Source organism: Muscardinus avellanarius, assembly GCF_963383645.1.
Source record: "Muscardinus avellanarius genome assembly, chromosome: 9".
In the NCBI taxonomy this organism is placed as follows: Eukaryota; Metazoa; Chordata; class Mammalia; order Rodentia; family Gliridae; genus Muscardinus; species Muscardinus avellanarius.
Window position 1 is genome coordinate 94,842,970 of NC_137795.1, and position 70,422 is coordinate 94,913,391.

The 70,422-nt window shown below is 47.8% G+C and overlaps 2 protein-coding genes and 1 pseudogene across 3 annotated transcripts in view; 2 read left to right on the forward strand and 1 right to left on the reverse strand.

Moving 5' to 3' along the window:
• Positions 1 to 2,978, forward strand: part of STRA8 (stimulated by retinoic acid 8) — a gene marked incomplete at both ends in the record, with an annotated part of 15,039 nt that extends 12,061 nt beyond the window's left edge. The window contains one exon of the mRNA XM_080701492.1: positions 2,907 to 2,978. Coding sequence (XP_080557618.1) covers positions 2,907 to 2,978 — 72 coding nt within the window. The remainder of the gene's footprint in view (positions 1 to 2,906) is intronic.
• A 3,494-nt stretch (positions 2,979 to 6,472) lies between these two features.
• On the reverse strand, positions 6,473 to 58,606 carry LOC308266849 (solute carrier family 23 member 1-like; the record flags this gene model as incomplete). The annotated part of the gene is made up of 14 exons (XM_080701238.1): positions 58,538 to 58,606; positions 53,221 to 53,378; positions 28,355 to 28,514; positions 21,597 to 21,778; positions 20,174 to 20,294; positions 18,459 to 18,615; positions 17,428 to 17,681; positions 12,269 to 12,433; positions 11,937 to 12,045; positions 11,750 to 11,845; positions 10,078 to 10,297; positions 7,604 to 7,663; positions 6,882 to 7,009; positions 6,473 to 6,594 (listed from the first exon to the last, which is right to left on the reverse strand). Exons 2-14 carry the CDS (start codon positions 53,271 to 53,273, stop codon positions 6,473 to 6,475), a joined length of 1,827 nt encoding a protein of 608 aa, XP_080557364.1. The 5' UTR covers positions 53,274 to 53,378; positions 58,538 to 58,606.
• LOC308267359 (small ribosomal subunit protein eS1-like) lies at positions 35,652 to 36,445 on the forward strand (annotated as a pseudogene). Its single transcript has one exon. The product of its transcript is annotated as a small ribosomal subunit protein eS1-like (transcript).
• Positions 58,607 to 70,422: the final 11,816 nt, after the last annotated feature.

A 70,422-nucleotide genomic window follows, 5' to 3' on the forward strand; every position in this document is an offset into this window, starting at 1 on the left:
TAGCTTTTCAATATTCTAAGTTTTAATTTGGCCCCTTTTCCCACTGATTATTCATTTCCCACTACAGAAACCAATTGGGGTCAAGAACCCGCCCCGTGGTTGTCTCCACTTCCCACTAACGCTTGGGCGACCATCCCATGTCAGCTGCCCCCCCCCTCCCCCGTCTCCGTCCACTTGCCTGAGACGTCGAGAACAGATTAAAGGGACAGTCTTGGCTTTCTCGGCTTCTTTTTTCCACGTGTGGCCAGAAAGAAAGAATAAGCAGAGATCAGAGTGTCCACATGAAGCAGAGGTGTTTGGATGGCAGCGTTTCTAAGTCACCTGGAGTTAATTAGACACAGAAGTCTCATTAATTATGAGACCGGGGCCCTGGAATCTGTGGCTTGCACAAGCCATCCCAGTGGTTCTGGGACAGGAGGCCTTGGGCTTTGATAGACTAGGGTGCGAAGAGAGAAAATTCACTCTCTTCCTGTTTCACCTCCAACTCATGGCCATCCCCCTCAGCCTCCCAGGAGAGAGTTGAATGAAACTTAGTGGGCACCTGTATTGATATCCAAGGTAGGGCTGCTTTAACAAATGACCTTAAACTTGATGACCTTTGGGACAGTCATTTATTTCACAGTCCTGGAGGCTGGAAGCTTGGAATTAAGGTGCTGGCAGGGCCAGGCTGCCTCCAAAGGCTCCAGGCAAGGATCCCTCGTGCCTTGTCCTGGCTCCTGGCGGCTCCTGGCAATGCTCAGCATCCCTCGCCCCGTGGCCGCATCCCTTCAGGTGTGCCTCTAACTCTACATGTCACTCTCTCTGGGTCTCTCTGTCCCTCTCTCATCTCTCACTGACACGGATCTAGGACCCACTCTAAATCCAAGATAGTTTCTTCTTGAGATCTTTAACTGATTATATCTGCAAAAACTCTTTTTTCTAAGTGAGTTTCCAGGGAAGATGAATTTGAGAGGATACTACTCAATACACCCCAGCAACCAGTACCAGCCAGTACCAGCAAACGTCTCTCATATCCTGTTGCTTTCAGCAAATCTGCAGCTTAAAAATCCTCAGACACCGTTTTCAATGAGTTATAGAAATAGGACTTTTTTTTTTTTTTTTGTACTATGGATTGAACCCAGGGGAATTCTACCTCTGAGCTATATCCCCAGACCTTTTATCGTTTTGTTTTGAAACAGGGTCTCCTTGTGTTGCTGAGGCTGGCCTAGAACCTGCAGTCCTCTTGTCTCAGCATCCCAAGTACTGGGATAACAGTGTGAGCCACCACACCCAGCTTGAAATGGACCATTTTGAACAATATTCAAGCACTTTGTGTGACAGAGACTTGGGTGTTTGGTTCCTTCCCAGGATACTTGGCCTTCTGGAATCTGCTACACTCTGGCTTCCTCTTGTCCCAACTTTTGTCCTTGTCCTACAAGGGGCCCATTTGATTCTCCTAGAGATTACCTGATCCTACCTCTTTGGTTTTTTTTTTGGGGGGGTGGTGCTTGGAATTGAACTCAGGGCCTCATGCTGGGCAAGAGCTCTACCATTGAGCCCTAGTCCCAGTCCTTCTGATACTCTTGGGTCTCATTTCCCCACCCCATCAGGAGAGTATGGGAATGGGAACTACTTCTCCAGAGCAGGAAGGCATGGTCAGCAAAGATCATTCCCCGTTCTTGGAGACCAGCCCCACTTTCAGTAGATGGCTGGCTGGGGTTGGGATACTGCCAGAACCCATGAGGATCAACCCTGCTCTGCAGAGATAACAAAGGAGAAGGGTCATTTTCTGCTGGAGTGGAGAGACATAGGAAGAACAAAAACCTGGGAACACACTTTTAGGGGAAGAGGTACTAGGGAGCTCTGAGAGGTTGGTAGGGTCATTGTAAAGGGAATTAGAAACCTTGCTACACACATACAGTGCAGCTTCTTTAAAAAAATAATAAAAAGAGCCAGGCATGGTGGCGCACGCTTGTAATCCCCACGCTTGGGAGGCTGAGACAGGAGGATCGTGCAGGTTTGAAGCCAGCCTCAGCTGGCTTAAGAGACCCTGTTTTCTTTTTCTTTTTTTTTTTTTTTTTTTGTGGTACTGGGGGTGGAACCCAGAGGCTTTCTACCTCCGGGCTATACCCCCAGCCCTATTTTATACTTTATTTGGAAACAGGGTCTCACTAAATTGCTGAGAGCCTCACTAAATAACTGAGGCTGGCTTCAAACCTGGGTGATCATCCTGTCTCAGCCTCCCAAGTGCGGGGATTACAACCGTGCACCACCACGCCCGGCTTAAGAGACCCTGTTTCCATAAAACAGAAAATAGGTCTGAGAGTGTAGCCCAGAGGTAGAAGGCCCCTGGGTTCCACCCCCAGTACCACCAAAATAAAAATAAAAATAAATAAATAAATAAATAAATAAAAGATATCCTAAGAGGTAATCCACTTACATGGCATAAAATTCAAAAATCACCAAAAGATACTCAATAAAATCTTAGTCTTTCTCCTATTATTCTTTGCTTAATGTTCTGTATATACCCTTCCCCAGAGGCAACCACCATGACCAGTTTCCCATCCATCCATCCATCCATCCAAACAAACCCCAAAACAGCTGCATGGTGCTCCATTAGTAGGTACCCCATATTTCATGACTTCCATTGAGGGGCATTTGGATAAATCTTTAAGATTTCCCTTGTCTCTTTTATGGGCTCCTGGAAATCCTCAGGATAGGAAAGAAGCCAGTTCCACTGTATCGTTTCTGGAGGATAGAGTGTTGAGTGAAATGGAAATAAGATCCTCCCTCTTATTCTCTGGCCAGGAGCTGAAGGTGAGAGTTGGTAGAGACTGGAAGAGCCGAGCATCTCCAAGATGTTAGGGCCTTCCTATCTGCCCGAGACCCTGATGTCAAAACTCAACCTCTTCCACCCTGTATTGCAGGAACCAGCCCTTCCTACTGATGATGAGACGATAATGTTGAGGTGCCTGGAGACCTTTGATGATGATTTGTAATACATAGTAGACACGAGGACCATGTTCGATCCCCGGCACTGCACTAATAATAATAATTGTAAAGACCGCAAGGAGAAGAGACTGAATAAGAGTGGACAGTTTTCAGGTTTGAATGCTATGTTAACAAATATAGTTACTCCTGACTTGACCCTCAGGACTCTTTGGAATGAGCTACTCCAGAAGGATTGATGTTTTTAGTTTCTTGCTGTTATAAAGTGGAAAAGAAGCATGATTTTGTGTCAGTCTTTGGGGGACATTTGATATAGGGATGGCCTGCTGGAAGCCACATACTCACTGTGTCCCTGTTCAGTGAGTACCAGGCACAGCAGAGGCCCAGGCATGGACCTCTCATGAAGAGGACAGGCAGGCTCTTTTCCCTGGGGGTGATATAACACCAGGACCTCTCAGCACAGCCTACACTCAGAACATTACTCTAGTGGGTTCTGTAGATTTCTGAAGCCCACCTGCTCATCCTGTATGCTCTGCGAGCCCAGGAACAGAACCCACTTCAACCCTCTGCCCTACAGCATCAGGACAGAACCATTCATATCTGCTTCCTCAGTTGTGGACCCCTGAAGGGATGCTGCAGTGAGATCCCAGTGTTCTGAGCACTTTTTGGTGAAGTTCCCAGGCACAGGTGTGTGTAAACATCCCTGAGTTTGCACACTGCAGATGTAGGTAAATTTTGGATTGCCTTGACTAGGGTATGATACCCAGATATTTTGTTGTTGTTGTTGTTGTTGTTTTGTGGTACTGGGGATGGAACCCAGGGACATTCTACCTCTGAGCTACACCCCCCTAGCTCTATTTTTTATTCTTTATTTTGGAACAAGGTCTCTCTAAGTTGCAGAGAGCCTCACTAAGTAGCTGAGACTGGTGCGATCCTCCTGTCTCAGCCTCCCAAATACTGGGATTACAAGTGTGCACCACTACGTCCAGCTAAAGTATTTTTTTAAGTGATATTAACATTTAAAGTAGCCAACTTCGAGTAAAGCATTCAGTTAGTTGAAGGCCTTTCTTAATAGAAAAAGACAGGCCTTCCTAGGACAGGGGATTCTGCCAGCAGATCGCTTCTGGACTCAACAGCAACTCTTCCCCTCCTGGGAGCTCACCCTGCAGATTTTGGATTTGCACCTCCGTAATAACAAGCCCCATCCTTAACATAAATATCTCTATGTTCTGCGTGCTTGTATATACATACACATCTTTGGGTTTTTTTTTTTTTTTCCTTTGGGGGGAATCTGGGGATGGAACCCAGGGGAATTCAACCTCCAAGCTACACCCACTGTCCTATTTTTTCTTTATTTTGAAACAGGGTCTCACTAAGTTGTGGAAGGCCTCACTAAGTAGCTGGGGCTGTCTACAAACCATGATCCTCCAGTCTCAGCCTCCTGAATGCTGGGATTACAAGCGTGCGCCACCACGCCTGGCACATCTTTGGGTTCTATTTCTCTGGTAAACCCTGACAGACATGCCAGGTGTATGGGACAGAATGGGTTTGCCTGGCTCTTTACACTCCTAATAACAGCAGCTCCCCTCCACTGGGGACTTCCCAAGGGCTTTATCAGTTTCATCTCTTGAGAATGTGACATGCAAGTCTTTTACCAGACTCAGCCCTATCTGACTCCAAGGCCCCGGCTCTCAAAGGACCATTCTGTGATACATGAGCCGACCTTTAAAAACTGCTGGAGCTACACGTTGCAGTTCACAAATGACCTTCACAGTGACCCTTCACAGTTCACAAATGACCTTCACAATGGCCCTTCACAGTTCACAAATGACCTTCACAGTGACCCTTCACAGTTTACAAATGACCTTCACAGTGACCTTCACAGTTTACAAATGACCTTCACAATGACCCTTCACAATTTACAAATGACCTTCACAGTTTACAAATGACCTTTACAGTTTACAAATGACCTTCACAATGACCCTTCACAGTTCACAAATGACCTTCACAATGACCCTTCACAGTTCACAAATGACCTTCACAATGGCCCTTCACAGTTCACAAATGACCTTCACAGTGACCCTTCACAGTTCACAAATGACCTTCACAGTGACCCTTCACAGTTTACAAATGACCTTCACAGTGACCCTTCACAGTTTACAAATGACCTTCACAATGACCCTTCACAATTTACAAATGACCTTCACAGTTCACAAATAACCTTCACAATGGCCCTTCACAGTTCACAAATGACCTTCACAGTGACCCTTCACAGTTTACAAATGACCTTCACAATGACCCTTCACAATTTACAAATGACCTTCACAGTTTACAAATGACCTTCACAGTTTATAAATGACCTTCACAATGACCCTTCACAGTTCACAAATGACCTTCACAATGACCCTTCACAGTTCACAAATGACCTTCACAATGACCCTTCACAGTTTACAAATGACCTTCACAATGACCCTTCACAATTTACAAATGACCTTCACAGTTCACAAATAACCTTCACAATGGCCCTTCACAGTTCACAAATGACCTTCACAGTGACCCTTCACAGTTTACAAATGACCTTCACAATGACCCTTCACAATTCACAAATGACCTTCACAATGACCCTTCACAGTTTACAAATGACCTTCACAGTTTACAAATGACCTTCACAGTTTACAAATGACCTTCACAAACGCAGGGGCTTTCCCGCAGCTGGGCAGCAGACCTTCGTGCTCAGGGGCTGCCTCAACTGGCTTTGGAAAGCAAAAGCTCCCCGAGGTTTTCCTCAGCCTCCTCAGGCTTGTGTCCGCTCCTGCAGGGGAGGCTGGAGAAAACCTCTCTCCTCCTCAGAGAGAGAGGAGGAAAACTCCCAGCGCCTCCGCAAGCCAGGAAGGAGCCAGAGCGAGTGACAGAGGTGCCTGCACTCAGGGCCCCTCAGCCACTCCTGCAGCTTGCCAGCCCCTCCCTCCGGTACCAGGCCCAGCCCTGGTCCTACCTAGTCCAAGGCTGTGACATCGTCCTGAAGCAGAATGTGCCAGGGACCCCTGGGCACGGTGGACCTTGGCAGAATGTGGGTTTCTCCTCCCCACAGCCAGGTGCTGGGATGACGTCCACCCACACAGCCCCAGCAGCCTTCTGTGCCCTCCCTCCCCATCTCCTGCAGGCCTCTGGGGATATTGATGTAGACCAGGTTGGAGTTACTGCAGAACCCCCTTCAGGTGTGTTTCACTCGGCTTTCTCGCCGTTGTGAACTAAACACCTGACACAACTTAAAGAAATAATTATTTGTTCCTTGTTCTGGAAATTTCAGTCCAAATATCAATAGAGAGAGAGAAAGTGGGGGTCAGAGCCCGACCTGCAGCAGGGCAGGCTGGGACACCGCCATACCTGGCCACACCCCAGGGACCCTCCAGCACATGGGGATGGTGGCATCTTAAGTCTAAGCCATAGCAACCTGGTGTTCAGTTTCCTGTCCGCCCCACCAATGACTTTACATAGTTACATATCTTCCCGTAGCTGACTGCTCACTCCCTTTCCATATCAGTCAGTACTGTATCACGCAGAGATGTGGTGAGACGTAGAGATTTACTTTGAGGAATCGGTTCTCACAGCAGCAGGATTGCAAATCTGAAATCCGTAGGGAAGGGCAGCGGGCCGGGGCTGATACTAAAGTTTAGAGCCAGAATTTCTTCTCCAGAAAATTAACTGGGGCATTCCCATCCATGATCTCGAGGGCGGTCTCCTTGATTTTTAGTCAACTGATTGTAGGTATTAACCACATCTATAAAATACCCTCCCGGGTCCTTCACACACACCCCCAACTAAGTGTTTCTTTGGATAACTGCTTACTAGAGCTTGGCCAAGCTGACACATGAAGTCAACCATTATGGTACCCCTTGGGGATTTTCATGTTGTTCTAATAGCTCTCTAGGAAGATTGGCACCCTTTTTTGCCTCCATTTGGCAGAAGAAGAGACCAAGAATTTGGCAGATGGACAGTGGCTGACGCATTAACATCCTCTGAGAGGAGAGCTGGTTCGTGGATGCCGACAACAGAAAATCCGATGGTGTGAGACTTAAAGCTAAAGTAGAGTGGAGATGTCCTGTAGGATCTGAAACTAAAGCTCCTCCTTGTTCTTCACCATCTTGAAGAAAAATATTCATTTTTGTCAGTTAATCAGTTTGTGGTTTTGGTTTTTTTGTGTGTGTGATGGTATTGAGGATTGAACCCAAGGACTCTACCGCTGAGCTACATCCTCGGTCCTTTTTATCTTTTATTTTGAGACAGGGTCTCAGTTGCCCAGGCTGCCCCTGAACTTCGAATCTTCCTGCCTGTGCCTTCGCCTCCTGAATTGCTGGGATTATAGGCATGCAGTCCTGCCTGTGTGGGTGGACGTCACCCCAGCACCTGGCTGTGGGGAGGAGAAACCCCACATTCTGCCAAGGCCCACCATGCCCAGGGGTCCCTGGCATATTCTACTTCAGGACAATGCCACAGCCTTGGACTAGGTAGGATCAGGGCTGGCCTGGAACCGGAGGGAGGGGTTGCCCCAGGCAACCGAGATGAACAGTTTCCCAGCAGCCTGCCACACCGCCTGGGGAACAGGGTCGGGGTCTCTGCATTCCTGTCTGCCACACCTGGGCATGGCCTCCTTGACCTGGTGGCCCCACCCTACCTGGAAGGGGTCTGACACCCGCACTCCACAGCTCCTGGGTCTCCAGGCCTGTGTCCACTCCTGCAGGGGAGTGAAGAAAACCTACAGGAGCTTTTGAGAACAGGGCACAGCAGTGTCAAAGCCACAGAGGCCTGCTGCTCATGTGCCCTACCTAACTCTGCTAAGCTAGAGAGATCAGGCCATGGATCCGAGCTGTGAAGGCACAGGGCGCTCCTCCTAGCCACTCAGCTCCAGCCTCGAGGGGAGGCCTGGTGAGGGGTGGATGGGAACTCTGCAGAGCCCCTGCCTCTTTGGAGAAGAGAATTGTCACGATTGTAATGGCACTGTGGGCTCTTCTTCCTCTGTCCAACTAAAATTTGTTGTATAGGGAAATTAAAAATTAATAGACAGCCGGGTGTGATGGCGCACGCTTGTAATCCCCGCGCTTGGGAGGCGGAAACAGGAAGATCGCACAGGTTTGAAGCCCGCACGCTTGTAATCCCCGCACTTGGGAGGCGGAAACAGGAAGATCGCACAGGTTTGAAGCCAGCCTTGCTGGCTTAAGAGACTCTGTTTCCAAATAAAAATATAAAATAGGTCTGGGAGTGTAGCACAGAGGTAGAAGGGCTTCCAGGAACCCCAGTACCACATACACACACACACACACACACACACACACACACACACAAAAATAATAATAATAATAATAGCTTGGTGCAGCTTTAACAGGTCTTTATTACAAAATCCATAAGAAATAGAAATAGAAGGAAAAGCAGTGTGCAGGCACTTTGGAGAGCCCAAAATTATAACTCTGACCCCCTCCCCATCCCCGGCCTTTAAATAGATTTTGTATTGGTATGTTATCAGCGTTACCAAGGCAACGGGTTAGTAACTTTTCTTTTTTTGCCAGGTGGTCCTTCTTTGTCTCTGGACAGCCCACTTACTAAGCACAGGGGTCAATAACCTACCTGGCTCCCACCTCTATCATTATTAGTTGCTCATCAACTATGGGCGCTTTGAAGCCGCACATGGAATTTACCTTTCCTATACCCAGGCTGGGTCACAAAGGAGAGAAGAAACAGAGGCGCTGGTTGCCTCTACATATTTTTAGGGCTAAAAGCTTCAATTGTCTCTAGGACTTTTAAGGCTAAAGGCCTTAATTTCCTTTACATTCTTACTTTAGGCTAATTATTTGAACGAAGGGCAGAGAGAGAGAGAGGAGCTGCTGTCCCCCCCGCCTGAGCCGCCGGCACAGCACCCAGACTCTGGCTGCTTTTTACATTTTGGAAATTAACACCAGAGCAGTTTTTCAATACCAGCACAGGAACTGTTCATCTAACTACCCAAGGGCCACTGCGGCCCCTGGTGGAGCCAGCAAATTGAGAGTCAGCGTGATAAAGGGTTTTATGAGCACCCAGCGGGCGCTGCTGGAAGCTGGTTAGCTCTCGCCTTCAATGACCATCCTGCCCCTCTCCCCATGCGAGAACCTTTTATATTTTTCAGAGAAAAGTGAATGTGTCTCAGACAGGTGAGGTGTCCACTAATTTAGAAAAATAGCCTCTTCTGGCTTGTGAGCTCTGAACGTCTTATCTTGTTCGATGTTGTAGTTCGGTGGATCTAAAGAAGACATCAGTGATCCAAGTTTTTGTTTTCCGTAAAGTGACCTGTGAGCCAAGAAGGGGGCACATGCCTGCAACCCCAGCTACTCTGGAGGCTGAGGCGGGAGGATCCCAAGTTGGAGGCTGGCCTCAGCAACTTCATGAGCCCCTGCTTGAAAGCAAAGATAGAAAGGGCTGGGGAGTGCTCAGTGGTAGAGGGAGGGTGCTTGCCTGCGGGCCTGAGCCCTGGGTTCAATCCTTAGGAGAGAAGCGATGTGTGCCTGGCATTTATCATGGCCAGCATATCTGGCAAGCACCTTCCCGCTTTTACCCTTCTCCCATTACTAGTGATTAGGGAGTGCTGGGAAGAGAGGGGCCCCATCCATTCTCTGCTAGCTTTAATGTGCAATTAATCTATAAAAGACAGGCTTCCTGGGCAGCTAATTCTTAAAAAGAGCAGGAGGGATGCCGGGCGTGGTGGCGCACGCTTGTAATCCCCGCGCTTGGAAGACAGAGACAGGAGGATCGTGCAGGTTCGAAGCCAGCAGCACTGGCTTAAGAGACCCTGTTTCCAAAAATTAAAAAAAAAAAAAATAGGTCTGGGAGTGTAGCCCAGATATAGAAGGGCTTCCAGGAACCCCAGTACCACCAAAAAAAAAAAAAAAAAAAAAAAAAGGGCAGGAGGAGCAAAGAGGACTTCTGAGGATGCGAGGGGTGCTTTCAGTGTCTTAGCAAACGGCCAGCCCCGTCCTTGCCGCACCCCAGGCCCCGTCCTCCCAACCTGTCAAAATACTGCCCAGTGAGGAGGGGAGGGCGGTTCTGTGGCACGGAGCGGGTACCAGAGGAGGCCCTTCTGGACGGGAGGGCGGGCAGCCACGCCGGGAGAGCCGGCCTCACATCCTCGTTTCGTCGGCCACCGGCGGCTGCTCTCTGGGGCTCCCTCGCACCTCGCCCGTGCCGCCCGGCCTGGGCCAGAAGGGGAGGCGCCGCGGGCACCACCTGCAGACCCTGGTGCCCAGCCCCCAGGGCAGGCTGTAGACCTTCTGCGTCTTCAGGGCTTCTTCACACTCCTCCTGGATGCGAGCCCATGCCAGGACGCCTCGCTCCTCCGGGCTTCCTGTTGGGGGACCCCGAGATGTGGGGACTGGGTCTGGCAGCCCGCGGGTGCGGCCGGAGGGGGCTCTGGCGCCCCCTGCAGGCACTGTGCGTCCTCTCGGGCCCCTGCGCGCCCGGCCACCTCCTCCCTTCCTCTTCCTCCTCCTCCCTTCCCCTTCCTCCTCCTCCCTTCCCCTTCCTCCTCCTCCCTTCCTCTTCCTCCTCCTCCCCACTCCTCGGCTTCCTTCTCTTCACTCTTCTCCTCTTCCTCTCTCCTTCCTCTGCCTCCTTCTTTCCCTCCTCCTCCCCCTCCTCCTTAATCTCCTCCTCTCTCCTTCCCCTTCCTACTCCTCTCCCTCTCCCTCCTCCTTCTCTTCCTCCTGGACCTCCTCCTCCCCCCTCCTTCCTCTGACTCCTCTCCTTCCTCCTCCCCCACTGCCTCCTCCTCCTCCTCTCCTCCCTCCTCCTCTCCTCCCTCCTCCTCCCCTTCCTCCTCCCCTCTCTCCTTCATCTGCTCTAGGAGCAGACCTGTCTGCAGGCCCATTCCACTCCGTAGCGAGTCGCAACGTGGAAACAGAAGCCATGAAACCCGCGCTGTCACACAGGTCCTCAGGAGGGGCTGAGGGACCCCGAGGGGAGAGGGGCAGCCGCCCTTCCTCCACTCCACCTCCTTTGCGCCCGTGCCCTCTGCATGGCACACCTCTGCTCCTCCTACCACTCTGCACCAGGAAGGTGCATCTGGGAGGCAGGGGCATGGCTTAGACTTCTATTCTCACTGCATAACGCTGAGAAGGGTCCTTGGGTTTTTATTAAATATATGATTGAAAATATAAATACGTGTGGGGTCTCCCTCACCAATTAAATCTAGGCTCTTAGAGAGCCAGGGCTGTCTCTTTCTTTTGCTTTCTGGTGTATCTCCCATTTGAGGCCCCTGCTGTAGGCTAAAGTGTGTCTCCCTAACATTCATAGGTTGAAACCCTAATCCCAGTGCCTCAGAATGTGACTGCTTGGGGAGGTAGGGCCTTTAAAGAGGGAATTTGGTTAAAGATGCCTAAATTTAGGGTGCTCCCTAATCCAATCTGACTGGCATCTTTAGAAGAAAGAGGAGATTCAGAGGCAGGGATAGACACTAGGAATGTGCATACACAGAGAGGGCACACTGAGGCCACAGCAGGAAGGCTCCATCTACAAGCCAAGGAATGCAGCCTCGGGAGAAACCAAGCCTGCCAGCTACCTTGATGTCAGATGTCCAGCCTCCAGAACTGAGAGTCAATTTTTGTTGTTGAAGCCACGGCATTTTGTTACAGCAACTAGAGCTGACTAATACAGTCCCTTCCTTACCACAACCTCCAGACCATGAGCCTATTCAGGGTGTGCAGTGACCAGCCTGACACAGTAATGAGAGATAGAAGCTTTCCAAGGGGCCCAAACGCCACCCATCCACCCATGCCACCACCTCCCAGGGGAGCCCTACCAGGGATGGTGTTGTCCAGGAGGAAGCCCAGAAATCCACCGACAAACATGCCCGTGGTCAGCAGCACCTGAATAACCTGGTCCAGCTGGAGAATCCCTGGAGACAAGAGTGACAGGTTCCCTGGGACCAAAGGTCCCGCTGGCTCCACACCCGGAGCAGAACAGCCTGGAGGACAGAGGGTAGTCACCTGTCTGCAGCTTCTCAGGGTTCTTGTTCACCCAGTTGGGAATGGCGAGCCCACAGTAGATGGAGAAGCCAAAGACGAAGAGGTTCCTGGGCGAGTTCATGTCTGTGTACTGCAGGAGAAAGAGCCCGGAGTCAGGCACCTGCCATCAGCACCTTTACCACACATGGACGGTTGCCAGAGGTTTCCCTACTTCTGGCTATTTCTTTCTTCCATTTTGGGGCCCAGGACGCCCTCCTTTCCCTTCTCCCTCTCCCCCCACTCATCTCCACCCTGTGGGGTCCTCTCAAGAGGGGCGCTGCTGTTGCTCTCCCGGGGTGCCTCGCCCACCTCACCTGCAGATTGGAGATCCCCACGGCGCTGATGACCCCGAACATGACGAGGAACATGCCTCCGATCACGGGGGTCGGGATGGTGGCAAACGCAGCTCCGATCTTCCCTAACACACCCATCAGGAGCAGCACGCAGCCCGCCGCGACGATCACCATCCTGCTTCCCACCTGCGGCACCCAAGGAGAGGGGACGGGAGCTCCGGGCAGGCCGGACACCCTGGAGGGCCTGCTCCTCACCACCTGGAGCACTGCGGGCTCGCAGGAACGGCGCCCCCAAACAAGTGCTCAGTAAAGAGCTTTTGCAAGGGAGAGAGGCCCCCTGTACATGTGGCGTGTGCTGTGGTCGCGTTTCTACTCCCACCAGATGCCGTCCTTTGACTTCCTGCAGCTGCGTCTCCCCCACAGCACTGGTGAGAATAGGCAGCATGTGATAGATGAAGCCTTAATAAAGCGCAGAAGACCAGGGCAGGAAGGAAACCTGGAGAACGGCTTGTTCAAACCTCCCCATTTAGCAAGGGGCGGGGGCTCCATGGAGCCGTGCTCCAGCGGCGCCCGGGCCTCCGGTGTCTAGCTAAGCCTCAGCCCCTGGCTGCGTCAGCAGTACTCTGAGGTCACAGAGACATCCCTTTAGATTGCCGTATGGCCAGGAACTTTATAATGGAGTCTGTAGCCAGGCGTGGTGGCACGTGACTGTCATCCCTGTACTTGGGAGGCTGAGACAGGAGGATCTCAGGTTCGAGGACAGCCTCAGCCATATAAGAAGACTCTCACCAACCTAGCGAGACTCTGTTTCAAAAGTAAAAAAAAAAATAAAGAAGGGCTGGGGGTGTAGCTTGGAGGTAGAATAATTCTGGGTTCAATCTCTACTACTACTAATAATAATCATAATAGTGGAATCTGTCATCTTAGTAGGAGGGGCAGGTGCAAAGCAGGCAATTTAAGAAAGACAGTAGATAATTTCCAATAGCACTACATAACGTGCTGTGAAGACAGTCACAGGTGCCCGGGTGTGGGGACTGGGGCAGAAGGCTCTGTGGACGTGGGCAGCAGAGGCCTCCCGGGAGCTGGTGGCTCCTCTGACACCCAAGGAAGAGACGGAGTCCAGCGCATGAAGGCTCAGTGGAAGAACATTCTAGAGAGGAAACAGAAAATCACAGACTGTGGAGGGAGGAGCCTGGCTGCAGCGACACAGCAGAGAAGAGGGAGATGGGAACCCAGAGCAGGCGTGGGCTCTTTCCCCTCCATCCTGCGGGGCCTCGGGGACTGTGGGAAGAAGTCAGAATAAAATCCAAAGAGAAGGCATAAATATAATGCGGCGTGTCTGCTCAGTGAAATACTACTCAACCATTAAAAGGAAGGAAGTTCTAGCCGGGCGAGGCAGTGCATGCTTGTAATCCCCGCATTTGGGAGGCTGAGACAGGAGGTTAGTGGTTGGAGGCCAGCCTCAGCTACTACCTCAGCCCTTTGCAACTCAGTGAGACTCTGTTTCAAAAATAAAGAATAAAGCCGGGCGTGGTGGCGCACGCTTGTAATCCCCGCGCTTGGGAGGCGGAGACAGGAGGATCGCGTAGGTTCGAAGCCAGCTGCGCTGGCTTAAGAGACCCTGTTTCCAAATAAAAATATAAAAAATAGGTCTGGCTGGGAGTGTAGCCCAGAGGTAGAAGGGCTTCCAGGAACCCCAGTACCACCAAAAATAAATAAATAAATAAATAAATAAATAAATAAATAAATAAAATAGGGCTTGGAGTGTAGCTCGAAGGTAGACTGCCCCTGGGTTCCAACCTAGGTATTGCAAAAAGAAAAAAGGAAGGACATTCTGACTCTTGATATCACATAGATGAACCTTGAGGACATTATGTGGAGGGAAACAAGACAAGTAGAATGGTTTGACTCTTCCGAGGTGCCCAGAGGAGTCAAATTCACAGAGACGTGAAGCAGAATGGGGACTGCCAGGCGCGGGGGAGGGCGGGCAGGAGCTGCTGTCCGCTGGCACGGGAGCAGGTCCAGGGCTGGAGATGCTGACACTGCGCGGTGATGTGAATGTCCTTAACACCACACCGCACAGTCACAAATAAAAGGCTAGTTTTTATGTGATGTGTATTTTACCACAGTAAAATAATAAAAAAAATTAAAAGTCCAGATACAAAACAAACTGTCAGAAGCGGGTTTTCAAGCATGGTGATGATGTAACATGATTTCTGTGTTTAAAAGCTCCTAATTTGGGTGCAGTCAGTATCCTTCTCAAAAAAAAAAATACTATACTGCAAATATTCTTGTCTTAATATCTCATCACGAATCCACCTTCCATGAGGTATAGGGGTTTTGTTTTGTTTTTGGTGGTACTGGGGGTGGAACCCAGAGGCTTTCTACCTCTGAGCTATACTCCCAGACCTATTTTATACTTTATTTGGAAACTGGGTCTCACTAAGTTGCTGAGAGCCTCACTAAGTAGCTGAGGCTGGCTTCGAACCTGCGCGATCCTCCTATCTCAGCCTCCTAAGAGCGGTGATTACAAGCGTGCACCACCACGCCCGGCTAGATAGGTTTTTTTTTTTTTTTTTAATGTGATTATGTGGGGATGGAAGCCAGGGGCGCCCTACCACTGATATAGCCTGGGCTACATCCCCGGCCTTTTTTATTTTGAGACAGGGGTGTGTTAAGTTGCCCAGGTTGACTTCAAACTTGAGATCCTTCTGCCTCCGTCACCGTGATTACAAGAAGGCATCGCCATGCCTTGTGAGATGGTTCTTGGATCTGTTTCTCACCCGTGTGTGTCTACCCCTAACTTTAGGAGATACCGTAATGCAGTTTCAGATTTACAAGATGAAAAAGTTCTGGAGATCTATGGCACAATAATGCAAATAGGCTAAAACACCACAGAATTGTATACCTAAACAATGGTTATAATGGAAAATTTTATGTTCTGTGCTTTTTACCACAATTAAAGTCTTTTACAAAGACACTCTAGTGTTAACTAAAGTCCACTAGTGCTGTGATAACATAACAGATTATGCATTTGTGAATTTTTTCTCTGTCCAGTCTAAGAGCTTACTTATTTAACTATCTTCATTAGAAATTCCTACCACATCAGCCAGGCATGGTGGCACACGCTTGTAATCCCCGCGCTTGGGAGGCTGAAACAGGAGGATCGCGCAGGTTCGAAGCCAGCCATGCTGGCTTAAGAGACCCTGTTTCCAAATTAAAAAATATAAAATAGGTCTGGGAATATAGCCTGGAACCCCAGTACCACCAAATAAATAAATAAATAAATAAATAAATAAATAAATAAATAAATAAATAAATAAATAAAATAAACCTCAGTTTAGAAATTCCTACCACATCAAAAGAGCACTCTGGCCTTCAGTCCGCTTTCCCCTAACTCTTGGGGAGACGCACACAGCAGTTCCCTTAATGGCCACAAGGGGGAGCACGGGTCCCTAAGAAACAAGGGATTTTGGCACCTGTTGCTCTTTCAGGGTTCACCAGTCCAAGCCTTCTACTTAATTGGTAGCTTGCTCTGTGTCTGCGTGTTTCCTGCTTTTCTCTAAAGCACCTTATTTTATAAATGACAAGCAAATAAATGTGTATGTTGTTTATCAAATACAATGGTCTGTGCTGCAAGAGATGTGTTCCCTGTAGCAGAAAAGGAAACATTTGCTGCTTCATTATCAGGTAGCCCTGGCTGTATTTCTATGTAGATCAGTGGCCCTTCTTAGAAAAGTGTTCCCCGCCCCTGCACAAAGGGCTTTGCAACCTGGACCAGTACAGAAGAGCCTCCAGTGTCACGGAGCTCAGGACTTGCCCTGGGGTGGGTGCTGGATCCTAGCTCCAGCTGTGCCAGAAGTCATGCAGGGAGACAGATCTGATGCTGGAAAGGTACAGCGCCATCAGGCTGCACATCAGAGCCCCCGTGGCAGCCGCAAGACCACGCGGGCTGCATTCCTCCGAGCTCCCAGGACTTGTGCTGGAAACCTCCACAGAGATCGCTGATGCCCACAGAAAGCAACATATAATGCTGTGTTTCCCAAGTCACTTTAGAAAGCACCATTCTGAAGAATTCTTGCGGACCAGACAGAGCATCCATGTGGAAAATGGGGAGCCATGATATTTTAGGCAGATGCTAATCTAATCAGAGCTGGGTTCTAGAAAGGTCCTTGGATGGCTGTGTGGTGGGTGAATGAGAAGAGAGACTGGGACGCATTACTGCAGCCTGCAGGCATTGGGAAGGAGGCATGAGGACAGGAAGGGAGTCATGTGGAGGAAACAGAAGCCACGGGTGAGTCACTGGGCAGCAAGAAGCCAGGATGACGTGCGTGCCAGGGTGAGCTCACTGAAGCGAGGACTGCAGGAGAAGTCAGGCTGGGGCGTGTGCTGGGCTTTGCAAAGGCTACTGAGTGTGTGATGGCTGGAACAGCAGGTGCGGCTGCCCGGGGCACAGCTGAATATTCAGAACTGGGCTGGAGGTAGTGGATCGCCTACCTAAACTTCAGGAAGTGAGGATTCTTCTGTGCTTAGAAGCCACTGATGCCCACCAGCACCAGGACAGACTTTCTGCCTGCCGAAAAGCCAAGGTCTACCCATAAAAACCAGAATCGCGGCCCCCATGAAAATATCCCTGTCCTAACCTCAAACCTGAGGATGTTGCCTTGCATGCAAAAGGGACTCTGAAGATGTGACTGGGTTAAGGACCTCGAGATGGGGAGAGCAGCCTGGATTTCCCCGGTGGGCCCAGTTTAAGTACACAGGTCCCTGTAAGCAGAGAACCCTCCTTCCTGGCTGTAGTTGGGGTAGATGGAGGAAGCGGCCACAGCGCAGGTACATGGCAGCCTCTGGATGGTGATAAGGGCCTCCAGACAGGAGCACAGACCTGCTGACACATCATCCATTCCAACCCCATGAGACTGGTATCCAACTTTTGACCTCCAGGTCAATAAAACAATAAAGTTGGGTTGTTTAAAAACAGGATCTTACTAAGTTGCTGAAGCTAGCCTCCAACCTGTGATCCTCCTGTCTCAGCCTCCCACATGTCAGGATTACAGACATGGGCCACCACACTCAGCTAACTTGTGATCCTCTGTTATAGTGGCAATCAGAAATAAACATGCAGGGTGGCAGACTCAGGTGTCCGGTGTGTCCCCAGTAGCCACCATCAACAGCCTTACCCCAGTGATACCCAGGGCCCCGATGTTCTCGCTGTAGGAGGTGGTGCCGTTCCCTGTCCCCCAGAGCCCCGCCAGCAGGCAGCCCAGGCCCTCGATGCCGATGCCGCGGTTGATGGCGTGCTTCGGGGGAGGAGGCGCCCCCACCAGCCGGGCGCAGGCATAGTAATCGCCCACCGACTCCAACATGGAGGAGATCACGCCGGCGATGATCCCAAAGACGCCAGCCAGGCTGACCGTGGGGAGACCCCACTGTCCTGGAAATACAATGCAGGCAAAGTCTCAGAAGAGCCCGCTGAGCGCAAGTCGTTTCTTCCAGAGACGTTTCTGGAAGGCTTTACAGAGCAGACACCTCTCACAAGTGTCCAGCGACTTTATCTAGGGTCTCTGCCCGGCCATTCCTCCCCAGGGTGGGTCAGAGGCCTGAAACTTGAGGTCACTCTGCACAGAAAAACCAGAAATGGGTCCCCTTCCTAGGGCAGCCCTGAAGCTTTGGGAAGCGGAGCCTCTACGGAGGCCCTAAGGCTGCAGTCCACGAGGCCAGGGCGGCCCTGGTTACTTTTACACTGAGGCAGACATGGAGGGAAAGGTATCTGGGAGCTGTGTAAGAAATGTCCTGGCCTCTCAGAAATATTCCAATCCAGTCCCAGGCTTCCCTGCGTGTGATCCACAGACTCTAAGACGTAATACAACGCCGTGGTTGGGAGCCAGGGCTCCTTTCTCTTACTCTCTCCAGCCCCCCTTCGTCCCCAGAATTGTGGGTTTTCTGGGCAACGTGGAGGACCAGGATGTAGCCCAGCTCTGAGACGGGTCTGGGAGTGCAAGCCGTTAGACCACCGCCCCCATGGAACTTTTAGACCAACCCGAGGGTCTACTTCTCTTGGGAGTCAGATATGGACTGCCTGGGGCCTGCCCTTCCTTACCAATCACTCCCCCACCCTTTCTAAGACTCTCTCCTGCCCCCGAAGCCCCATGGACATCCTGGGAAACAGGTGTCCCAAGCAAGAAGGGGCAGGCAGCCACCTTCTCCTTACCTGGGTAAGGGAGGCGGAACCAAGGGGCCTGGCTCAGGACGCTGCCTTTGGTGTCCGTACGGGCCAGGTAGCCATAGGCGGCGGGATCCGAAGGGAGGGCGTTGGTGGCAGTGAGTGTGAAGCAGATGAGCCAGGAGAGGCCCAGGGCCATCAGCACCTGCAGAGGGAGGAGCCGCCCTCACTTCTGGCTCTGCCGGCCCCGCCCCTTCCTCCCTGCAGGGGCTCGGGAGAGTTCCTGGAGATGAGACACTTCAGAACAACAGGAATCTGCTGTCCGTGGGTAACTTAGCGTGTTACAGGAACAGGCTAGAAACCAAAGCAGAAAATAAGTATGGGAGGAGGTCTGTAGCAAATTGGGGCAGAAATGTGCAGTCCATCGACACAGCCGGGGCAGAGGATACAACCCAACTCTCTTCCCATGGTTTGTTGTCCAGGCGACCTGAGAGCATAGTCCCCGAGCCGTAGTTTCTTCTCCGTACCATGGAATCGTAATCACTGCTCTGCAGAGCCTGAAACAGGGTTTCTTAAAATGAAGACATAGGAATTGAGTCTATAGAGGATATATCAGGTATAGGATGGACTTTGACCATCTCTAACAGATAGATCTTAAGTCTCTGGTAGTGGGCCCCAGATCTATTTTTTATTTTTGTGGTACTGGGGGTTGAACCCAGGGGTGTTCTACCTCTCAGCAACACCCCCAGCCCTATTTTATTTTTACTTTGTAACAAGGTCTCAGTATGTTGCTGGGTGCCTCACTAAATTGCTGAGGCTGACCTCGAACCTGCAATCTTCCTGTCTCAGCCTCCCAAGTACCAGGACTATAGGCATGAACCCCCATGCCCAGCTTCTCTGTATTGAGAAAATTCTCCAAGTGATTCTTATGCATGCTGAACTTGAGAATCACCGGCCTGAATGGTTGCGTAAATGATCGATGCGATCATTACACAGAAATGTCTTTCAATGAGAAATACAGTTTAGCCGGGCGTGGTGGCGCACGCTTGTCATCCCCGCGCTTGGGAGGCGGATCGCGCAGGTTCGAAGCCAGCCGCGCGCGCTGACTTAGGAGACCCTGTTTCCAAATAAAAATGTAAAAATAGGTCTGGGAGTGTAGCCTAGAGGTAGAAGGGCTTCCAGGAACCCCAGTACCACAAAAAAAAAAAAAAGAAAGAAAGAAAGAAAGAAAGAAAGAAAGAAAGAAAGAAATACAGTTTACAATCAAACCTGCAGACAGATCGAGGCTACTGACAGCTGTGCACACGTGACGGGGTGGTGTGAATTTGGCAAGAAGGCTCTGGCGAGGGAGGCACCATCCCCAGCACAGGTATTTGGATTCCCAGTGTGCCACGGAGAAAGATCCTGACCTAAGACATGTGGCTCAACAGACTCTTTGGGCCTTAGGTTTTATGTCATTACAGACAAATAGACTGCCTTTCCCCATAGCTTGCTATGAGGTCAGCCAAAAACAGGAAGAAACTGCCCCACACTAGCGCCCAGAGCAGTGACCCAGGACTCCTTGGGGAGAGAAGCATTGGAGGAAAGACCTAGGATGCGGTGACATGCACCCACCACCAGGGGGCACGCCCCACATCCGCCCTGCAGGAGGCCACTGCACATGGGGGAACCTTTGATCTGGGGGGCATCTGGGCACAGAGACGCTGCCCTGCACTCTTCGGCTGAGCCGATTAAGAATGGAAGAGGGTGAGGAGTGTTCTTACAGGGAAGACCTGGAACAGGTAGAACTTGGAGGTGCGGCATGTCTTCTCTCTTCCATAAACGGGCACGGGCACCGCGATGTTTTTCAGATACTGAGAGAACAGCACGATGAAGAAGATGGTCCTGAAACAGAGAGGAGCAGCCACACCCAAGCTGGCGCACTGGGCTCGTGCTGTGCAGGAGCCTGAGGCTTTGGGGATGGCCAGGACATCGCCACATGCGCCAGTCTCTGGACCAGCGGCCTATCTCCTAGGGAGGGACCCAGCTGGGCCCCTTTCTGAACCCAGGTAGAGCCCTGCTATCTTTGAAGCCAGGAGCTGCTGCTAAACAGGAAGAGTGGGATCGGATGCTATTGTTCCTGGGAGACCAGAGGGAACCCGGCTATTGGCAGCAGGGCGGATCCAGCAGTTAGAGTCATTGATACCAGGGTCAGCAACTGTCATATCTCCCTGGCCCTTCTCCAGTCTGTAGTTCACACACCTCACCCCTGGGGCCTCTCAAAACTCGTTTACATGCTTGAAGTCTCCCATGAAGCTTCCTGGTCCTCCCAGCCGGCTGCTGTCAGCCTTTCTCTGCACACAGCACCTGGCCCCCGTGGCTGTCTCCTCTTGTCCCACCCACTCGGATCCAAGCCTTAATTCTCAGACTGTAAGATGCTTGAGAAGCTGGGCTGTTCCTCCCCCCTTCCCAGCTCAGTGAAAAGCTCTTCAGCAGAGAACCAGTAGGACCAACTTTTTGTAAACATAGCAAATTCTAATATACTGCCTGTGATTAACTCAGTATATCTGTATTAATAAGACAAAAATAATTAACAGTAATAATGAATTGTAAGTGGCAATTTTGATATGTTGTTGTTGTTTTGGTACCAAGGATGGAACCCAGGGTCATTCTACCTCTGAGCTACACCCCCAGCTCTATTTTTTTATTCTTCATTTTTTAAACAGGGTCTCACTGAGTTGCAAAGAGCCTCGCTAAGCAGCTGAGGCTGGCCACCAACCACTATCCTCTATCTCAGTCTCTCAAAATGCTGGGGTGACAAGCGTGCGCCACCATGTCCAGCTCGATGCTTTTTAAAATATGATAATGTTCATAAAATATTTATAAATTGCAAGAGTTTGCTCATATCCTGGATGACAATGATGATGATGATGATGACGATGATGATGATTTTGGTACTAGAGGTTGAACCTGGAGGCATTCTACCTCTGAGCTATACCCCTAGTCCTCTTTCTTTTTTTTTTTTTTTTAATTTTGAAAAAGAGTCTTCCTAAATTCCGAGAGTCTCACTAAGTGGCCAAGGCTGGCCTCAACCTGCAATCCTCCTCTCTCAGCCTCCTAGGTACTAGGATTACAGGCATGGGCCACCACCATGCCTGGCTTCCTATTTCCTTACCAGATGGGCTGCCCTCCCCAGAGAGCACTCACATGAAGGAGATCCCCCAGTGGATTCCGGCGTCGCTGCCTGCGGAGTCAAAGAGAGGCAGGGCCACCAGAGCAATAGTGGGAGCGATGGTCAAGGGGCCGATGAAGCGCATGAGGAAGCCAATCAGGCCTGAGAATCCCACCAGCATCTGCACACAGGAAGCGACCAGGACGGCGCCCTGCAGCTGCAAGGAAAGAGAGGGTCTCCGCTCAGCCCAGCCGCCGGGGCCCACCGCCACATCTGGCCACCCCGGGGTGGTGCGGGACCCAAGCTGGGACCCGAAGGAGCTGAGGGAGGTAGAGCTGCCACTCCTTTCCAGTCTGTCTTCCCAGCTGCCTGCTGGACATTTGCATTGAGCACGAAATAGACTTGGAAATAGAAAAGGAAATAGACTTGGAAATTATTGATCTCAGTCACGGTGAAGACGACTTGAGTCATCAGCACCTCTCCATGCGGGACCGAATGTGTTATGTGTTGCTACTCCGTGTCTCTGCTCCCCTTCTTTCTTTTTCTTTTCCTTTTTTTTTTTTTTAATTTTTTGTGGGGGTACTGGAGGTGGAACCCAGGGGCATTCTACCACCAAGCTACACCCCAGCCCTATTTTTTATTTTGAAACAGGGTCTCACTGAGTTGCCAAGGGCCTCACTAAGTAGCTGAGGCTGGCTGTGAACCGCGATCCTCCTGTCTCAGCCTCCCGAATGCTGGGATTACAAGCGTGCGCCACCACGCCCAGCTTCTTTCTTTTTTTTTTACTTTTTTATTTTGTGGTCCAGGGACTTTTCTACCTCCGGGCTACACCCCCAGCCCTATTTTTATTTTATTTGGAAACAGGGTCTCACTAAGTTGCTGAGAGCCTCACTAAGTAGCTGAGGCTGGCTTCGAACCTGCGCGATCCTCCTGTCTCAGCCTCCCAAGCGCGGCGATTACAAGCGTGCGCCACCACGCCCGGCTTCTTTCTAATGCAGGGGTCCGCACGCTTTTTCTGTACAGGACCAGGGAGTGGATATTTTAGGCTTGGTGGCCAGACGGGCTCAGTTGCAACTTTTCCAGAGAAGTTGTGAACAAATGAACAGAGCCGTGTTCCAATTAAACTTCATTTATAGAGGCTGAAATTTGAATTTCATGTCGTTTTGACATGTCGAGATACAGTGTTCTCCTCTGGGTGTTTTTTAAAATTACCATTTAAAATGTAGAAGCATTCTTAGGTCATGGGCTGCTCAAAACTGCAACAGGCCCGACCTGGCTCCTGGACTGTGGGTTGCCTACCCCCTGATCTATTGGGTTAAATAAGTCTACTTTTCATTTTTTACTTTAATAGTTGGGATATTTTCTTCTGTTTTTATTCTTTTAGGAATTATTCTTACTTTTTTAGTGTTAATACTTTGCACAACAAAGTCTGTGGTTAAATACGTCTCCTAGCCTCCTCCCAAATGGCAAAATGACTCTAGAATACTTCAATTTCTATCACCATCTTCTTTTTAAAATGCTATTATTGTAAAATATTGTAAAATATTTTTATACTATCATTGATTATTATAGATTTTATTATATTTTCCTATAGTCAATACTTATTTAAGTTTACCTACTGCTGTGGACTGAATGGGAACCCCTCCCAAATAGAAAATATTTCTGTCATGTCATTTAAACCACCCAGTCTATGATGACTTTGTTACAGCAATCTATGCTGACTAATACACTTACATTTTCACCATATGTTCCTTTTCCCACTATAGTTTCTTTCTTGACACTCTTCAAGATTTCATTTCCTTTGGCTTGAAGACTATCTTATAATAGTTATTTCTTTTTCTCTCTCTCTCTTGTGTTACTGGGGATTGAACTTGAGGATATTCTACCTCTGAGCTAGACCCCCAGCCTTATTTTATTTTACATTTTGAAATTGGACCTCAGTAAGTTGCTGAGGCTGGCCTCAAACATGAGATCTTATCTCAGACTTCCACACACAGCTAATAGTTATTTTTACAAAGGTCTGTGACAAATAAACTCTTTATCTTTGTTTAACTGAAAATGTCTTCATTTTGCCATCAGTCTTGTATGATATGGGATTCTACAGTTCAGGGCAGAATTCTAGGATGGCAATGTTCTCTTAGCACTTTGAAAATATTCCATTATTTTCTAGCTCTGCCATTACTACTCAGAAGAATGCTAAACGTCCAGGTACTATTAACTTATAAGCAATTTTTCTTTTTTTACTTTTAAGATTTTCTCTTTTATATTGCAATTTCATTATGATGTATCTAATTATGGATTTATTTTATATATGACATTTGGAATTTACTACGATTTCCCCCAGAGTGTTTACATCTTGCATCCATTCTAAAGTATCAGCTATATCTTAAAACACAGCCACATTTCCATTTCGTCTATTATTGCCTTTACAAATTAGTATTAGATGCAAACAGACTTCTCATTCTATTTCTACCCTTTATATCATCTATTTAATATTTTCCATACGTTCACCTCTTTGTGCTGCAGTCCAGGTTTTTTTCTTGGATAATCTTCAAGTTCGTTAACCTCTCCCTCTCTTTAACTGTGTCTAAATGCTATTAACCATCAAATGTATTTTTAAATCATAATAACTATATTTTTATTACTAAAGTCCTAATTGGTGTTATTTCCAAATTTTTGTTGTTCTTATATTTTCTTCTTCTGTATTGCGGCTTCTGTTGTTATTGTTTCTCCTCCTCCTTCTTGTTTTTTTTTTTTTTTTTTTGGTGCTGTGGATTGAACTCAGAGACTTTCTCTGTGCCTAGCTTCTATTGCTGTTTGATCCCCTTAAGTTAATTTAAACAGATTGATTTAAATTAAGAAGAGTGGTGGCACATGCCTGTGATCCCAGGACTTGGGAGGCAGAAACAGGAAGATCACAGAATTCAAGGCCAGCCTCAGCAACCTAGTGCGACCCTCAACAACTTAGCGAGATCTTGTTTCAAAATAGGACTGGAGGTGTGGCTTGGAGGGAGAATGGCCCTGGGTTAAATCTCTAGTGTCAGAAAAGAGAAAAAGAAAAAGAAAAAACAAGCTCTGAGTCTTTGCTCTATATCAGCATCTAATTCCTATCCCACCCGTGATTCAGGCTATAATTTCCATATTCATTTCTAGAAAGCAGAATTTCCCCCATGGCTTTAAGCTCTAGTATGCATTTGAAAATATAAATTCACGCCGGGCGTGGTGGCGCACGCTTGTAATCCCCGCGCTTGGGAGGCAGAGACAGGAGGATCGCGCTGGTTCGGAGCCAGCCTCGCTGGCTTAAGAGACCCTGTTTCCACATAAAGTTAAAAAATAGGTCTGGGAGTGTAGCCCGGAGGTAGAAGGGCTTCCAGAACCCCAGTACCACCAAAAAAAAAAAAAAAGAAAGAAAATATAAATTCATCCACCATTTTTGTGTGTTAGTAATGAGGCTGCGGTCTACGTATCTCAAACTACCATGATCTTGGAAGGTGACATTTAAATCGGTCGAATGTCTACTCAGCAATCGAGAAGAACAAAATAATGTCATTTGTAGAAAAATAAATAGACCTAGACAACATAATGTCAAGTGAGATTAGCCAGTCGCCGCAAATGAAGGGCCATATGTTTTCACTCATATGTGGGAGCTAGGGAGTCTCACTGAGTTGCGAAGGGCTTCGCTATTTTCTTTGTTAAATAGGGTCGCACTGAGGCCCTCGCTGGGTTGTGAAGGGCCTCGCTGAGTAGCTGAGACTGTCTGCGAACTGCGATCCTCCGGTCTCCGTCCCACTAATGCTGGGATTACAAGCGCGCGCCACCACACCGCTCTCTCTACGATTTCTTCAACCTTGTGAGCCAGAGTGCTGCTGTCGGTGCTATATTCACGTTGCTTTCATCTGCGACTAGCATTGCGATGTACGACTGGTCTGCTGTCCATCGGCGGTTTCCAGCCTCAAGATGTGTGCAGGTAAGCCGGGCGTGGTGGCGCACGCTTGTCACCCCAGCATTCAGGAGGCTGAGACCTCGGTTTGCAGCCAGCAAATGATCACGGTTTGCAGCCAGCCTCAGCTACTTAGTGAGGCCCTCTGCAACTCAGTGAGACCCTGTTTCAAAATAAAGAATAAAAAGTAGGGCTGATGTAGCTGGAGGTAGAATGCCCCTGGGTTCCATCTCCAATACCCCAAAAGAAAAAAAAAAACTGTGCAAGTAATTATAATTCAGTGAGACATGAGGAATTCATCCCAATGGGCTGACTCAGAGAATTAAATCAATCAATTAGGCTGGGCATGGTGGCGCACGCTTGTAATCCCCGCGCTTGGGAGGCCGAGACAGGAGGATCGCGCAGGTTCGAAGCCAGCCTCAGCTACTTAGTGAGGCTCTCAGCAACTTAGTGAGACCCTGTTTCCAGATAAAATATAAAAAAGGTCTGGGAGTATAGCCTGGAGGTAGAAAGCCTCTGGGTTCCACCCCCAGTGCCCAAAATAAAATCAATTAATTAATAAAAGGCGGTTGATACTTGAAAGAACTTTTTCTCATTCACAGTGAAAAATAATTGACCAGTAGAGGGAGCAAAAATACCACAGATAAAACTTTGGGTTTTGTATGCAATTCTTTTGGGCTTTGGAGGGCAATGTGGGGAAGAATGTGGCGGGGATGGAATGTTCTAGACCAGGGCAAGAGGAGCCCCCTGCCACGGGCTCTGTGTTTAGAGCCACCGTTGGCAAACTTTTTCCGTAAAATGTCAAGAGAGTAAATAGTTTAGATTGTGTGGGCCACATGTGGTTTCTGACACATTCTTTTTCCTAAACAACCTTTTAAAAATCATTCTTAGTCCATGGGTAGTATAAAAACAGGCCAGAGAGTGAGAGACATTATTTAAAACATTGGGAAAGCCGGGCGTGGTGGCGCACGCCTGTAATACCCGCGCTTGGGAGGCTGAGACAGGAGGATCGCACAGGTTCGAAGCCAGCCTCAGCTACTTAGTGAGGCTCTCGGCAACTTAGTGAGACCCTGTTTCCAAATAAAATATAAAATAGGGCTGGGAGTATAGCTCAGAGGTAGAAAGCCTCTGGGTTCCACCCTCAGTACCACCAAAAATAATAATAATAAAAATAAAATAAAATAGCCAAGCATGGAGGCTCACACTTGTAATCCCAGTGCTTAGGAGGCTGAGACAGGAGGATCGCACAGGTTCGAAGCCAGCCTCAGCTACTTAGTGAGGCTCTCAGCAACTTAGACCCTGTTTCCAAATAAAATATAATATAGGTCTGGGAGTGTAGCCCGGAGGTAGAAAAGCCCCTGGGTGGTTCCACCCCTAGTACCACACACACACACACACACACACACACACACACACACACACTTGGGAAAGAATAAAATACCCTTCAATAAATTCTGCATGTAGGTAAAGAATCGTTCAAAAGCTCAGGATAAACAGTTTTTCAAAGAAAAAATAAGGAATATGTAGCCAGTAGATTTTCCCTGAGTAAAATGTTAAAGTTCTCCAGTGAGAATGAAAATGACACAAATTATAAAGTTGACTCTTCGCAAAGAACGTTCAAGAACAGTGAAGGATAACAAAAAACAAAACAAACAAAAAACCCCAAAAAACAAAATACAAAAAACAGGGCCACAGCTGGGACTCCATCCAACAACCACAGTTTGCTGCCTCCTGTTTTAGGGGACTCTACTAGCACAAAAGTAAACAGTGAATGTATTAAAGAAATTCTAAATGTCTCTGTTGCTTACACTCTTCCTCCCTGAAGGATGCAGGCGTGTCTCCAAGATCACTCCTCTTCGCCGCCACACTTTCTACACAGCAGGCCCACCTTATCACCTTGTTATTCATTCATTCATTCATTCATTCATTCATTCATTCATTTATTGGTGGTACTGGCGTTCCTGGAAACCCTTCTACCTCCGGGCTACACTCCCAGACCTATTTTATACTTTTTTTAAAATTTGGAAACAGGGTCTCCTAAGCCAGCACACTGGCTTCGAACCTGCGCGATCCTCCCGTCTCTGCCTCCCAAGCGCGGGGATTACAAGTGTGCACCATACGCCCAGCGATTACCCTGTTTTATCATCACCCTATTTTATTTTCTTTGTTACACTTATGACACCCTGATATTTCAGGAGCATCTTACCTCCAAGTCACACCCTCACCCCATCTTTCTTTGTTTATTATTTATTATTTATTTACTTATTTATTTACTTGTCTTTTTGGAACCTGGGATCGAACCCAGAGCACCACTGTGCTACATCCCGGCTCCTTCTTTAATTTTGAAACAGTGTTTTGCTAAGTTGTTGAGGGTCTCGGTAAGTTGCTGAAACTGGCCTCAAACCTACAATCCTCCTATCTCAGCCTCCCAGGTACTTGGATTACAGGTGTGTACTACCACGCCCCTCTTCTTGTCCATCTTTCTTTTTTTATTTTTATTGGTGCATTGTAGTCAGACATCTTGATGGGGTATAAGATGGTGGAGGCATACATGCACGCATCACCCAATCAGCCCTTACTCGATTCCCAGCCCATTCCCTCCCCTCCCTCCATTTTCTCTGGGGCATTTTTCTCTCCCTCTTGCTCTGCCTCAACACCTCCACCTCCACACACTGGAACGTTAGCCCCCTGAGGACAGGATGCTCATCTGCCCCGTGTACTGATTTACGTATCTGAAAGCCCAGGACCTTTCTAGGTGGGAAGTTGAATACTGAATGTCGAGCAAACAAATTGACTCCTGGACCCCCACGCTCCGCCTCCATCGCCGCTACCCACCGTCCCTGGCCCCGGTACCTCTCGGATCCTCTTCTGCCATTCTTCTTTGAATTCGGGAGAGCTGACGTTCACCTGGCTGGCATCGAGTGTCCACGCTGGGCACCTCCAGGCCGGGAGAGAGAGCATGGAGAGAGAAGGAGCCATAAAGGCAAACGTGCCTCCCTGGAGGATGGGTAGCCTGGAGGAGGCAGTGGTGGTGGCTGAGCCTCCCGCGCGGGACTGCCACCGGCCCCAAGGGTGTCGGGGCCAAGTCCTAGCTGAGGGCAGGACTCAGGGAGACGTGTGACCCCCGCCTCCCCATCTCGGGGAGCTCCTACCAAGCTCCAAGGCAGACTCATGAGTCCTGCCAAACTTGGGACAGGTAGGTGGGCAGCAGGAAGACCCCCAGACCCAGCGCCAGTCCTGGAGATGCAGAGCCAGGAGGAGGGGGTCAGGTGCCAGGACCCGGGCGCACTGAACACCTTAGTGGGTGCTGCTCTCCACCCCACTCCCAGGTCACGGCACAGCTCACAGATGCACACAGTTCTCTGGCCCGTGTCCCCAACAAGTTACTCCCCCGCTATAGAGAGCTGCACAGCTAAAATCTGAGTTGTCAAATTCCCTTGTGTCCTCAGAAACCAGGGGCAACCCCCAGCCTCTGCCTTCAGGCGCTTTTTTTTTTTTTTCCTGGTGGGTCTGGGGATGGAACCCAGGTGCATTCTACTTCCGAGCTACGCCTCCAGCCCAATTTTTTATTCTTTATTTTGAAACAGGGTCTCACCGAATTGCAAAGGGTCTCGCTAAGTAGCTGAGGCTATTCTCGAACTGAGATCCTCCTGTCTCAGCCTCCCAAATGCTGGGATTATAAGCATGTGCCACCGTGCCCGGCTTCAGGTGCCCTCTTAACCCACAAATAGGACAGGTCTGAGGGCCATTCTCAGGTGTAACCCCACCCAGCTGGCTTCTCTTTCAGCCTCTGAGAACCTCTGAGAACCTCCTTCATGCCCACCACCTGCCTGCCCACTTCAAACCAAGCTATAAGTCAGCACCCAAAGTGCCGCTCACAAGAGGGCTCAAGGACACCGAGGTTACCTGGTCTGTCTGCTCTGGGCATTAGAATGGAGGAGGATGGGGCGGACAGGGGCCCTGGGTTTGGGTTACTTTTGTCCCAGTGGCCTACCAAGTTGGATACTTTTTAAATTTTTGTATTAGAGATTGAATCCAAGGGCATTCTACTTCCAAGCTATACCCTCAACCCTATTTATTTAGTTATTTATTTATCTATTACTGAGGGTTGAACCCACAGAATTCCACCTCTGAGCTATGCCCCCACCCGTATCTCAGTGGTAGAGCACCCCTGAGTTCAATCCCCAGTAATGCAATAAGTAAATAATAAATAAATAGCCAGGCATGGTGGCATACGCCTATAATCCCAGGTTGGGAGACTGAGACAGGAGGATCGCAGGTTTAAGAATAGTGTCAGCAAAACAGCGTGACTCTCAGCAACCTAACAAGACCCTGTCTCAGAATGAAAACACATGCCGGGCGTGGTGGCGCACGCTTGTATTCCCTGCACTTGGGAGGCTGAGACAGGAGGATCGCACAGGTTCAAAGCCAGCCTCAGCTACTTAGTGAGGCTCTCAGCAACTTAGTGAGACCCTGTTTCCAAATAAAATATAAAATAGGTCTGGGATAGAGCCCGGAGGTATAAAGCCTCTGCGTTCCACCCCCAGTACCACCAAAAAAAAAAAAAAAAAAAATATATATATATATATATATATATATATATCACACTTTGTAAACAGCCTCAACTACTTAGCAAGGCCCATTGCAACTTACCCTGTTTCAAAAAAAAAAAAAGAATAAAAATACTAAAAAATAGGGCTGGAGTGTGACTCGGAGCATGCCCCTGGGTTCAATCCCTAGTACTACAAAAAAATTTTTTTTTTTGCCTAGGAGCATAATCCATTATTATGATGATTCATGTGCCTTTTGACATGTAAACTATGGAGTGTTGGTTAGAAAAATTCACAGCAGCATAGGCCTGGAGGAGCACTGGGAAACGGGTCTGGGCTGGGCTGGTCTTGGCACTTTACAGACAAGGGCCCCAGTCAGGAAGGCGAGAAGCCGCAGGGCGCTGGTGTGCTCCGCTTGGCCTCCTCCGGGCTCACCACCCGGGTCCTCACCCACCTGCGGCGCCAGCAAACCTGCCGCCCCACTGATCACACGGGGCCCCGGGAGTGCGGCTCCACTTCTACCAGCCTCAGCATCCTCCTGGGTGAAATAACTGTAACGGCGCTCTGCCCCAGCGCAAAGGTGAGGATGAATCATGTAAATTCAGTATGTGTTCACCCGGAACCACTCCCATCGCCCTTGTGTACACATGTGAGAACGCCAGTGTCTCAGCACCCCGTCTCAGCACCCCGTCTCAGCACCCCGTCTCAGCACCCCGTCTCAGCACCCTGTATGGGGAAGGAGGGAGCGGGAGGGAGACGGGAGAGCCCGCCAGGTGCTGGGTGCGGGTAGTGACTACCACTGTGAACGCACCAATAAAAGTATTTTCTTAAATAAAGCTCAGTAAGTAGCATTGACCTTCACTATGTTACTGTCCCCTGGGGTGTGCAGGTACTTCCTGAGAAGGTAGGCCACAGCAGGAAATGTCTTTTAATGTTCCTTCTGAACAACATAAATAACAGATGCTACAGTATGGACTTGTTGGCATCCCATATGCTGCAGGTGGGTCCTCCAGGGTTTGTTTTCTGTCCTCCATTCCCTTCTGTGTTGTTGGAATCCACACGCCTGGGCTGCTCTGAGGACCGCAGCAGCCCCTCAGCCCTCAACCCTTCACAGCGTTAGTGCGCTCCTCTTTTTATTTCTTTTGGTACTGGGGATTGAACCCAGGGGCATTCTACCTCTGAGCTACACCCCCAGATGCTCCACTCTTTTTAAATTTTGAAACAGAGTCTTGCTAGGTTGACGAGAGTCTCACTACTTGCTGAGAATCCCCCTGTCTCGGTCTCCCAAGTACCTGGATCACAAGTGTGCACGACCACACCTGGCTTTATATTTTTGTTTTTGAAGCAGGATCTCACTAAGTTGCTATGTGGCTGAGGTTGGCCTTGAACCTGTGATCATTCTATCTCAGTCTCCCAAGTATTGGGATCACAGGCGTGCGACACCATGCCTGGCTAGTTTTGCCCCTCTTTGTCCATCATCCTCTCTTTCTTTCTTTCTTTCTTTCTTTTCTTTCTTTCTTTCTTTCTTTCCTTTCCTTTCTTTCTCTTTCTTTCTTTCTTTCTCCTTTCTTCCTTTCTTTCTTCCTTTCTTTCTCTTTCTTTTTCCTTTCTTTCTTTCTTTCTTTCTTTCTTTCTTGTTTTGGTATGGTACTAGGGATAAAACCCAGAGGCATTCTACCACTGAGCTACACCTCCAGCCCTATTTTCTTCTTTTATTTTGAAACAGGGCCTCACTAAGTTGCTGAGGCTGGCCTTGAACCTGAGATCCTCCTGTCTGGACGCCTCTCAAGTAGTAAAATTACAGGTGAATGTCATCACACCCAGCTCATTATTTCTTTTGTTCTTGTTCTTAAAATAGAAGTATCTATCTATGTTAAGGGTTAAGATTAATACACAATCCCCAGCTCTCTTTGTGTGGTTTCACAAGTATTAATCGGATGGAGTTGTTTTTACTTTATCTACTAATCATTTTTTAAGCTTATCTTTCTAGTATCATCTAATCACCTATCTGGTATCATCTATCTAGGGTCATCTAGGGTCTATTTTAGATCAATCTCTCTCTCTCTCTTCTCTCTCTCTCTCTCTCTCTCTCTCTCTCTCTCTCATTCTTCATTTTGTTTTTTGTTTTGTTAGAAGTGCTAACACAGCTGAGCATGGTGGTGCACACCTGTAACCCCGGTACTTGGGAGGCTGAGACAGGAGAATTGCAGGTTCAAAGCCAGCCTCAGCAACTTAGTGTGACTCTGTTTCCAAACAAAATAGGGCTGGAGGTGTAGCTTTGAGGTAGAATGCCCCTGGGTTCCATCTCCAGCACCACACACACACACACACACACACACAGAGAGAGTACTAACACTGATTTGGAAGAAGCGCTCCACCTAACCTCAGGACTCCTGGTGTGCTGTGTGTTATTTACCTACTTACTCATGCTTTGCCTTGTTTCAGATAGGACTGTAGGGGAGTTAACCAATATGTGATGGGCCAGCAAGGACCCTCCATGTTCATTTTCCACCTGTCCCTTCTCCCACCCCGCACCCTATTTCATGGGCACGCAGGTTTGTGTAACCCTCAGAAAGGGCTGCTCTGAGCTCAGAAGGGCTGGGATCTGGATGCAAATCCCCCTCATCGCCCCCAAAGACACATGGGCAGGCTCTTCCTCCTCCCTCCAGCATCCCAGCCGTGTGCTCACGTCTGAAGAAAAGAAGGCATCACTTTCCCTCACAACAATGACTCACACGTTCCCCAAGAAGAGGTAAAGTGCCAAAATCCGCAGGCTCAGAAATATATCTCGGGAGTCTGAGAGGACTGGTTTTGGGGAACTGCCAAAGCCACAGAGATGTGTCCTTGGGGATAATATTAACATCCACGTTTGCATAGGACTTCAAGGCGCACCGTGTTTTCATATCATGGTCTCGTGGACCCTTCAGGCGGGGAGCTGTAGGAGGAAACGGGAGCAGGGGAAGCACCAGGTGGCAGAGTCCCGACCGGGAAGTCTGGGTCATGAGGTCAGCTACAATCAGGTGTTCTGTTAAAGAACAATCAATGCCAGGGTTGGCCGTAAGAGCAAAGTACTTACGGAATTTATGATAAAGATTAGCTGCAATCTTTCCTCTCTGTAGTCCACTGAGGCCCTTGTAATGGGGACACCTAACCTGAAAGTGTTGGAAAGTCCCGCTTCAACCTTTCCCTGAGCTCTCCTGCGCTGCTTTGCAACAGAAAAAGGGATGACTTGGGGGTCTGGTGACCTAGGGGAAGTGGAGCAAGAAGCTCTGCTTTCTCTGTCTAGCACATCAACCTGCCATCCAGGAGGCACACACGACGTTCGGGCATGACTGACGGACAAGCAAAGGCAGCCACCAGCCCTGCCTGCAGAAGCTAACTCTCGAGCGAGGGCCAAGGTGCAAACTCCGCGGTAAGAGGTGTTCTGCAAGTAACAGGGAGGACTGTCCCATTTAGGACGACAGGGATGAAGAAGGGATGTTTGTCCTGAGATGGCAAAGGGATCGTGTCTGACTTTGCTCACCATGGTAACCGCCCTGCCCAAAACATCGTAGGTGCTCAATAAAACTGAGCACACTCCTGCCCTCCGTGGGTCTCCCCCACCCCGATCTGCACCTCCAGCCGACTCTGCGGCATCTGTCAAGTGACGGCCTCTCTGACTTCCTAGGAAAACTCAATATCCCTTTCCTTCTGCTGCTGTGTCACTCAGACTGTAACCACGGTGTTACACCGACTACACTGTCTGCAATGATTTATTCATACATCTGACTCCCCCTTTGAGATTCATGTCTCGTGTGTGTGTGTGTGTGTGTGTGTGTGTGTTGTATTAGGGATGGAACCCAGAGGCATTCTACCTCCAAGCTATACCTCCCAGCTCTATTTTATTCTTTATTTTGAAACAGGGTCTCACTAAGTTGCGGAGGGCCTCGCAAATTTGCTGAGCATGGCCCCGAACCGCGATCTTCCTGTCTCAGCCTCCCAAGTACCAGGATTACAAGTGTGCTCCACCATGCTTGACTGACACTCTTGTCTCTTTGAGCACAGAATCACACGGGAATCCCAGTGCCCACTCACAGCAGGCAATCATGAGGTATACTAGGACCTCTGATTTCAGGATGCCTCAGGAATCGGCGGCTGGAAGCTGTGCCTACAAGAGACGTCTGACATCACCTGAGGCCTTCCAATTGCTGAAGACCCAGGACTTCTCCACCCACAAGGAATCTTCTTCCTAGCAGGTAGATACTCTGCTGCTTCTGGAATGGACTATCTGTAAACACAGCCTCCAGTTAACAAAATGACTTAACGTTGTGGATGTCTAAGTCATTTAATGTCATAGATGAAATGTTAATGTCTCCCCCGAAATTCATGTGCTGAAGCCTTAGCCCCTACATGATAGGGCCTGGAAGTAGAACCTTTTGGGGGTGATTAAGCTTAGATGAAGTCGTGAAGGTAAGGGCCCCATGGTGAGATCAGTGTCCTTCTGAGATGAGAGTTCTGTCCACTACGAGGACACGTCAAGATGTCGGCCGATGCAGAGAGCCCTCACCAGAGCCTGACCCAGGCTGGCACCCTGAGTGAGGACACTCCGCCCCAGAAAGCACACTTCTGTTGTTTAAGCCACCTAGCCCATGGTTCTTTGTCATGGCAGCTTAGGTAGACAGACAGACACTTAGCAAGCAAGATTCAGTGGCATAAGCCGGGTGTGGTGGCACATGCTTGTAATCCCAGCATTTGGGAGGCTGAAATAGGAGGATGGGGTTCGTGGACAGCCTCAGCTACTACTTAGTGAGGCCCTTTGCAACTCAGTGAAACCCTGTTTCAAAATAAAGAATAAAAAAATAGGGGTGGGGATGTAGCTCAGAGGTAGAATGTCCCTGGGTTCCATCCCCAATACAAAAAAATAAAAAATCAGTGGGAAATGGGTGAGCCCCCTCAGCCCTCTATACTTGAGTTTCCTCCTCCTCTTCTGTACAGCAGGACTAATAATCCTACCTACCTCAAGGGTGTCATGAGAAGTGTGTGCTTTGTAAACCACACTGCACTTGTTTGCTCACCACCCTTACGTTAAGGAGGAACAGATTAAGGGAGGAATGCTAAGGTCTTGGGTTGGGCTCAGGGAGGAGGGAGGCTGGGCCTGTGTTCAGGCTGTAGTCCCACCTTGCAAAGGTGGATGGGGAGTTGGTCATGGGCTCTTCCTCTTCCACATATCACCAATAGTTTCCCTTTGCTTCTCTCCATTCCAGAAGCATAAGGAAATGAAATGCAGATCAGCCCCCTTGGATCTGAGAAGACACAAATTCGAGCCTATAGATTTGCCCAGCTTGGGTCTGCACATCTCAAAGGAGTCCACAAGGCCCCGTGCAAGACAAGAGATAGCTGGGCAATGAAGGAATGGAGCGTTCCCATGGCAACTTGTAGAAAAACTAAACATGACAGGGCTGGGCGCTGTGGCTTGTGGCTATAATCCCAGTACTCGGGAGGCTGAAACAATAGGATCTTAAATTCAAGGCCACCCTCAACAACTTAGTGAGACTCTGTTTCAAAATTAAATGTTTAAGTTTGAGTAAAGGCTGGAGGTTTTTAGCTCTCCCAGGGGCACCATGGCGGTCGGCAAGAACAAGCGCCTTACTCAAGGCGGCAAGAAGGGAGCCAAGAAGAAAGTGGTTGATCCATTTTCTAAGAAGGACTGGTATGATGTGAAAGCCCCGGCCATGTTCAATATAAGAAATATTGGGAAAACACTAGTCACGAGGACTCAAGGAACTAACATCGCATCTGATGGCCTCAAGGGTCGTGTGTTTGAAGAGAGCCTTGCTGATCTGCAGAATGATGAAGTCGCATTTAGGAAATTCAAGCTAATCACTGAGGACGTTCAGGGTAAGAACCGCCTGACTAACTTCCATGGCTTGGATCTTAGGCGGGACAAGATGTGTTCCGTGGTCAAAAAATGGCAGACTATGATTGAAGCTCATGTTGATGTCAAGACTACCGATGGTTATTTGCTGCATCTCTTCTGTGTTGGTTTTACTAAAAAATGCAACAATCAAATATGGCAGACCTCTTATGCTCAGCACCAACAGGTCCGCCAAATCCGGAAGAAGATGATAGAAATCATGACCCGGGAGGTGCAGACAAATGACTTAAAAAAAGTAGTCAATAAGTTGATTCCAGATAGCAGTGGGAAGGACATAGAAAAGGCTTGCCAGTCTATTTATCCTCTTCATGACGTCTTCGTTAAAAAAGTAAAAATGCTGCAGAAACCCAAGTTTGAATTGGGAAAACTAATGGAGCTTCATGGTGAAGGTAGCAGTTCTAGAAAACTACTGGGGATGAGACAGGTGCTAAAGTCGAGCGAGCTGATGGATATGAACCACCAGTCCAAGAATCTGTTTAAAAGTCCAGATTTTCAATAGTGACATATAAAAGGTCCTATTTGTGAAAAAAAAATAAAAAAAGAAAAGGCTGGAGGTGTAGCTCAGAGGTAGAGAGCTCCTGGATACAATCCCTAGTATATACACACAAAACAAAAAATATGTCAAATATACTTTCTACAGATTTCATTAGAGTGCCCAGGGAATGCACATAAATACATTTTCAGCAGCAGTCTAGAGCAAATATCAAATAATGGCATCAGTGATGAGGGTGACTGAGCAGCAATTTAAAAAAAAAAGAAACTGGGGATTGATCCCAGGGGCATTCTTCCTCCAAGTTACACTCCCATCCCTTTTTTATTTTTTCGTTTTGAAACAGAGTCTTGCTAAGCTGCTGAGGGTTTCATTAAGTTGCTGAGGCTGGCCTTGAACCTGCGATCTCCGTGTCTCAGCTTCCCAAGTACTGAGATTACAGGTGTGCACCATCATGCCCAGAGAAGAATAAATTCTTGATTGCCCACCACAAGCTTTACCCTCCAAACCAGAACCTGATGGATGACCTCACCAATTACCCATCCTAAGTCTATGATCCACTGCCACAAAAAATAGGAGACCATCATTCAATGATCCCTCCTTCACACCTTCTCCTGGCCTCTTTTGATTCCCTAACATAAATGTGCATAAAAATCATTTGTGGATTCTGTTAAAATTCCAGAATCCCGAGGGGTCCAGACCTTTCAGTGGGCTTGGGGGAGGGTCCAGAGAGGTATGTGTCTCTAACAGGCACTTCAGGTGACATTGATTCAGAGGCTCGGGATCCACAGCGGTGTACATTCTCTCCATGATGACAGTCTTGGCTCATGAAACCAGAAGCAGTGGGGATCCTGCAGAGACTTCCAGGATTCTGAATTTCTTAGTCACCTCACAAGAAGCATAAGGAGGTGGAGAGAAGAGTGTGGAAACTATCCAAGATGAAGAAATGGAGAGGTCTTTTGCAAAATTATCATGTCCAAAGATCTACAGACTCAGTGGCTCTTTTGCACAGACTGAGAAATGAGCAGGTGTGGGGGTCAGGGAGCCTCAGGCCTAGCAGCTGGAAGAACAGGAGTCCAGTATCTCAGACAGAGGTAGGCGCCGCATCCTCAGCCCAAGCTGAAATTTCAGATGGGAAGAAGAGTGGCTCTCAGGACCCAACTGCCCAGAGGGTAAAAGGGATAACGGACACTGTCAGATACACACCCTGTGACTAAACGGATGTCTCCCAGTTAAATGATGATAGACAGAAACCCAGCACAAGCCGGGTGTGGTGGCACACGCTTGTAATCCCCGCGCTTGGGAGGCTGAGACAGGAGGATCGCATGGGTTCGAAGCCAGCCTCAGCTACTTAGTGAGGCTCTCAGCAACTTAGTGAGACCCTGTTTCCAAATAAAATATAAAATGGGTCTGGGAGTATAGCCTGGAGGTAGAAAGCCTCTGGGTTCCACCCCCAGTACCACCAAAAAAAAAAAAAAAAAAAAAAGAAAAAAAGAAAAAAAAAACCCAGCACAATAGCAGGCCTGTACAGAGTCCTACAACAAGAAGGGAAATGTCTCCCTGCCCCATAAGAAGCAAGTGAAATGGTTTTCTCTGTTCACAAAATATTAAAGAGGACACACCCACATTATAGATGAACTTGGGATATTTTTAAAGCAAACTTCCAATACAATGATAATGTATTGGACATTCCAAACACAATGATAACTTGCATCAATGAGACATAGACCACGTTCCTTGAAAAACATCCAATAGTATAAAGATGCCAACTATCATCTATAAATGTAATGCAACTGCTATCAAAATCCCCACATTTTATTTAATAAAATGCTCTGAAAATTAACCTGGAAGAATAAAAAATTGGAGTAATCTAGAAAGATTTTTTTTTGAGGAAAAGGTAATGAGGAAAAATATGCCCAACCAGATAAAGTACCGGTAGCTCCTAGTATGCATAATAACTTGCATAAGATTAATAAAATCATGATTCTTAATGAGGAGTTGGATGCCTTATTCTACAAATGATGCTCAGAATAGCAGTTTTTTAGGCAGAAAGTGGCAAGTTTTACCATAGAAATATAAAATCTTTAGTATGGTAAAAATATATATTAATCAGAACCAAAGATACACCAGAAAGGTTTAGTGTAATTAATAAAGACAAAAATTGAATATTCTTGATATATATTGAATTCCTAAAAAAATAAGAAAAACACCGACTTCTGGATAAAAATGCCAGCACATTCACTTTCTCTGGAAACGCCACTCAACTTAGGTTTTAGGCTGGGCAAGGTGGTACAATCTGCAATCCCAGTACCTCAGAGAAGGGGACTGGAGGATCACAGGTTTGAGGACAGCCTGAGCAACTTAGAGAAACACTGCTTCAGAATAAGAATAGGAAATGCAGGGGGCTTGCAGCTCAGAGGCAGGATGCCCCCAGGCTCAATCTCAGTGCCCCTACAATAAATATTTTCTTTTATTTTTTTGTGGTACTGGGGATGGAATCCAGAGGCTTTCTACCTCTGGGCTACACCCTGAGCCCTATTTTATAATTTATTTGGAAACATGATCTAAGTTGCTGAGAGCCTCACTAAGTAGCTGAGGCTGGCTTTGAACCTGTGCAATCCTCCTGTCTCAGCCTCCCAAGCGCTGGGATTACAGGCATGCATCACCACACCCGGCTTACAATAAGTATCTTAGAAACATAACTGACAAGGACAAAGAGAATGAAGCAGGAAATGATTGTGACAAAATTAGGGCTGCTGAAAAGCAGATGGAGAACAGTAACTGGTTTGACAGCCCTGGGAAAGTAGGGTCTTATGTTAGCAAGAGGTAAATGGCAATATTCTAAAAAAAAAAAAAAGTCTCAGGAAATGGTTCTCAATGCAGGGAAAAATATGGAGCGAAAACAGGTTTAGCGTCCTTTTTAAGCACCGTCCAGATGACATTCTTTCCCCTATCTTGGCAAAACACAAGAGATTTGTTCTCTAGAAAAGGCAAAACACAAGGTCTCCGGGCTACAAGAAAACAGGCAGAGTTGGAAGTGAGTTTCCACGCTAAATAAATACAGGGGTATTTTATTCAATGTGTGCATACTGAACACTCAAACTTTCAGCCCACAGTCCTAAACAGTTTTCAGAATACTTCTAGCCAGGGCTTTTTCCCTCCAGGCAAGAGACTGGAAGATTCTTTTCCAGATAATATGACAAAATGTGAGGAGGCACCTAAAGATGCTAAAAACTGGGCTTCCCCGGCCACATCATGATGACTTTCCCCCTCGTGGTGCTGGGGATTGAATCCGGGCTTTGTGCATGTTAGGCAAGCACTCTACCTCTGACTGAGCTATACCCCAAACCCATGATGTCATTTATTATGACTACAGTGTGAACTGTGACCCCTGATATCATGCTAAGGTGAACAAGATTTCTTCCAGACGTCTAGTCAACCTTTATGACCTCAGTATTAAATATGAGCACATGATCACAGTCTCACCAGCCATCAAGGGAAGAAGGATAACAAAGACCCAAATAAAGAGACAAAAGTAACTTCTGCAAGAGCTGGTAACTTTTTAAACATCACTTTTGTTGTATTATTGAGATATAAAAGATTTTGCATTAATAAATCAAGAACAATATGCATAAAGAGGAATACTGTATTCAGAGAAAAATGCTCATAACGATTTCAGAAATAAACTGAGTAGAAGGCTTAGAAGATAAAATTGATATGATTTCCTCCCCCCAAACAAACAAAATTACACAGAGATGTAAATAGGATATAAAAGATAAGAAGCTTAGAGAACGAGTCCAGAAAGTAAAACATGCAAATAACAGGAGTTTCAGAAAGAAGCTCAAAGCAACTAAAGAACAAGCATTTGCATATTGGGAGGAACTATTAAACATAAAGTACAATGGATGAAAATAAACTTGAGTCATGAAATATAATCAGAAATTTACAACACTGAAGTTATAAAGCAGACCCTTTTAGGTTCCAGGGTTTGGGGTAGGAGGGGAAATGTTATATATAAGCTTTGGACTTCTGAAATCCTATGGGAAGCTAGAAGACAATGTAATAAGGTTTTCAAAAATTTGAAAGAAAATTATTTCCAATCTAAAGTTATTTACAACTTAAAATTCTATACCCAGCCAAAGTATTAATCAAGTATGCAAATAAAATCAAGCTATTTTTATACATGCAAAGTCTCACAAAATTTTCATCCTATGTATTCTCTCTTGGCGAAATACTAAATTATATTTGAAGAAGAAGAAGAAGAAGAAGAAGAAGAAGAAGAAGAAGAAGAAGGAGGAGGAGGAGGAGGAGGAGGAGGAGGAGGAGGAGGAGGAGGAGGAGGAGGAGGAGGAGGAGGAGGAGGAGGAGGAAAGAGGAAGAGGAGGAGGAAGAGGAAGAGGAGAAGGAAAAAAGAGGAAGAGGAGGAGGAGGGAGGAGGAGGAGGGCAGCATGGAAACAAGAAATCCAACAGAGAACTGACACAAAATGAATTCCCAGGATGAGGGTAAAGGGCATCTCAGATGACAGCTGAGCACCAGGAGCAGACAGCAATCATTCCAGACTGCATCCAGTCAGAGGACGCTAGGGAGGTAGCTGAGAGACAATCTGATGTGAATGGAAGTTTTATGAAGAAATTTACACCATAGATAGAATATTTAGAATTCAAAATAAATTCATAGCTGAAAACAAACAAAAAGACAGTAACTCCAGGGAAAACAAAAATCTGGGCAGAAGAGAATTTTGTGACTTAGCTCTGAATGGCTGCATGGTCACCATAATGTTAACACTGAAGCCTGGGTCTCTGCTGGGAGAATGAGAAGTTTTCTCCCATGTGCTGAGATTGAGGGATTCTGAAAGAAAATGAAATCTCTTTTGTTAGCACATTAATCAGCAAAGCCTAAAATGGGAGCATATTATTTACAGCCTTGGAGGCAAATATCTAAATAGTCAGCTGGGATGTGTGAGCATGCTTGCCTCTGCCTGGAAAAAAAGGAGAGGAAGGCTGGGTGTGATGACACTCGCTTGTCATTCCTGTGCTTGGGAGGCTGAGACAGGATCGCACAGGTTCGAAGCCAGCCTCAGCTACTTAGTGAGGCTCTCAGCAACTTAGTGAGACCCTGTTTCCAAATAAAATATAAAATAGGTCTGGAAATATAGCCGGGAGGTAGAAGGCCTCTGGGTTCCATTCCCAGTACCACCAAAAAAAAAAAAAAAAAAGGAAAGGAAGACCTCTGGTGGGGAGGGTAGGAGGGTGAGCCTCTTTGTCTGCCACCCCCAAACTGGCAATGAACTCGAGAGCCTTTGTTTCTATCCACCCTCTGTTCTTTTCCAAAGATAAGGATGCCTGACCCCTTCATTTTTATGGGTTTTCATTATGTTAAACACACACATACACACATACACACGACCTCAGAAATGAAGGTTAAGGCCTGGTATGGTGGCACACATTTGTAATCCCAGCATTCAGGAGGTAGAGACTGGAGGATCCAGATTCAGATTCGTGGCCAGTCTCAGCTACTTAGGGAGTTCCCTCACAACTCAGTGAAACCGTTTCAAAAATAAAGAGGCAAAATAATGGGGCTGGGGGTTCCCATCCCCAGTACTTGAAAAAAAAAAGATTATAAAAGCAGGTGAAGTTACAAAGGTTACTAAATCTCAGAACTGCTCTCAGGCTGCAACCTTGAGCCTTGGCTCAAAGCCCCCCTTCTAAGATACTGACTGGCAGCTCCTGGGCTTTTGCTCCCAGGCACAGATTCAGTGACACAGCTTACAAAACATGCCTTGATATTTGTCGGAAACAAACGCTGTATACAGTTGTTGTTTTCCCCTAGTTATAAAATAACATATGTGCCAGGCGTGGCACACACCTGTAATACCAAAAACTTGAGAGGCCAATACAGAAGAATTGCAGGTTTGAAGCCCTAGCAACTAAGAAAACACATAGCCCAATAAAAAAAAAAAAAGGGCAAGTGAACTAAATAGAACTTCACCAAAGAAGAAATTCAAATGTCCAATCAGTGCATGAAAAAATGCTATCATTAGCAATCAGAGAGATGCAAATCAAAACAACCCTGAAATTTCACCTAACTCCAACTTCAAAACACAAACAACAAAAAATGGTGGCAAGGATGTGGAGAAGTGGGAATGAACTCTAATACGTTGTTGGTAGGATTGCAAATTAGCACAACCACTTTGGAAAACCATATGGAGGATCCTCAGAAGATTGGGAATGAACTCACCATAGGATCCAGCAATGCCACTTCTGGGTACCTACCCAAAAGAATGAAAACAAACTACCAAACTAACACATGTGTATCTATGTTCATAGCTGCACAATTCCCAATTCCCAAACTGTGGAACCAGCCAAGATGTCCATCAACAGATGAATGGATTACAAAACTGTAGGATATGTACACAATGGAATTTTACTCAGCCATAAAGAAAAACACAACTAGTCATTTACAAGGAAATGGATGGAACTGTAGGACATTATGCTAAGTGAGATTAGTCATTCACAAAAAATAAGAAATCAGATGCTCTCCCTAATATGGAAAACTAGGGAGAAAATGAGTTATAGGAGGAACTCTAGACAAAGAAGGAGATACTATAGAGAAGCAAATAAGGCGACCTGAGGGGATGGGAGGGGGAAGAGTGAAATCCTCTATTGTTCATAATGTACATCAAAGTCCGTCACTAAGCCAAACATGAGAAGGAGGGAGGGGGAGAGAATGGGGCGGGAACTGGGTAGGGGCTAATTGGGTGATGCGTGCATGTATGTCTCTACCATCTTGCACTCTATTAAAATGTATGACTACAATGCACCAGTAAAAAATTTAAAAAATAAATAAAATAGGGCTGGAGGTGTAGCTCAGAGACAGAATGACCCTAGGGTCAATCCTCATTAATACTACTAATGATAATAATAATAACAACAACAACAATAACAACAACAACAACAACAACAACAATAAACATGAACTTGAAAAGTAAACGACAATGCTGGGCATGATGACGCACACTTGTAATCTCAGTACTTGGGAGCCTGAGAAAAGAAGAAAACAGGTTAGCAGCCAGCCTCAGCTTAGTGAGGCCCTCTGCAACTTAGTAAAATCATGCTTCAAAATAAAAATTAAAAAATAGAGCTTTAGCCCGGTTTGGTGGCTCCTGCTTGTAATCCCAGCATTAGGGAGGCTGAGACCGGAGGATCGCGGTTCGCGGACAGCTTCAGCTACTCAGTGAGGCCCTCTGCGACTTAGTGAGACCCGGTTTCAAAATAAAGAACGAAAAATAGAGCAGGAGGTGTAGCTCAGAGGTCGAATGACCCTGGGTTCCATCCCCAGGCCTGCAAACAAAACAAAACAAAACAAAAAACAGAGCTTTGGCTATAGCTCAGAGGTAGAATGCCCTTGGGTTCAATCCTGCTTAAAAAAAAAGTAAACAATAAATAAAAATAGTAAGAGTAAATATTTGTTTTTTATTTTTTGTGGTACCATAGATTGAACTCAGGGGCATTCTATCTCCGAACTATACCTCCAGCCCCTTCTATTTTGAAATAAGTTCTCACTAGGTTGCTGAGGCTGTCCTCAAATCTCCGATCCTCCTGTTTCAGCTTCCTAAGTACTGAGATTACAAGTGTGTGCTACTACACCTGGCAAGAGTAAACCTAAATCATCGTAATTCTACAACTCAGAAACAACCACTAACTTTCTGTCCTCATCTTTTCATCTGTAACTAAACTATAACTAGATAAGATAGTCTATTCATGTATCTTGTACAGCACCCAGAAAAGAACTTCTACATTTCTTCTGGTCCTTCCTTCCTTCCTTCCTTCCTTCCTTCCTTCCTTCCTTCCTTCCTTCCTTCCTTCTTTCTTCTCTTTCTTTCTTTCTTTCTTTCTTTCTTTCTTTCTTTCTTTCTGTGTGCATGTGATCCTCCCATCTCAGCCTCTAAATAGATAATGTTTACATCATTCATATTCATGAATTACACTAGTCACTGTAATAATAGTGCCAAGCTTCAAAGTCCTTTCATAAGAACTAGATGAATGAATGAGAATATTTATTTATTTATTTATTTATTTATTTATTTATTTATTTATTTATTGGTGGTACTGGGGTCCCTGGAAGCTCTTCTACCTCCGGGTTACACTCCCAGACCTATTTTTTTATATATTTTTAAATTTGGAAACAGGGTCTCCCAAGCCAACGCGGCTGGCTTCGAACCTGAGCAATCCTCCTGTCTCCGCCTCCCAAGCGCGGGGATTACAAGCGTGCGCCACCACGCCCAGCATGAATGAGAATTTTTTTATTCTATGGAATGCCAAGTGACCAGACTTTCCAGAGTGCTCTTGTATGGATGCATTTGTTGAAATGGAAAGATATTTATGATGCATTCTATATGTCAAGGGGGGCATTTTTGTGTACCAGAACTATAGTTTCAAATATTACTTAAAAGGGGGGAGGACACAAAAGCATATATATGTTTGTATTTTGGTGTGAAATATAAATTATCTGTACCAAGCACAGAGATACGTGTTTTATAAATATTATCTAATCTAATTCTCAAGGCTTGGAGCTCCTCCCCATGAAATAAAAAGCCTCTAAGAGAAAAATAAATGAAAATGTCACTAGGGTCTGGAAGAAAAAGAACCTAAGACCGCACAGAGTAGGAGCCGTGCCTTGTAAGTACCTAGAAAGGACAGGCCCCTCGTGGGGTCTGGAGATGTGAGGAGCTATGGGAAATGAGTTAATGGTGGGTAAATGGGAGGATGTCACCTGCTGGGGACAGAGGCGTCTGGAGCTTGAGTCACTAGCATTCCAACCCATCTCTTGTCACCCTGATGCCCCCTTCCTCAGAGCCAATCCAGTGACAGAAGATGGCGTCATAGGGATGTTTAAGGAAGTCAGGAGGGGAGCAGCGCCTCAGGAATACAGGATGAGGTTGACCATTTCTTCTTGAATCTGTAAGGGTCCCCTGTTGTGAGGAATCCTGCGTGCCCCAAGGACCCCAAGCCTTGTGGTGAAGACCTCTAAATTGTGGAAAAGCCCACCTCTCATCTCCCTGCAAATAATGATCCGGCTTAAACCTAGCCTCTGTCTTTGGGAAGTACCAGTCACCTCTGGCTCCTCTGACAAGACCCATCACCAATCCCTCTCCCACCCCTGACAGTCGCCACTGCCTCTGCTCTAACCCGGCGAGGGCCACGTGGCCGCAGAGTCCTGGCAGCAGGCATGGACTTTCTGCAGAGCCACAGGTGCAGCGAGCTGAGGCGAAACCGGGGAACGGAAGAGCAACAGGAGAAGACCGAAGCCCACTCAGGCCAATCAGCGTAAAGAATCATGAGATGTAGGAGTCACTGCCCCAGGGGCATTTGCTCCACATTTTTGATGATTCAAGGACAAGAGACAGGGAGAAGTGTTGCCTGCAACCACTCCAGAATAAAACGTAACCAGGCAAACATGACAAGTAATTCCAGAGAGAGAGAGATAGAATGAAAATTTGGGATTACATGCAGTCAGTATTTTATTTCCTCTACTGATTAGCGCTTTTTTTTTTTTTGTATGTGTGTATGTTTATCTAAGGATTAAAACAACAGATGCTCTCCCTCGAAGCCACACCCTTGGCCCTATTTTATTTTTTTTAATTTTGAAGCAGGGTCTCTCTAAGCTGCTGAGAGCCTCGCTACTTTCTGAGGCTAGCCTCAAATCTTCAATCTTCCGATCTCAGCGCTCAAGTACTGGAATGACAGGCATGCGCCACCACACCTAGCTAGCGATTACCTTTTAAACTTAATGTCTTATTTTGAAGCATGGCTTCAAGTGAGGAAGGCTTTTAGGGGATACCCCAAGGTGCCTAACATCATAGCAGGAAGCGCTGTCCATGCTACCAGCAACAGAAGCCGCTGGCCTGCCTGGGCAAGCCCCGGTCACTCTTACATCAAAAGCAAGCTACTGCCTTTTGTCATTTCCTTGTGATTACTTAACATGATTTTAACTGGTCTTCTGAGGTCTTATTGCAATATTATCGTTTTTATTTCTCATCTAGGAAAGCGCATTATTAAATACCAGTTAGCAGATAAGCAAATCTATGTGACCTTTGACTCATAAGATAGATTCTACAATGTTCTAGACAGGATTAGGATCTGATAAGGAAGCCCACTTCATTAATGGAACCAAACTCTATTATCCCCATCTTAACCTAATAACATTAATTTAATTTTTTTTACCTAAGTTGATTTCCCTCTTTCTTAGTATGTTTAAGTAGTATATAAGTTCCTTGCACCCTAACTCCTGATGAGTTTCTGCTTCTCAAAGAACTTACCAGAAGTCTAGGCTCACAGGCTCTCTCACTCCCAGTATGTAGCTGAATTATGACACTTCTCGTTTTCTTTATGAACATCCTAAGTGGTCACAATACCAGAAATAGAAGGAACTTTCTAGCGTGTCTAGTTCGACTCCTTCATTTCACAGATGGGAAGACTGAGCCTAAGAGAAGCTAAGTGACCTGTTCCCATAGCACAGACCCAGGGCTGGAACTTGAGCCTCTAATTTCTAGGGCCTCCAGGGCCAGAATGTGGGTCTCCAAGCGCCAAGCACTTCCATAATCAGAATTAATACCATCTCAGCTTTGGGGAGTGGGCTTCCCCTCCACAGAGCTTCGTGTTTGTAACTCCCCATGGGGCTGGGGCTGGGGCAGAGCAGGGCTGGCATCCAGACAGGCCCTGAAGGCAGCCTCAGTGTCTTGATTCCAGGGCCAATCCTGGTGGGGGGGAGTCTTGATTTTAGGGGCCTGAGAGGCATACAGAGTGAACTTTGTACTCCTTTAAGTCTTTGGTGGGAGACTGTGGGGGTTGGAAGCGATCTTGGCTCACAGAGACAGTGACAAAAGAAGAAAGAGGGAGAAGAGAACCCACCGGAGATGCAGGCCTTCCAGAGAGCGGGAAGAATTGAGGATGGAGCCGTCTCCTGGCAATGACTTGCAAAGGGAGAACTTTGGGAAGCACTTTTGATCCCAAAGCATGGAAGACCCTGGAGGCTGCCTGCCTCCCATTCCCATCCACCCTGGAAATCCCGGCCAGCCAGCCCCACCCGTCCACACCTGCGGGCTTTGTTTCTGATAAGTAACATGAATTGGATGTGAATTTCTCCTACCAAGTCAGTTTCTCTTAAGACAGCGCAGACAGAAGCACGTGGTAGGGAGTGTTTTCCTTCCTTCCTTCCTTCCTTCCTTCCTTCCTTCTTTCTTTCTTTCTTTCTTTCTTTCTTTCTTTCTTTCTTTCTTTCTTTCTTCTTTTTCTTTCTTTCTTTCTTATTTTGCAGCTCCAGGGCTGAGCATAGGCTTTGCAGAGATTAGGTCAAAGGCGGATTCACATCACCCAGCTCCTCACTGGCACAGCGCCTTCTACAGAGCAGAGGAGAGCCCTGGCGATGTGCTCACTAGAGCGGGGCCTCTGCACAATTGTAAAAGCAGAAGGTTCCAGCCACCATTGGCTATTTTCCACTGCCCCTTCTCTACCTCCAAACTTTGCATCAGATGGCATTTGAAAGAAAGCCATGAACACTTTCAAAACTTGGCTAAAGAGAAGGTGAGTGAGGGTAAATTTCATTAGTGTGTACTGGAATATAATTATGTGGTTTGAAGCCACTAAAATGCCCACATAGAGTTAATTTATTGCTAGCCATTTTCTTGTAATCATGGTTTTGATAAATAGTTCTACCAGTACTGTGCCCACTCACCCAATGTCATGACATAGAGGTGCAAGACCAGAGGTGGCACTGTGATGTCAACGTGACCCCTAGCATCTGGCACTTGGCATGTGTGGGTAGCACAGTTAAGAAACAAGATAAATGTGTGGAGCCAGAAGTTACTTGTAGAGAATCTGTAATCATCAGAGAGGTCAGATGCAATTTTAATGTTTTTGACAGGAGCATGCCTATAATCCCCATACTTGGGGGGCTGAGGTAGGAGGATTGAAGGCCTATAGCCAGGCTCAGCACTTTAGAAAGACCCTCAGAAACTTAGCAAGACTCTGCTTCAAAATTAAAAGGGCTGGAGCCAGGTGTGGTGGTGCACACATGTAATCCTAGCATTTGGGAGGGAGGCTGAGACAGGAGGATTGTGGTTTGCGGCCAGCCTCAGCTACTTAGGCCCTTTGCGACTCAGTGAAACCCTGTTTCAAAATAAAGAATAAAAAATAGGGCTGGGGGTGTGGCTCAAAGGTAGAATGCCCCTGGGTTCCATCCCCAGTATTGCAAAAAAAAAAAAAAAAAAAAAAAAAAGAAAAGAAAAGAAAAAAGAGCCGGGAGTGTAACTTAGAGGTAGAATGCCCTGGATTTAACCTCTGGTGTCAACATTAATTAATAAAGTTGTTGAAACAGATGAATGGATTACAAAATTATGGGATATACACTCAATGGAATTCTATTCAACAATAAAAAAGAACAAAATTATGTGGAAAATGGATGGACCTGGAGAACATTATGTTTAGTGAGATTTGCCTGTCACAGAAAGTGAAGGGTCATATGTTTTCTCTCAATATGCAGAAGCTAAGAAATAACTGGGATGCCAGAAGGACTTCGGGTAATGGAGGAGAAACCCCAGTGGATCGAGGGAGGTGGTCTAGGGAAGGGTGGGGTACAGGGAAGAGGGAGAATTAACGAAGGAGTCACTTCCATGGATATTATGGGTAGTGTGTGAATACCACTGTCAATCTCAATATCCCGTATGGGAAGGGGGGAGGGGGGGCACCAGGGAAAGCCCAAGTGCTGAGGGCATGGGTGTCACCGACACTATGAACCGCCTTAGGATGTGACCCTATGTATCAATACAAGTATAAAAATAGAGTTGCTGATAGGAATCATGTACAGTAGAATTTGTCAACGCTCCCATGTTTGTAGGGTAGAGGTCTACAGCAGTACCGCCGCATCCCAAGTCACGTCGCATCCCAACTCACAGTAATAACAAATAAATGTGGACTTAACCCACCCTAGAGGGATGGCTGAATTATCTTTCCTTCTCTCTACAAAACAAAGAGGTGATTACAGAATATGAAACCATAAGATGCAGGGGGTGAAAGAGCATTATGGTGGCTGTCAGAGAGAAAGGTAATTTTTAAAAATGATGCTAACCTAGGTACAATGGCATACGCCTGTAATCCCAGGACTTGGGAGGCTGAGATGGTAGGATCACAGTTTTAAAGTCAGCCTCGGGAATTTAGTAAGACCCTCAGCAACTCGGAGAAACCTTGTTTCAAATTTAAAAATAAAAATAAAATAAAGCTGGGGGCGTAGCTCACAGGTAGACCCCCCCAGATACAACCATACAACCAATCTCTCTCTCTCTCTCTCTCTCTCTCTCTCTCTCTCTCTCTCTCTCTCTCCCTCACACACACACACACACACACACACACACACACACACACACACAGTCATACTAATTTTTGGAACTTTTGGTCCTTATCTGCTTTTTAAAATTTGTAATTCTTGGATTGAGTTTTTCTTTCTAAACAAATATTCTCTTCTGTATTTATAATTTTCTGTTCTTTTTCTTAAAGGAGACACCAAAAACTGTCTAAGCCACGGGCTGTAGGTGCTAATTAGTAGTGAAGGCAGGGGACACTGGACAAGCAGGTTTGGCCTGGACAAGCAGGTTTGGCCGGAGGCAGGTGAATACGGGAAGACCACAGAGAGGAATTTCCTGAGAAGGCAGTGACCCAAAAAGGCTTTTGTGTAAGGCTCTAGAGGATCAGGAGGGCAGGAAGGGAGGGGATCTGAACAGAGAAGAGGGAGGTGGGAATGGAGGAGGGAGGGGCTCCCGGCGGCTCCGCTCTGCCCAGGCTACCTCCACAGTCTAAGGACTTCATTTTACCCAGGCTGATTGTAGCAGCCTATATGCACATAGGCACACACAAGAACACTTACTGGCTTAAAAATATAAATAAATAAAAAGGCTGATTCTACTGATGCTAACAATTGACCACCCAAAGCTGTCTAAGGCCGCCGGGTACATCCACTCATGGATCTCACAGGTCCCAAGCCAAGTCTCTGGTTCAGTGAATGTCCATTGTCTTGTGTACTCAGAGCACAATTCCACTTCTCCACATCCCTAGGAGCCCTTCCTGAACACCAGCTGTGATATGTGTTGCCCTGGCAGGTCCAGTGCCGGGCATTTGAGCTAAGCTAGGCCAATCAGAACTCTTCCCTGGAATTAATTAATTAATTAATTAATTAACATTTTTGTGTGGTATTGGGGATTGAACCCAGGGGCATTCTACCTCCAAACTACAGCCCCGGCCCTTTTTGTTTTAAACAGGATCTCACTCTGTGGCACTATGTTGCTGAGTCTATCCTCAAACCTGCAATCCTCCAGCCTCCGCCTCCCCAGTACTGAGGTTACAGGCTTCTGCCACTACAGTGGGTTTCTCTGGAATTTTAAAATAGGAGACCAGCCAGAGTAGTACTCATTTACTCTTGGTATGAAGTTTTTACATGTCTAGCAACCCTGTTGTAGACAGGACTGTTGACTTCAGGTGTCAACTTGACTGAGTTAAGGAATGCCCAGATAGGTGGTAAGCCATTATTCATTCTGTGTGTGTGTGTGTGTGTGTGTGTGTGTGTGTGCGCGTGTGTGTGTGTGAATGTTTCCAGAAGAGACTGGCATTTGAATCCATAGACTGAGTAAATATCCTCCTCACCAGTGTGGGCAGGCATCAAGGATCCAGAGAGACCAAAAGGCAAAGGAAAGGCAAAGCTCTCTCTCTCCTTGAGCTGGGCCACCCGTCTTCTCTTGCCCTCGTGCCTTGCTGCTCCTGGTTCTCCAGATTTCCAACTCAGAGTGGGACTTCCATTGGTCTCTCATCTCCACTCCCCACCCCATACCCAGGCTTTGAACTCGGCCCGAACCACACCACCATCATTACTGGTTCTCCAACATGCATATGGCAGATCGTGGGACTCTTGGCCTCCATAATTGGGTGAGCCGATTTCCATGAAAAGTCTCATCTTATATATGGCTCTACACATCCTACTGGCCTTAATACACATGTGCAGGAGGACTGTCTGGGAGAATGAAGCTCAGGCACAGAGGGGAAGAAAGCAGCCTGTGCTTAGCCTCGGCTTTGGAAGGTCCACTCTGACTCCTCAGGCGGAGGGCCAAGGGGACACGCCCCCTCCCTGTCGCATCTTCCCAATTCTTTACAAAATGGTTCTGAGCCTCTTTCTGCACCTGCCTGGGCCTGTCCCGAGGTCTGTCCTGCCAAAGGCAGACATCGAGGTACCGTGCACCCAGGCCTGAAGGATAGCCAAGGACAGCTGTGTGGGGAATCCGGGACAGTGGGCACCTGGATGGCAGGTTGGGACGTCCACATTCACGCCTGGGAGACCATGTGTGATTTGGAGCAAAGCTGGCAGTGGGGAGGGAGGGGCAGGCGCTGGCCGCGGGCCAGTCTCCTGTGCTGCAGACGCCACGGCGGAAGTGCAAGGAACCAAATCCAACCTGGCCTTCCAGCTGGGATGACGTGTTTTATTTCAAAGCTCGTCGGCTTGGGTTATAACTTTCTAATATTTGCGCATTGGAGTGTATCAGTCTCTATATTGAGTCTCTTGCCAAGGGTTTCACGAATATTAAGGTTTAGCCTGAGCAGAGACAGGGAGGGAGAGAGGGAGAGAGACAGACAGACAGACAGACAGACAGACAGACAGACAGACAGACAGACTAGTGGCACTTGAGTCCTGATTCTTCATGTTTTTGAGGCATGGATGTACCCTGCCTTTCTATGTATTTATTTTTATTTTTTGCAGTACTGGGGATTGAACTCCAGGGCATTCTGAGCTACATTGCTATCCCTATCTCTCTTTCTTTCTTTCTCTTTCTTTCTCTCTCTCTCTCTCTCTCTCTCTCTCTCTCTCTCTCTCTCTTTCTTTCTCTCTTCCTTTCTTTCTTTCCTTCTTTCTTTCTTTCTTAGTGGTACTGGGGTTCCTGGAAGCCCTTCTACCTCCGGGCTACACTCCCAGACCTATTTTATATTTTTGAAACAGGGTCTCTTACGCCAGCGCGGCTGGCATGGAACCTGTGCGATCCTCCTGTCTCTGCCTCCCAAGCGCGAGGATTACAAGCATGCGCCACCACGCCTGGCGTTCTCTTATTATTTATTTATTTATTTATTTATTTATTTATTTATTTATTTATTTGTGGTCCTGGGGTTCCTGGAAGCCCTTCTACCTCCGGGCTACACTCCCAGACCTCTTTTTACATTTTATATTTGGAAACAGGGTCTCCTAAGCCAGCGTGCGCGGCTGGCTTCGAACCTGCGCGATCCTCCTGTCTTTGCCTCCCAAGCGCGGGGATTACAAGCGTGCGCCACCACGCCCGGCTATTCTTTATTTTGAAACAGGGTCTTGCTACGTTGCAGAGGGCCTCACTAAGTCACTGAGACTGGCCAAGAACCTGCGATCCTCCTGTCTCAGCCTCCCAAGTCCTGGGATTACAAGCGTGCCGTCATGCCTGGCTTCTGCCTTTCTCTTGGTTTGGTCTTATAAGTGAATAAAGAACACACCTTCCCCTAAGCTGATCTAGGTCCACATTACTTTCCCTTAGCATCTTGGCGAGTACTGAGGCTGGAACTCGAGCCTGGCTCTGGCCCCTCACCCTGCAGCCCTGTATTACACCCCACCGGCTTCCTAGCCGTCTCCCCAGCTCTAGGCTAAGCTGACTGCCCTGGTATCCTCTCTAGTAAAACTCAGAATCCACAGGGACCAGTTTTACTTGCCTGACTCCAAAAAGCACTTGCAAGAGAGTGCAGATGCCAGAGACGAAGAACATGGTGCTGATGAGGAAGCTCTGGGTCAGGGGGTCATGCTGCAGGCACAGGTCCTTGGCCAGGATGAGCGGCACAGCCACGATGCCCCCCAGGGCCGTGAGGAAGTGCTGTGGGCAGAGAGCGGGAAGAGGCGCGGGGATGCTGTGGCCCCCTGAAGTACCCACATCCCCCAGCGCAAGAGGGCGCCCTCAGAGGGCCAGAGGCAAGCGCCCTGGGGCTGGTCCCAGAGAGGCCTGGCCAAGAGTGATAGGCAAAGGTCCCAGCAAGTCATGGGAACTAGGAAAGCCTGGTGGCAAGAGGCAGGGACCCAGCTGGAGGGACGGGACTGCGAGAGCAGTACCCTAGTACAGGAACTGATATCCTAGGGAAGAAACCCAGGTGGGGACACAAGCCAGGGGGGCGTAACAGGAACCACAGTGTGTCCCTACCAACAGAACACAGCAAAAGGTGCACCATTAACAAGGCACGCGGGAAGAGTGAGCACTGACAAGGAAGAGCGTGAGTTTGGAGCCACTGGCCCAAGACTGAGTTCTTCCTGGAAGGACCCAGAATTACACCAATAAGTGATCAATATAGAACAGAGCTCAGGGTGAGGTGGGACTCATAGCAGGCAGACTTGGCTGTAAAATGTAAAGGAGATGTTAAGGATGGATGGATGGATGGATGGATGGATGGATGGATGGATGGATGGATAGATGGATGGATTGGTGGATGGATGGATTGGTGGATGGATGGATCTGTGGATGGATGGATCTGTGGATGGATGGATGGATTGGTGGATGGATTGGTGGATGGATGGATGGATTGGTGGATGGATGGATCTGTAGATGGATGGATGGATCTGGGGATGGATGGATGGATAGATGGATGGATGGATTGGTGGATGGATGGATCTGTGGATGGATGGATGGATCTGGGGATGGATGGATTGGTGGATGGGTGGATCGATTGATGGATGTATGGATGGATGGATGGATGAATGGATGGATGGATAGATGGATGGATGGATGGATGGATCTGTGGATGGATGGATCTGTAGATGGATGGATGGATCTGTGGATGGATGGATTGGTGGGTGGATGGATCGGTGGATGGATGGATGGATGGATGATGGATGGATGGATAAATTGGTAGATGGTAGGTTAGTGGGTGGATGATGGATAGATAGATAGATAGATAGATAGATAGGGCAAGTGACCAATATAGAACAGAAATGGCCACTATCTCATACACTTAGCCCCAGAGAAGAAAGGTTGCTCAGGTACTATGGAATATTTGGGTCTGTGACCATTCTGTTTTGAGCCACACCATATCCCTGGTATATGGCTCCAGTGCCCACACTAATCTGGCCACTGAGCTGGGGGTGATGGCACACGCCTATAACCCCAGCTATTCATGAGGCTGAGGCAGGAGACTTAGCTAAGGAAACTTAGCAAGACACTGTCTCAAAATGAAAACCAAAAATTTTTAAAGAGATGAGGATATTTCTCAGTGGTACAGTGCCCTTGGGTTCAATGGTTCAATCCCCAGACATAACACACACACACACACACACACACACACACACACACACACACACACACCTGGCTACTGAGCCAAACATTCTGAGAACATAGACACATGAAGCCACCTGCTTCTCTCTTCCGCTCTGATCCAGCCTGTTCTCTAATAACTTAAGTCGTGGTTCTGCCGCGCTTGCACAGGGCCTCGTGTTCCTGGTGCTGATTTGAGCACCCAGTGCTACTGTCATTGGGAGCAGCAAGTGTACCACGGGTTCACCCAAGGGTGTAGGTTCTCTACATCATCCTATGAGAAAGTGGCATAAATCAAGCCAGGGTAGGAGGCTTAGGTTTGCCTTGTGGAATAATCAGACAGTAAAAAAGAAAAAAAAAGAAAGAAAGAAAAAAGCAGTGCGCGGTGGTGCATGCATGTAATCCCAGCATTTGGGAGGCTGAGACAGGAGGATCACAGTTTGTGGACAGCCTCAGCTACTTAGTGAGGCTCTTTGCAACTCAGTGAGGCCCTGTTTCAAAGTTTGAAAATAAAGAATAAAAAATAGGGCTGGGATGTAGCTTGGAGGTAGAATGCCCCTGGGTTCCATCCCCAGCACTGAAGAAAAAAAAAAAAAAGTAACGAATGAAAGGAAGGAAGGGAAGGAAGGAGGGAGGGAGGAATTGACTGTGAGGGGTAGTGCCTTGAAGAGCTACCATTGAGACGCTGTCTTGGTGGAAAGGGCCACAGACATAGCACGCCTGTTCCTGCCTCGTCCCGACCACTCCTTCTCCCCACAACGCTGAGCCAGACCTACACTCAAAGACACACAGTAAGGCAAATTATTATGTTCTTATTTTGTTGGGGCTTCGGTCCCAAATCTCAATGTGAGCTAAGTTAGGCCACAGGAAAAGTTGATGTTTCTTAAGAAAATGAAGCTAAAATCTATCTATTACTACATAGGTCAGCTTTTCAACACCCCATCTACCCCAGGCAAAACTGAGTCTCAGAATGGACACTTCCTAGCCAGGCATGGTGGCGAATACCTGTAATCCCACTACTTGGGAGGCTGAAACAGGAGAATCACATGTTTGAAGCCAGCCTCAAAAACTTATCAAGACTCTGTTTCCAAATAAAAATAAAATAAGCTGGGCGTGGTGGTGCATGCTTGTAACTCCCAGTACTTGGGAGGCTGAGACAGGAGGATTGAGGATTCTCGGCCAGCCTCAGCTACTTAGTGAGGCTCTCCACAACTTATTGGGACCCTGTTTCAAAATAAAGAATAAAATAGAGCTGGGGGGTGTAGCTTGGGGACAGAATGCCTTTGGGTTCAATCTCTAGTACAAAGAAACAAAACAGAGAACTAGGACCCGGGATAGAGGGCTGTCATCTCCCCCCACGCCAGAGACAAGCAAGAGGGTGCCTTGTCCACAGCCCATGATAGGAGGGAAGTGTGCAGCGCACCCGGGAGAGGACCATCTCCCCAGCTGTACGGTGGAGAAGGGAGGTGGACCTGAAGAGACGCCAGGTTCCTTCAAAAGGCAGAGCCAGCTCCTGTTACCACTCAAGCAGCGTCTCAAAGGGACCCATCAACCAGCGGATTATCCACTGAGGCTAATCCCTTCTGCGAATGTTCTGGAATAATCCAATTAACATGGCCAGTGCTGCTCTTTGGCAGAAGAGTTAGAAGAATGGGGCGTGTGTTGGAGGCAGAGAAGATGTAGGCCTCCCACTAAAAGTCAAAGTTGCCCCCTCTCTGTTCTTTCTTTGGTTAACGGGGCAGCTTTGACAGATTATAGTCAAGGAGGGATCCCTAAGGAAGAAGATACGGGAGGGTTTCCAGAAAAGAATTGCTATGCGTATGTATGTAGGCAAATTTTGACCATCTTTGCTATTTATTATTCCTGTGTCCCCTGGGATCGGTGGCATGAGAAGTCTGGTCCTTTGTAGCCTTTTTTTTTTTTTTTTTTTTTTTTGTGTGTGTGTGTGTGTGTGTGTGTGTGTGGTACTGGGGTTCCTGGAAACCCTTCTACCTCCAGAATACACTCCCAGACCTATAATTAATATATATATATATATATATATATATATATATATATATATATATATATATTTTTTTTTTTTTTTAAATTTGGAAACAGGCTCTCTTAAGCCAGAGAGGCTGTCTTTGAACCTGCAGGATCCTCCTGTCTCTGCCTCTCAAGCACAGGGATTACAAGTGTGCGCCACCACGCCCGGCCCTTTGTAGCCTCTTAAAAATGCTTCTTTGAGCTGGGTATGGTGGCTCATATTTGTAATCCAAGTACTTGGGAGGCTGAGACAGGAGGATCTGAAGTTCAAGGACAGCCTTGGCAAGTAGTGAGAGTCTTATCAACCTAGGGAGACACTGTTTCAGAATAAAACTAAAACAGAGCTGGGGGATAGCTCAGAGGTAGAATGCCCCTGGGCTCCAGGGTTCAGAGAAGTCAAGTCACAGGGGTTAGAAATCAATTTCCATGAGCCAGGTGTGGTGACTCACACTTGTAATACCAGTACTCGGGAGTCTGAAACAGGAGGATTGCAGGTTTGCAGCCAGCCTCGGCAATTTGTGAGGCCCTTCGCAACTTAGTGAGAGAACCTGTTTCAAGATAAAGAATAGCCAGGCATGTTGGTGCACGCTTGTAATCCCCCCGCTTGAGAGGTGGAGACAGGAGGATCGCGCAGGTTCGAAGCCAGCCACGCTGGCTTAAGAGACCCTGTTTCCAAATAAAAAAATAAAATAGGTCTGGGAGTGTAGCCCGGAGGTAGAAGGGCTTCCAGGAATCCCAGTACCACACACACAAGAAAGAAAGAAAGAAAGAAAGAAAGAAAGAAAGAAAGAAAGAAAGAAAGAAAGAAAGAAAGAAAGAAAGAAAGAGGAATAAAAAATGGGTGGGGCTGGGAGTGTCTCTCAGAGATAGAAGGCCTCTGGGTTTAATCCCTAGTACTTAAGAAAAAAAAAAAGCTTTGAGCTACCACCAACTGGGTTAAGAAAGGCCACAGTATTCTCAGTATTCTCGAGGCCAAGAATCTACCAGTGTTTTGTTATTTCAAATCATACACAACAACACTGGCTAACCAAATGATTAGAGCTAACTTGTTATCAAATGAATCAATCCCCTCCTCCTCCTCCTCCTCCTCCTCCTCCTCCTCCTCCTTCTTCTACTTCTTCTTCTTCTTCTTCTTCTTCTTCTTCTTCTTCTTCTTCTTCTTCTCTCTCTCTCTCTCTCTCTCTCTCTCTCTCACACACACACACACACACACACACATACACACACACACACACACACACACACACACACACACGCCATCATGCTGTGGATTGAACCCAGGGTCTCATACATGCTACACCAGCAATCTACCACTGAGCTATACCCCAAGCCCTCAAATAAATCTCTCGATATCAGAGAACACAAGACATTTGGTGGAAGCTGAATTAGACAGAGAAGCCGGAGCTGGCAGGCTTTCTCCAGGGCAGGTGTTTGGCCTAGAACCTCTCTGACCTCTCAAAGGCTTCCCTCAAATGAAAAAGACCTTGAACCAAGCCAGTGCCCCATTTAAGAAAACAATGGGCCAGTCATTGTCCTTGATGTGGCCAGTCGGCTCAGCATGAGGAAGCATCTTTTTTAAAAATAATTTTTAAAATAATCCATTCCATCCCAAAATGCCTAGAGAGAGCACACGAAGGATCCTGGGCTCCCCTCAAGGCCCGCGACATAGAAGATCTGACAGCATCTGAAGTCGTTGATGGCATTACCTGGATCCCCAAGAAGATGCAGAGATACCAGGGAGGGGTGTCCAAGACGCCATAGGCCAGGTGGCTGCGGCTGGGACGCTCAGGCTGCGCAACCTTCTTCCCGCCGGGGCCATCAGTGCTGACGCTGCTCACTCTGTCACCTCTCTGCCGGGAACAAGAGGACACATCTGGCTGTTCGGGAGGAATCAGGCACATTTCTGGACTTGACAGTAGCGCTGCCCTCCAGAGACAATAGGATGGGGATAGCCGTTAACCAGCGGGCAATTTAAGATCCAGACTCAAAAGATGAGCAATTTCCTTTCCCATCTGCAGCAGGGCCTCCATGTCAAGGGCGGAGCCATGCAAGGGGAGAGGTGCCTCCCCTGAGATCCTGGCAGAGAGGCCGCTGAAGGGGGAGAAGATGAGCAGGTGTCCCTCCCAGCCCTTAGTCTGCATTCCCAGGGGCCCCGTGTTTCCATCTAGCCAAGCTTCCTCCACAGCAGGGCTATGATGCCCGGTGGTTTCCTTCTCGTCTCTCTCCTGGTTGTTGGCTCTCAGGCTGTAGGAACTGTGCCTTACTTTTTTGTGTAATCCACTTCTAGGGCAGTGCCCACGCTCAGTGTAGAGTGGATGAAGGAGAGAAGGCCACGTACTCATGAAAGATGAGTGCAGGGCACACAGAATGATGGGCAGTCAATAGCTAATGGAACCAAAATCAACTGTGAGTGACACACTTCCCCTGCAACCAATTGACTCTACAGCTTGCTAACCTTGAGCAAATTACTAATATTTCTAAGGCTTTTCTATGTCTAGAAAGGACATAACATCTCCCTCACAGATGGTTGAGAAAATTATTTACAATATAAAGTGCAAAATCCAAGTCTTGGCATGGTATAACTATCCGATGAGTGTTAGTCATTATAATTCTTATAACCTTGCAAAAATGGAAGGACTTGGAACATGAGCTTGGGCCAACACTGGAACATCTGGCTGTGGGTCGGGGGAGCAGGAGGGAATCGCTCTGGTGCAGCTAGAAGGGTGGCAAGACCCCCAGTGTGGAGACCAGGCCCTGCTCTGTGAGATGCTCACATACCTGGCCTGCAACTTTCTTAGAAGACAGTGCCAAGTCCACTCTTGGCAGAGGCGGGCCAGCCATGGGCAAGGCCTGTCGGCTGGGCTCCAGGGAGAGTCAAAGAGCCCAGCCAGGCTTGAGGGTGGCCCCTGACCCCAGGGCCCTTGGCTGGGCCTGGTTGCCCCTGAGCAGGCAGTGGTAGGAACAGAGGGCCTCCACTCAGGCCATCTGTTATTTTTAGGTGGCCAAGGTAGGTTGGAAGAGTGGCGAGGCCCAGCCTCAGAGAGGAGCTGGAGGGACCTCCAGTCCGGTCGCTGTGTGAGAACATTATTAGATTTTTTTTTGCAGTGCTGGGGATGGAACCCAGGGGCTTTCTACCTCCAGGCTATACTCCCAGCCCTATTTTATAATTTATTTGGAAACAGGGTCTCACTAAGTTGCTGAGAGCCTCACTAAGTAGCTGAGACTGGCTTGGAACCTGTGCGATCCTCCTGTCTCAGCCTCCCAAGTGCTGGGATTATAAGCACTGCTACCACGCCCGGCTTCATTAGACCTTTCCTATCAAAGGAAGAGCTTGACTTACGCTCCCTGTTGTAAAACCACCACTTTGTGACCTCTTGTGTGTTCAGATTCTTTTCTTTCCATCTCCTGAGAATTGCAAATGCCAGCCCCTCCCTGGCACCCCTTCAGCCAATGGCGTAGAGGCTGTGTGGCTACAGTACCACCAATAGGAACACAGCACAGGAGCCCCACCCCCGCTGAAAGTAAAATACCCAGCAGTCACCATGTTGTTCTTGCTTACCCAACTTTACTGGCGGCAGGATGTCATTTTGCAAAAAGTAAACTTGCTTTGTTGAGAGACTTTCAAATGTGTATCTTTTCTTATGACACCATGGAAATTTCTTTTCTTTCTTTCCTTCTTTTTTTATGTGTGTGTGTGTGTGTGTGTGTGTGTGTGTGTGTGTGTGTATGTGTGTTTTACTAGAAATTGAATCCAGGAACATTCTACCTCTTAGCTACACCCCCAGCCCTACTTTTTAATTCTTTATTTTGAAACAAAGTCTCACTAAATTGCAGAGGGCCTCACTAAGTAGCTGAAGCTGTCCTCCAACCTGCACTCCTCCTGCCTCAGCCTCCCAAGTACTGGGATTACAAGCTTATGCCACCACTCCCAGCTCATAGAGATTTATTTGTAATAGCCGTGACTTGACTTCTCTGAGCCTTAGAACCCAGGGACATTCTACTCCTGAACTACACACCTAGTGATGTGTGTGTGTGTGTGTGTGTGTATGTATGTGTATATAATACATGCCTATATATTAAATTTTCATTATATATACATACATACATGTCAGGTCCTTGCTGACCTCCCATGGGCACTCACCATGCATCTGGGGTGCTCACAGCTGGCCAAGGTAGCGCTCATACCGTTTGTGTGTGTGTGTGTGTGTGTGTGTGTGTGTGTGTGTGTGTTGTACGTGTGTGTGTGTGCGCATTATTTTTAATTTGTAAAAAGGGTCTCACTAAGTTGTCTAAGTTGCACAGGAGCTGTCTAAACTTCTGAGGCTGTGATCCTCCTGTCTCAGCCTCCCCCGTACTGGGATTACAGGTGTGCACCATTAAACCTGGCTGGGTTCCTCATCCTTTAAACAGGAACTGAAGTGCCTGTTGCATTGACTCCTAAGAAAGAAAACAAAGCCTGCGGAGTGTCTAGGGCATCCTGGCTGTTAGAAAGCTGCTTCTCCCTCTGCCCTCCTCAAGCCTTCCCAGGACTTGATCCAGAAAGGCCTCTGAAAAGAGAGCGCTGAAGGCTGAGAAACCTGGGAAACTTGGCTGCACAGAGACCTCCCGCGAGCAAGGGCAACAATACTGGGACTCCTGGCCAGGAAGCCCTCTTTCCTTCGTGTCTTTCATGGAGTCGTGCTCAGGGAAAATTGTGTGTTAGCGCCAAGGGCTGCCTGAGGTCACCGGCCCAGAGGGAGCTAAGTCTGGAGGGAGGGAGCCGCCACTCCTGCCAGATGCCTGAAGCTGATCTGAAGGGTGAGTGGCTCCAGAGCACAGGCAGGGGCCCGGGGCTCCCCATCTCCCTCCCCATCTCCCTCCCTCTCCTGAGCAGACTCACTGTGCAGCCTCCGGGGTCCTCGATGGCAGCGATCATAGCACCCTGAGCTCTTCGCTTCCGCCTTTGCCTTCCCACTGGGAAGCAGGACCAAGGGTACTTAGCAGAGGGAGATTAAACTCTGTGCGCCTGGGCTGGGCCTGGGGCGGGCCCTGGAGGGAGGGGCCCACAGGTTCTGTCTGCTTCGGGGATCAGTAAGGACACCCCCCAGGCCTTTGCCCGGGACCAAGGTGCACCCAGCCTGCAAAAGCTTCAAACTTGACAGTTTGGCAGTTGATCCCCATGGCACTAAGGAAATAAATCCGAGTTCAGCCTGTCAGGGCGTGGCAGAGTCCTTTCAGGAAATCAAGTTCCTGGGCCAGGGGCCCAGGGAGATTAGTGAGGCTCAGTACTACTGAACATGCTGGGTCTTCAGCTTCCTTCCTTCCTGTCTGTCTGTCTGTCTGTCTGTCTCTCTCTCTCTCTCTCTCTTTCTCTCTCCATATATATATTTAATATTTAACCCAAGTGTGTTCTAGCTCTAAGCTACACCCCGTCCTCTTTACTTTCAATTTTGAGATGGGCTCATGAAATTGCTCAAGGTCTCATCAAGTTGCTGAGGCTGGCCCCCAACCTGCCGTTCTCCGGTCTCAGCCTCCCGAGTACTGGGATTATAGGTATTCAACACCTGCTGCCCAGTTGGTTTTTGAGTTTTCTAAACTGGAAACTGATTGAGCTGGAATGGAAATGATTGCACAGATAGCCCCTAACCCTGACCTTGATATGTGCACGGGAAATGATTAGGGAGGGAAGGAGTGTTACCTCCTGTCCTCAGAGGGGGCACCAAGGCTCATGGGTGGCAGAGGCCACTCAAAGCTCACGTTGAAAGCCTGAGGAAAAATCGCTTCCGCGGCTCTCGGGCTTGTCTTTCTTTAAAACTCAGAACAGACTTTCAGAGAGAGAAGCCCGGCCACAACACAGGGTGTTGCTCTTATCCTGCCCAGAGCACCTGGCAGCCTTCCCTTGCTCAAAAATTCTTGACAAACCCCACCCCACAAAATCCAAAGTACCCCAAATAGCAGCCATTCATGATGGTGGAATGTTCTGGAATAGACGGCACTGGCTCCCAAGGTTTAGGAAACACATGCCAGAACCCGTGGGCGCGCACACACACACGCACTATGTAATCTCTCTGGGAGCCTAGGATGTTTTCCAAACACTTGAAAGACTCATGTTGCTTCCATTCTATTTTCATATACACAGTGGACTGAATGTGTCCCCCAAATCCATATGTCGGAATCCTGACCCCCAGTGTGCCGGTGTTAGGACATGAGGACCTTGGGCTATGGTCATGAGGGTGAAACCCTTACATGTGGAATCAGAGCCCTTATAAAAGAGCCCCTAGAACTGGGAGTGGTGGCGCACGTTTGTAATCCCAGCATTTGGGGGACTGAGACTGGAGGATCGCAGTTTGCAGCCAGTCCCAGCTACTTAGGGAGGCCCTTGGCAACTCAGTGAGACCCTTTTTCAAAATAAAGAGTAGAAAGCCGGCATGGTGGTGCACGCTTGTAATCCCAGCATTCGGGAGCCTGAGACTGGAGGATCACGGTTCGTGGACAGCTTCAGCTACTTAGTGAGGCCCTCCGCAACTTAGTGAGACCCTGTTTCAAAATAAAGAATAAAAATATAGAGCAAGGGGTGTAGCTCAGAGGTTGAATGCCCCTGGATTCCATCCCCAGACCCTCAAAAAAAAAAAAAAAAGAATAGAAGATAGGGCTGGGGGTGTAGCTTGGAGGTAGAATGCCCCTGGTTTCCATCCCAAGTACCACAAAAAAAGAAAAAAAGAAAGAAATTTCCATGAGCCAGGAGTGATGGCACAGTGTAATCCTCAGTACCACAGAGAGAGAGAGACAGACAGACAGAGAGACAGACAGAGATATCAGAAAGTGAGAGAGAGAGACAGAGACAGAGACAGAGACACAGAGAGATATCAGAAAGAGAGAGACAGATATACACAGAGAGACATCAGAAAGACACAGAGAGATATATCAGAAAGTGTGTGTGTGTGTGTGTGTGTGTGTGTGTGTGTGTGTGAGAGAGAGAGAGAGAGAGAGAGAGAGAGAGAGAGAGAGAGAGAGAGAGCGCACTTTGAAAGCTCATGTGAGGATATGGTAGTTGGTGTCCCTCAAGTCCTAGTTACTTTGAGAAGAGAAAGCCACTCGGCCTCAACGTATATAATGCATAATGGGCCTTTGGGCTCGCCCTCCTGTGTGTCAGGAAGGCTTGGCCTAGGCATTTGCATGGTTGAAAACAGATAAATTGGTAACTGGCTATCGCTGGAGGATCTATCCCAAAAGACAACCAGAGAGCAAATCATACCTGAAACAAGACTGAAACAAACCAGCACGGATTCTCAATAGTCAGCCACCTCCTTGTAGGTGACGATGCTCGGTCTCACCATTCAGAATCCACTCGGCTTTCCTGTGTGTGTGTGTGTGTGTGTGTGTGTGTGTGTGTGTGTGTTACTTGGGATTATACTCTCCATCCCTAATTTACTTTTTTTTTTTTAACAGTCTCACTCAGTCGTTGAGGGCCTCGCTAATTTGCTGAGGCTGGTCTCAGGCCCATAGCCCTCCTGTCTCAGCCTCCCAAGTACTGGGATTACAGAGGTGCACCACCAACACCAGGCTCACGTTTTTCTTAGGAACCATCCTGATCTCCACGCACTTCAGGCAAAGTGTGCTCCGCCTTTGGCTGCCACAAGGAGGGTACAGACCCAGAGAGTGTACTGCAAACCCCCAACTACCGCTTTGGAGGAGCTACAGGCAGGGGCCCGCTAGAGCCAAGGAGATGCAGGGAGTCTGGTGCTGGGACTTGGAGGGCAAAGACACTGTTCTCATTAACTTGAACCTGGAGGATGCTGCTCTGTGGCTGCTGGCAGTAATCTCCCCACACATGGAGCCTGAGAATGAAGCCAACAGGAGACAGCTGAGACAAGAGAGGCTGGGTCCCGCTGCTACTGGAATCCATATATCCAGCCCTACTCAGTCATGTGTTTAGGAAGGATGCCTGTAGGAAATTGTATTAGGCTATTTACTGTATAAACGTCATACAGTATAGTCACATGAACTTAGATGGTCTAGCCTTCTACACACCTAGGCTATACGGTGGTACTGCTGGTTGCTCCTAGACTTCAAGCCTGCACAGGAGGTTACAATACTGTGGGCAATTGTAACACAGTGTAACACAAATAACATTTGTGTATTTTTTTTATTTTTTAATTTTTGGTGGTACTGGGGTTCCTGGAAACCCTTCTACCTCCGGGCTACACTCCCAGACCTATTTTTATATTTTTATTTGGAAAACAGGGTCCTTTAAGCCAGCAAGGCTGGCTTTGAACATGCGCGATCCTCCTGTCTCTGCCTCCCAAGCGCGGGGATTACAAGCGTGCGCCACCACGCCCCACTACTCTTTTTTCTTTTTTCTTTTTTTCTTTTTTATTTATTTTTCTTTTTTATTTTTTTGTGGTACTGGGGTTCCTGGAAGCCCTTCTACCTCCGGGCTACACTCCCAGACCTATTTTTATATTTTTATTTGGAAAACAGGGTCCTTTAAGCCAGCGCGGCTGGCTTCGAACCTGCGCGATCCTCCTGTCTCTGCCTCCCAAGCGCGGGGATTACAAGCGTGCGCCACCACGCCCGGCAACATTTGTGTATCTTAACATGCCTAAACATGCAAGAGGTGCAGAAAATACTGTGCGAGAGGGATGTTTCGGCTCTATTACAATCTTAAGGGACTACGACTGTACATGTATCTGTCGTTGACCCAAACACTGTTATTCAGAATAAGACTGGACATCTGCCATGAAATCATGTTTTGCTCACACTCGTTTTATTTGGGCCTTCTGTCATTAGCAACCAGAAAATTTACAAATTAATTTTTTTGTTTCCACAAACATATACCTTTGTTTCCAATCCCAGATCCGTTTTTTTTTTTCTAGAATTACTTACATAGCACTAAATTTTTCGACATTCACTAGCGATGATTGCTGAGTTTCAAGAGGATCAAAACAAACAAAAGCCCTCAATGTATTGTGTTTGCTTTTTGGTGTACTGGGGTTCCTGGAAGCCCTTCTACCTCCGGGCTACACCCCCAGCCCTATTTTTTAGTATTTATTTATTTATTTATTTATTTATTTATTTATTGGTGGTACTGGAGTTCCTGGAAGCCCTTCTACCTCTGGGCTACACTCCCAGACCTATTTTTTAGTCTTTATTTTTATTTATTTATTTATTTATTTATTTATTTATTTATTGGTGGTACTGGGATTCCTGGAAGCCCTTCTACCTCTGGGCTACTCTCCCAGACCTATTTTTTAAATATTTTTATTTGGAAACAGGGTCTCTTAAGCCAGCAAGGCTGGCTTCGAACTTGCGCGTGATCCTCCTGTCTCCGCCTCCCAAGACACCACGCCTAGCTAACTTAGTTTTTTTTTGTTGTTGTTTTGTTTGTTTTGTTTTTGAGGGTCTGGGGATGGAACCCAGGGCCATTCTACCGAGCTACACCCCCCGCCCTATTTTTTGTTCTTTATTTTGAAACCGGGTCTCACTAAGTTGCAGAGTGCCTCACTAAGTAGCTGAGGCTGTCAGCGAACCACAGTCCTCCGGTCTCAGCCTCCCGAATGCTGGGATTACAAGCGTGCGCCACCACACCTGGCCAGTTGTTGTTGTTTTTTTAATGATATTTTCTTCTCTTTAACTGATATGAGCTTTACCTTTCCCTGCCAGAACCACACCTACTACAAGTGTCCCTTTGAATTCAGTGTTGTAGAGCACAGACGCGACTCCAGAGCTGATTTCCAGGCGCAGCCATAAAAGGCAATTTGGCACTTAAATCTTCATCCCGGCTCTTGTGCGACTACTTCTGCTAACACCCCGGCTCATCTCTGTCTCTACATTTCTAGGAAATCGAAATCTAGACCATGACAGTTGGAAAGAACTATAGAAGAAAGCCAGGCCCAGAGAAAGAAGGAGCTGTTTTATCCAGTCTCATCACTTCTACCAATGGCACCAACATCTACCAAATGACCCACGTCACAGCCTGGGTCATCCTCCTTAGTGGTCCACCATGTGCATCTTCCTACCAAACTCACCTCCGAAATATTTCTCATGTGTGTGCGATTATCTCCAATGGGACCAACTATACTAACCTCCCCTGAGCGCCCTCTTTACGCCGCTTCAATTCTGCACCAGCTGCCTTATGGGTCATGTTGCTGCCTATTTTCTTCCTCCATCTGATGAAGCAAGCGGTCTGGATGAACTCTGTAAACATAATCTGGCCACGTCCTTCCTTTTGAAAAACCCTTCCGGATTCCTCGGAGTTAGTCCTGAGGATAAGGTGAACCCGATCCTTACGTGGCCTGCAATGCCACCATGATTCATCTCTTTCAAGCCTCATTGCTCGCCACTCCCCCACCACACCTGTGTTGGTGCACACACTAAATACTCAAACAATAGCAAATGGACCGAGTCAAATTATCCAAGGTTACTCTGCCCACCTCAGTCACTAAGTGGTGCCTCGGATCTCTTGAACCGGGTCTTTGTCCAGAGAGAGGCAGCCTGGACACCCCGCCTCCGCTCTCCAAGGCTCCAGCTACCGGGCCAGGCATCTGTGAAAGCGCAGTTCGGATTCTGTTCTCTGGACCTGAACTCAGAGTTGCACCGCGAGGCTGTGCACCTGCCAGGCAAGGCCCCACCCAGGCAGGAGCGGCTGCTGTAGCCAGAGGGGCAGGCACAGGACCTGCTTTTCTCTAACACTTTGGAAATCTTATGTCCGTTTTAGAAGGTGAGGTAGCTCCTCAGAGAGATGCGTGATGCATAAATTAGCCAAGGTCTTGGACCTCCTTGCTGTGTGTGTGTGTGTGTATGTGTGTGTGTGTGTGTGTGTGTGTGTTACTGGGGATGGAACCCAGGGGCATTCTACCTTTACCTCTGAGCTACGTACCCAGCCCTATTTTTATTTATTTATTTATTTATTTATTTGCGGGTCTGGGGATGGAACCCAGGAGCATTTGACCTCCAAGCTACACACACCCTCTGCCCTATTTTTATTCTTTATTTTAAAACAAGGTCTCACTAAGTTGCAGAGGGCCTCACTAAGTAGCTGAGGCTATCTACGAACTGCAATCCTCCTGTCTCAGCCTCCCAAGTACTGGGATTACAAGCATACACCACCACGCCCAGCTACCTCCTTGCTTTTTATTTTTTTTTAAATATGTGTCTGGGATGCTATTTTTATTTCATTTTGATGAAATGAAATGGCTAGAAGGTCAGGAAATGACTACCATTGAAAAGATAGTTGATTACTCACAGTTTCAAGAAAAGAGCTCACTCGCCACGCCTTGCGGGGCCATGCGAGGGAGTACTGGAATCAGCTGGAGCCAAAGGATTCAGGGGAAATGTGGCAGAGAAAGTTCTGTGTGGTTTTCATGAGGAGGCTTGGGCAAGGTGGGATAGGCCACTGAGCATATCCAGTGCAGACTGGACAGTTGAATGACCCGAGCAGCTCTAGGGGAGAGGGGCTGTCCTTCCCTGCCTGGTGCCTAGCCCAGGGATGATGAGAGCTGGGGGTAAAGAAGGTGGCTGAAGGTGTGGGCTCAACCATGAAAGGCAGCCCCCAGGAACGGGGTCATTTGCTCCCTCTCAGAACTGGCTGGCCTTAGGATGCTCACTGGCCAGGGAGCCTCTCTCTGGGCTTCAGGGGTGCCTGTGTGAGACTGACTGGGATGCCAGCTTTCAGGCAGCACAGCACCGGCCGGGCCCTAGGAGGATGCCGTCTGGGGCCCCCGCGAGCAAGCCCGCCCACTCTGACGTAGTGCGAGGCTCTTTCCATGCAAAGAAGCTGAGACTGCTTGTTCCAGGTGGCCAGGCACACTGGGCTCTGGCCAGTCAGTGCTGACCCTTTGGGTAGAAGACTGATCTCTGGGCATTCCTCTGGGTTCAACCCCACCTCCTAGGTCAGAATTTCACAAAGGCATGGTGAGGTATGATAGGCAGATGCTAGAGAGCTGGGGGGTCCCAGCTGCCAGAACAGCTGCAAGCAGAGAATTCCATCACCAAGCTTCCCTCCACCCTAATCCTACCTGAGGTCAAGTGGGGTCCTGGATTGGCAGGCAGCGAGGCAAAGACTCCATCCTGTGACTGGGCCCCCAGCCAACAGGGAATTCTTTCCTTATTCCCTAGTTGGGAGAGGGGGATGGGCATCCTTTGATTTATCCCCTTGCAGCCGGCCAGAGACTTAGGTGACAGGATAAAGGCAGCAGCGACCCCCATCGGGGAGACAGAAGCCAGCTCCCTCCCACCTAGGGACCAGGTCTGCGGCCCTCTGGACACACCCCGCCCTCCCTGGGCGGCACTAGGCTCTGTCCATGGTGCTGATGTCCCGGGGCAGGGATAAAGGCTGGTTGGACTGGATGGCGACCAAAGGATGTCATCACCTGCTGCTCGAGGGCACACAGCTGCCAGCCTCTTGGGCCTTCCAAGCCTTCGGTGTTGTGTCCCTGAGCCAAGGGCCATAGCTGGCTTTTATCAAAGGTCTGTTCACCTTTGGAGGACAGGAGCGAAGAGAGATTGGTCTCCATCTAAAAGCCACATCAACTTAGAACAGAAACCCCGAGGAAAGCATTCCCACTGGCCTTTGCTCAACACACCTATCACGTATTAAACGAGGAGCCCTTTCCCTTCACTCGTGCTTCCTTCCAGACATCCACACAACACATCCTAGAGCCCTGACTACCCAGCAGCGTGCTTTGAGCATCGGGCTGGGCGACGGGCATACCATCACGGTGAGCAAAACCAGACAGACACAGGTGTCCCTGTCCTCGTGGAGATCACCGACGAGCAGAAGACACGGACATCGATCAAATAATTACCTAGATCAAGACATAACTTCACCTGCGGTAAGTTCCACGGAGGAGCGGTAAATGGCTTTTCCAGCTTTATTCCAAGAAGACTTTACCTCAGCAAGGAAGTGAGAAAGAGCTTCTCGGAGAAAATGACGGCATTGATTTGACCTGTTGGTGGAATGCCCGTGTGTTGGGCAGAGGAAACAGCTAGTGCAAAGTGCCTGGGAGCAGCAAAGAGACAGGGACACTTGAGGAACTAAAAAAAAAAAAAAAAAAAAGGTTGGAAAGCAGGGAATTGGGGGAGCAGGAGCTGAGGCGGGAGGCATGGGGAGGGGCCACACACGCAAGGCCATGCTGGCTATGTTAAGAGCTGTATCTGTTAAGCCTTGTAATCCCAGAATTTGGGAGACTGAGACAGGAGGATCGCAGGTTCAAGGCCAGCCTCAGCAACTAAGCGAGACCCTCAACAACCTAGCAAGAACTTGATTCAAAATGTAAAAAAAAAATCTGGGCGTGGTGGTGCACACGTGTAATCCCCACGCTTGGGAGGCGGAGACAGGAGGATTGCGCAGGTTTGAAGCCAGCAGTGCTGGCTGAAGAGACCCTGTTTCCAAATTTTAAAAAATATAGAAATAGGTCTGGGAGTGTAGCCCGGAGGTAGAAGGGTTTCCAGGAACCCCAGTACCACCAAAAAAAAAAAAAGTAAAAAAAAAAAGAATTGGGGGTCTAGCACAGAGGTAGAATACCCCTGGGTTCAATCTCCAGTACCAAAACTAAAAAAGAGTCTAGGTGATAGATAAAAGATGGTGGCTAAGACCAAACTACAGTAAAGA